Source organism: Gastrolobium bilobum, unplaced genomic scaffold, assembly GCF_033153095.1.
Source record: "Gastrolobium bilobum isolate Gb01-03AN ecotype WA unplaced genomic scaffold, APGP_CSIRO_Gbil_v1 utg20097, whole genome shotgun sequence".
NCBI lineage: Eukaryota > Viridiplantae > Streptophyta > Magnoliopsida > Fabales > Fabaceae > Gastrolobium > Gastrolobium bilobum.
This window is the reverse complement of record NW_026898994.1, coordinates 1-66,604: the sequence shown is the minus strand read 5'-3', so window position 1 is coordinate 66,604 and position 66,604 is coordinate 1. Positions and strand designations below refer to the sequence as shown.

The window sequence follows — 66,604 nt, the reverse complement described above, 5'->3', positions numbered from 1 at the left end:
TTTTCCTTTTGACTGTTATAACTCACCACAAATTGATCGTATTGTGCAGGAAGAGAGATAATAACTAAGTACATGAGCAACTCAGAGGGAACCTCTAACTTTAATGCCTTTAGTTTTCCAGTAAGATTAGACATTTCCATAATGTACTCCCTTATGTTTCCTTTCCTTTATACCTCATGTTTATGAGTTTGGACAAGGTTTGACCAATTTCAGCCTTTTCATTTCGAGCAAAGTATTGCTCGAGTTCCTTCAGAAACAACTTGGCATCTGTAGTCTCAACAATCGAGCCCCTAAACGCCTCCGGAACAGAACGTTTCATGATAATCAGACACATGCGATTTGAGTGTTCCCACTTCTCAATTTTATCCGTGTTTGGATTTTCCTGAGTGGAAGTAGATTTCTCAGTCCTTAACGCATTGTCGAGATCCATGCAGCCGAGAACAATTTTCACATTCTCTTTCCACAGCTTGAAATTTGCTCCATTAAGCATTGGAAACATATACATTTGAGCAACATAATTGGCAGCGGTAACAGAAACTATACAGAGAACAAAAAAGATAACATACTAATAACATGTCATATCATATATATTCATACACGATATAGACAAATAATCCGAAGTAAAATGAGTTTATTATAAGATACCTAGCACAACATTAATATTTAGTCTGTGGACAAAAATATCAACTTGTAAGTGGTACTCTTAATGTAGTAATCAAACATTGAATATAAGTCCTGTCAAATCATAGCCTTCCTGTGGGCCGACTATGAATTACATGGAGAATTTTTGATAATTGTCACATATTTATTACCACAGGTATGTTTGTTACTTGGCCAAATAATAACCTTCCTGTGGGCCGATCACTATCCGCATAAGTAATAAACACACACATGATCACACAACTTATGTTATTTGGCCAAACAATAACCTTCCTGTGGGCCGATTATTATTTGCATAAATAAAATATATTTATATGACCAACCTATTTGAAATCAAATTAACCTTTATAACTTTGGCCACTGTGGCGGCTAACAAATCTATCATATTCAATTTCAAATAGAACATTGCGACCAACAAACTCATTTAAAAATAATAATAATAATAAATATAAAAAATATTTATTATCAATTTTAATGTATTTTCATACATACTGTTTTCATCACAAAATAAATAACGACAATGATATTAACAGTTATGAGATGCCAAACAGTATCGGTGCAACCGTTAAAACCAATTGTAAACATGAAATATACAATGTATCCAAATCGGTGATTACTAACAATCGCTATTCAAAACTAATATGAATTGTTTGAATATTATATATATATATATATATATATATATATATATATATATATATATAGGGTTTTCGTTTTATCCTTTAACATAACACAACAAACTTTCCTACCCTCACAATATTTTGTGGGACTCACACTTTTTAAAACAAAAAAATAAATAAAAAATTAAGGCATACAAAACGAATCTCTATAACATTACACAATTATTTTTCCTACAATATAATTCTTATAAAACCCGTATATATATATGCCATAACCAATTCATGTAAAACAAGACGATTGCCAATAAACATATTCAGTGCAACAAATTTGCCAACAATGCAATTCACGAAAATCGAGAAAATTATACTCACAAAATTACGATTACAATAATAGTCACGACAAATAATTAAAGACTTGGCACGACAATCGAAAATTGATTTCAAATGGTTAACAAGAATTGTTGTGGGTTGGTTTCAATTGTATACAGTATAGTATATAAAAGATGGAAGAGAGACCGTTTACATAACAATTCAGATTTAAAAAAAATTGAATAATAAACTTTATGTCAAAAAACAATAAAACAAAATTTTTCATGATTCATTATATATAAAAATCATAAAACTTAATTCCCTCATAGTTCAATATGACGATGGCTCTGATACCAATTGTTGAAATTTTTAATTCCTCTAAACATTTTGGTGATAACTATCACCTACAAACCAAACTCCATCATACCAAATCATAAAGAAATAAGAACATAAAGGTGGAGGCATACCTGTCTCCATTGCAACGGAATAACTTTGATCTTGTCTATTGGGGTTTGTAGTCTTCCTCAGTCAAATCACCCTAAAACCAAATTCCTTAGTGTGTCGTCTCTCTCTTGATGGGGAAGAGAAACTAGGGTTGTCATTTGACGTCTTGGGGACCATAACCCTTATAGTGCCTTTATCTTTATTGTTGGGCCAATAAGCTCCCATTATACCTAGTTGGCCCAACACCGGTGTCCACTCATTCAGCTCATACTCACTTAGGAATCTATTTGGGAATATTTAACTGATCACTTTAATTTACCCAATATATATAAATAGCACAATATAATTATTAATATAATATGTGACCCACAATAATTATTAGAAAATATAATTTCCTAACATGCTAGACTTCGTATGAAAAATCAATTTGTCCAAGGAAAATATGAATTAAGGCTTTTAGATATACAAACTATTTAGTTAAGGAGCTTAGCTCGGAGCAATTCTTATTTGCGGAAGCAAAGTAAACCTATCACTAGACGAAAAAACAAAGAAGTACAAAAAAACACATAGAGCACATAACAAATTTTAATATGGAAAACTTCATCAATGTGAGAAGTAAAATTCATGGGACTAATAGGTCCACAAAAACTTCCACTATGAAAATGGAATTACAAAGATGATATCTCTAGTGCAAGACTAGAGGATTGTATACAAATAATTCACCCAGTAAGGACAGATTACAATAATTGTATCTCTCACTCGGAGGATTTCTCTCTCACCTTTGTGGTGAAACTCTATTTCTCTCTTCTAGGAGGAACTCTCTCAAATGCTTGCTTGATGCTTCAAGTCTTCTCTTCTTTCTCTATTTATAGATGAACTTTGGCATAATTTTTCCAAGCCTAGATGATTAGCGAACAAACTAGGTGCATAACTTTTGACTAAAGTTGTCTTGAGCCATGTGCACCTTAAACCCATATGTAGGCTACCTTTAAGTAAGGAAGAAAAATACCTCCAACAGTTCTCCCCTTTTTTGACTTAATTAGACGGGGTTATCATGCAAGCACTTTTACAAAAGGCTACTTTCAAGTGGTATCAGAGCTTATTGCTATACTATCGACAAGTTAGGGTACTTTTGTTCGGTTAAAAATGCGATTTTTACATTTTGGTTCATTAAAGATTTGATCTTCGATGTTTTAATCGGTTACAAAAAGTGACCTTTATGTTTTGGTTGGTTAAAGATTTGATCTTTGACGTTTTAATCGGTGAAAAATGTAACCTTTATGTTTTGGTTCGTTATAGATTTGATCTTTGACGTTTTAATCGATTAAAACTTTGAACTTTGCATTTTGTTGGTTAAAGATATGATCTTTGACATTTTGATCGAATAAAGACTTGATCTTTAATTTTTTATTCGGTAAAAATATGATCTTTATATAAAATTTTGAATTTTTGGATATGTTAAATGTTAATATGTCCATGTAAAAGCATAAAACATATTTTGTATATTTTTGTGCTTGTTTGGTTGCTAACTTTTTAGGTGCTAAATTTTGCGCTTCATCATCCTTACGAATTTCGTTCCTTCCCAGACAGTTCCAAATCCGAAGAGAAATCTGAATCTTAGTGCTATATCCTTAAGGTCTGGCAAGCAACTAGAAGAGACCAAGCAAGCTGCATTTGACAAGCAACTAGAAGGGCCCAAGCAAGCTACATCTGAGACTAAACCAGCATTAGAAAAAGAGGAGATAGTGCAAGGGAAGCAAGGTCGTGATGAGCCTGAGTTTTCCATTCATTTTCCTTTCCCTCAGAGAGCCATCAAATTCAAGAAACTGGCAGAGACAACACAAGAGAAAGAGATCCTAGAGACGTTCAGAAAAGTTGCAATTAATATTCCTCTCTTAGAAACAATCAACCAGATTCCTAAATATGCCAAGTTCCTGAAAGAGTTATGTACCAACAAGAGGCGGCTAAAGGGGGATGAATTAGTAAGCGTGAGCCGAAACATTTCTGCAGTCATCCAGCCCATGCCTGAGAAGTGCAATGATCCAGGGATGTTTACTATTCCTTGCCTTATAGGAAATTATAAATTTGATGATTGCATGCTAGATTTAGGTGCTTCCATAAATGTTATGCCTAAATTTGTTTATGATTCTCTTGGTCTTGGTCCTTTACATGTCACTGCTGTTGTTATCCAGCTAGCTAATAGGAGTAGTTCTCACCTTACTGGTTTGATTAAAGATGTTTTAGTTATGGTGAATGAATTGATTTTCTCTCCTAACAGTAGGCTCCCAATCATTCTAGGAAGGCCTTTCATAAAAACAGCTACGACTAAGATAGATGTATATACCCATACTCTTTCCTTAGAATTTGATGATAGTATTGTGCATTTTAGTATCTTTGATGCCATGAAGCATTCTAGGGTCAAGGTTGAGCATTCAGTTTCATGCATTAATGTGATTCATGATGTGAATAATAATGTTGATACTGATTTGATTGTGGATTCTACATTACTTGTGGATTCTGACTTGCCTACTGATAATAATTCTGATTATATGTGTGATTTGATTCTGTCTGCACGTAGTCCTAAAAAGGAAATTGATTATGTTAGGAAGAACAAGACATCTTGCACACACATCGTATCCAATCATTGTGGTAAGATAGGACACATTTCTCATTTGTGCTATCATAGAAAGAACTTTATTATGAGAAAATTTCCTACCAACATTGATCCTAACTCTCATGGACCTAAGATGAAATGGGTACCAAAAAGTTTTCCTTTTTTTTCAATATGCAGAATACTATTCATAAGGTTGGACGAAATGATCAAAAGAAGAATAATTGATTACTAGAAATATGTAATCCATGCTGCATCAGTAGAGACCTCAATGGGCAACAAGCTTGTGCAAAGTGGATAGATGATCGGCTAGAGCAGGTTTAGTAAGAGATTTAGGATGTATAAGTATGTATGTCTGTTATGTTTAAGTATTAGAATATTGGCATTGAGCCATTAACTTTTTGAATCCAAAGATGGATTTTAGGTTTTGATATTGGATTATATTTGTATATATTGGGTTAGACTTTTCTGGATTTCAAGATGTTTATCTGATGTGGGATTTCATCCTTGGATAGTCCAGTTTGCAGTAAAATTGTTGTCAGTTGTTTCTATTTGAGATGGTACAAGATATCGTACTCGAATAGAGAATGACTATTGATTATGGTTTAAATAATTTGGATTATACAGGCAAATATGAAATTGTACAGTTAAAGATAAAATAAAGGTATTCAGATGGAATAGGAATATAGGTATAAAAAGATAAAGAAAAAGTTAATCATGTAGTACATAAGATACTAGTGATGTTCTTAATAAGGCTTCCGCTTAATTCTTTAATTATACTGCGCTTTTGTATATCATAAAGATGTTAACAAACCGGCCCAAAATGAGGTGTTACACTCAAATAAAAGTAGTGGGTGAGCTCCATTATAAAGAGAAGAAAAAGAAAAGATTAGTGAGACTCACTTTTATGTTAGCGTAGTAGAAAAAAAAATCTGCAACAAAAGCAGAAATCTTTTCCCAAATTTTTTTGTCAATTTTTTTTAAAGGTATAACATTATTCATAATCCATAAATAAAACATTTTTAGTAACCTGTATCTTCATGGTTATACGTTAAAAACAATAATTTTAAAGATAAATTTCACAAAAAAATATTATAGAAAATATGTATTAAATTACAATAAATAATAAAAATTAAATATATCTTACTATAGTATATACATTTTAAACAAATTTTCCAAGCAATATAAAATAGAGGCCCAAAGTCTACCAAGAAAGAATAGAGGCCCAAAACGTTACATTTAACACAAACCAAACCCAGTCCAAGAAACAGACAAACACCCAATATTTATTATCTATATATTTTAAAAATATTTTTTATTTATTCTTCTAGCTTCTCACGCTAACTCTCAGTCTCAGTCTCAAGTTTCTGAGCTCTAAATTAGAGATTTAGGGTTAGGGTTTAACCGTTTCTTCATCTTCAATCTCTTCATAATTCCGATCTAATATGGCCATGGATCCCACTAAGAAGCGCAAGCTCGACGAGAACGGCTTCGGCGACGCCGATTCAGAACATCTCAATCTCTCTCCCTCCGAAGCGCGCAAGATGATGGAGCGTTTCACCCACGACCAGCTCCTCGACATCCTCCAGGACGCCGCCGTCCGCCACCCTGACGTCCTCAACTCCGTCCGCATCGTGGCCGACCCCGACGTCTCCCAGCGCAAGCTCTTCATCCGCGGCCTCGGCTGGGACACAACCACCGACGGCCTTCGCTCCCTCTTCTCCGCCTTCGGCCTCCTCGAGGAGGCCGTCGTCATCCTCGACAAGGCCACCGGAAAGTCCAAGGGCTACGGTTTCGTCACGTTCCGCCACGTTGATGGTGCTCTCCTCGCTCTTAGGGAGCCAAGCAAAAGGATCGACGGCCGCGTCACCGTCACGCAGCTCGCTGCGGCGGGGAATTCCGGTTCCAACACCAACGCCGCCGACATTGCGCTTCGAAAGATTTACGTTGCTAACGTGCCGCCGGATCTCCCGGCGGATAAGCTGCTGGCACACTTCTCCGTCTATGGTGAAATCGAGGAGGGGCCGTTAGGGTTTGACAAGCAGACTGGAAAATCAAAAGGGTTTGCGCTTTTTGTGTACAAGACTCCTGAGGGGGCACAGGCAGCACTATTGGAGCCGGTGAAGAACGTGGAGGGGAGGCAGCTGAATTGCAAGCTCGCGATAACTGACGGGAAGCAAGGGAAGCGCGGTGGGCCTGGGCCTGTTGGGCCGGATGGAGTTCAGGGTCATGGGAACGCTCATCATGGTCATGGGGATGGGATGGGGTTGGCTCCTTCAGCGGGTTCTGGGCCTGGGTCGCTTTCGGGTCAGTATGGTGGTCCGGTTGGTTTGGGTTCTTATGGTGGGTTTCCTGGTGGACTTCAGGGTCAACCTCCGATGGGTAACCATCCTCTGAATTCGTCTGTTGGTGGGTTGTCTTCGATGGGGAATCAGGCGCCTTCGGCTATGGGAAGTGCTGGCGGTTACGGTGCTGGGCTGGGTGGTCATTATGGTGGCTATGGTGGGCCCGGGTCGACAGGTTTTGGTGGATTGGGTGGTGGTGGTGGTGGTGGTTTGGGAGGAGGTAGTGGTGGTGTTGGTGCTGGAGTTGGTGGTGGTGCTGGTGGACTTGGTGGTTCTGGTGGTGCTTTAGGTGGAGCTGGTTCTTTGTATAGATTGCCGAGTTCAGCTGGAATGCCCGCCCCTAGTGGGTATCAAGAGAGCGGACATTATAGTTTATCGGGTTCATCTGGCTACCAGAATCAGCATCATCCCCCTACTGGTGCTTCGCCTGTGCCTAGGGTTCCACCTGGTTCAATGTATCCCAATGTGCCCCCTTACTACTGAGGTAATTTTGAATGGTGTTATTTTGAATGGTGTTATTTTCAACCTTTGTTTTTAGGTTTTTTTATTGTTTTATTTTTTTTATTTTTTGTGCCTTCGTTATTATTGTGTTTTTCGGTTGACTTCCTGCACTCTGTTTTATTTGGTTATATCATTACTTTGCATTGTTTCACTTGGACTGTGTGTTGTGTCTGTCTGTAATTTGCTATTCAATTTGGTTTTAGTTTTAGCATTATTGGATTGTGTGTGTATGCTGTTGGTTCTATTCATGAATAATCAGTGGTGAAGTGAGAATGTTGAGGGCCAGCCTTGGAGCAGTGGTAAGGCCGTTCTTTTGCTGTTCCTTTGGGATTGATAGGTCATGAGTTCAATGTTACGAATGCATGGGTAAGGGGGTAAGACTGTGTACAATCGACCCTCACACCTACCCACACAAAATTTGAGAGGTTTGTGCAATGGGGTTTGTCCTTTTTTCACCTTGGTTATGTTATGGGGTGTTTATCTTTTATCATAATCTGTTTTTTATGTTCACTCATAGTTTTAAATAGCGGGTAGCGGACAGTAGCGGCCGACCCCCAAAACGCTATAGCCGCTACTGTGAAGTCCATATTTACTTATAATAAATTATACCACATATATAAATACTGTATAAATTCTATAAGATAAGAAATCACCCAAAATAGAAGGAAATGAGGAATGGAAAATATAATACTACACATTCAAAACAAGGATTCAAGGAACATAAAGGAACCAACATATTAATTTAATGAAAGTAACTAAATTAATAACAATACAGCCAAACACATTTTTTTAAGGTCATTCTTATTACTTCAAAAGATCAATTATCTCATGTATCATTTAGTATGATTTATTTTATGTGAGAGAATTCTAAATATTAATGAATAAATCAACAATAATAATTTTGTAATTTTCTATTTTAATATAAAATGTAAAAATTTAAATTATATATATATAGATATTCTGGTAACAAATTATTTTTATATTACATTAGAAGATCATGCAAATTATAATTTATTTAAAGTATATAATATAAATCTTGATTATTAAAAATAAATATATTTGATTAAAATGTGAATTGGTGGATAGGAAAACAATGGGACTTGAAATTATTGTTATTATGATTATAAATAAAAATAGGAAAGAGCAGAATAGGGGTAATGATGCAGTGAACTAGGAGAAGGAGCTATCAAAACTCAGTTTCCAAGAATCTGAACAGTAGCTGCAGCATCACCTACAAACTTTTTTTTTCTCTTGACTTCCTCCCACTATTTTTTTTTTTTTTTTTAATTATGTATTTGGTGGCATAGATTGAGGTGGTTTGGGCACGTGATGAGAAGACCCATGGATGCTCCTGTAAGAACAGAAGTTTGTTATCAAGAGCTAAACACACAAAGAGGCAGAGGTAGGCTGAAGCTTACTTGGGGGAAGGTAGTAAAACAAGATTCAATGAAGTGGGATATAGATTGGCGGAGGGTATGTCTTAGAACGGAATGGAGAAAAGCTATAAGTATGGTGGAGGGTTAGACCCACTGTTATTCCTATGTTCTAGATGGTCCCTTTTTAGTCCTTTTCCCCTTCATTTCCCCCACTTCTTCTTGTCCCTTTCTTTTTTTACTTTTATTTATTTATATATACATATATTTTTATTTTATTTTATATTATTTTTATTTTATTTTATCTTATTTTATTCTTTTTTCTATTTGTTTATTTTTATTTATTTATTTTTTGTTTTTTTTACTTTTTTTCAACCGTTTTGTATCTTTCATGTGGGTTCATCTACCACCGATCCCAATTAATTTGGGATAAAGGTGTTGTTGATGTTGATGTTGATGTTGATGTATTTGGTGGCATTATTAAATTTTATCAAACCAAGCACCGCTACGGACACATTTCCCAAAAGCTGGCAGCAAAATCAATGAAGAAAAAGGAAGGTGATGACGTTACCCAAAAAAAAACGCTGGCTTTTTCAATAAAATATTTATTTTACCCCTCACTTATTCTGGCCTTTTCCTATTATACCCTTAAATGATACTCAGATTTACAAAATGCTGCCACCCGTGCTTTTTACGTTTCTTTTTCTCCCCTGAATGTCTGTAACTTCTCTTCCTTTCCCTGTAGGGGTGCGATAGCGCCACAAGAGCTTCCGTCCGCCACCGCCGCAACCAGCCGCTACTGACCGCTACCGGAAACCGTCGCGTAGCGGTGCGAAAATAGCGGTTGGGTGCCGCAACACGCAACTGAAGCGCTAATGCGCGCTAAAGCGGCGCTATTTCAATCATAGTGTGCACTGTCATGATATACCAATTTCATAAGATGTATGATTAGATATATCATGTATGGTGTATTTTCCCTCTTTTTCAGTGGTAATGTCTTCATTTATTTGTCACCATTCAATTTCCTTGCTTGTGATCTTATAAAAAAAAAATCATTTCTTATTAAACCTGACTAGCAAGGGTAGGAGTAAGGACAATCCTTATATGCAACCTTATCCATTTTTATTTGAACCTGTGACCTTTCGGTTACAAAGGAGTAGCTTTATGTTTTAGGCTCGCCTTTTTGCTTGTGATCTTACAAAATATTTATTAAATTGAATTGGACGTCCCCGATAGCTTGTGTGGTTGTTGGAGATCATGTAACCTCATCAATGAATGTTGTGATTATCTGATGCAACAATAGCTAGATAAATGGTAAATTGAAGTTTGTTTATACTGACCTTGTGATGGAACTGCAAATCTGTATATTAGTTCCAGCCTTCTAGTGTGGTGTGGATATGCTTAAGCCTGTGAATTTCTTTCTAACTTTTATTTTATTTGATATTATTATTTCCAACTGTTTTGTTCACATGTTAGTCTGGTTAGTTAATTTTATATTATTGGTAGTCCTTGATGGTAATGAATACATTAATTATTTACCAAATAACTTGGCACATCTCTAATAGAGATCAGATTTCTTTATTTTCTTAATGATGACAGTTAAGCTGTCTTGTAAGGTCAAAATGTATTGATTTCATAGAATTATAATTCTCTTTTATTCCATTATGATGAGATTCTTATTATCTTATACTAACAACTGTTGATGAGAATATGATATTATTGGGGTTCTTCAAAACTTTTTGTCTTTTCATTTAGAGATGTGAGGTTTGAAGTGTATGAACGTATACATGTCAAGGGAATTTTCTTTTTATTTTTGTTGAGAAAGTAGAGATCTGTCATTGTATTTGCATACAGTACAATAGTTGACTAGCCATGTGCATAATTAGATTTGAGTTGGTTTCTTGTTTTGTTTCTATTATTTGGCGCAAGGAAGGAGGCTTCTGGGGATTTGGGTAGCGGTTAAAGGTTCAAAACAAATCCTTGATTTACTGAAAAACTAGGGGATGCATTTCTGTTGTCAACAGCAGGAAGGTGGCTATTACTGGGAACATTTTTTGGTTCTTTTTCTTTTTCCTTGACTACAACCTTATTTAGTTACTTTTGCTGTCAACTCTCATTCATGACCAATTGCATGCCATAAAATCTGAAGTTGCCTTTGGTGTTTTGTCATGACTCTTATCTAGTGCTTATGTATGTGTTCTGTGCACATTTCATCCTGATTTATAAAGTAACCTTGATACTGACTTGTGAGTGGCCTCTCTATGATCTTCTGATGACTTGTTCATTGTGCTTTGCTCAATTTGCTTGCACACTCAGCTTGTTTGTTCATTTTTTGTATGGTTTGTTCTTCTTATCTTTCATTGCCTTTATGATTTCATGGTTGTTGTATATAGTTTGTTTTTGTGTTTCCACTTTGCCTTTACAATTTTATGCTTGTTGTGTATTTTTTTTATCCCTTGCTTGAAATTATCTTGGAAAATGTAATGTGGGTTGTGTGTGTATTTTACCTTGACATGGGCTGTTTGTTGATGTGGTTCCTAAGAAAGGGTGAGCAAGGATTTTTTATTTTTTATTTTATTTTTTGTCAATAAGCATTTGCTTTTACATTATGATGTTTTTGAATGATGGTTGTGAAATGAGAATTGAGTTGAATGGGTGTTTGCTTCAGGTGTATCATCGCTTATTGGGCGCAGATGCTTTGTATGCTTCTGGTGATTGCGTGATTGCAGACTATGTGCTCTGGTGTAATGAATATGTTAGCATGTCCTTTTACAGCCTCTTGACTTTATCTGCTCCCTTTTTAAGCTTTGATTCATTGAATGTTGTTAGTTAAGGCCACTGAGATAGACTAGTTTTGTACTTTTAGCTGGATTATTGGGACTGTTTTGGCCTATGTTTTAATTAAATAGTTCTGGATTTTGATTATTTTTATTGGCTGAGTTTGTATTTAGTTACATTTTCCTTTTAATTTTAAAACTATTAGTTTCATATTGTGGCTGTTTCATTTCGTTTTGTTTATCCTTATTTTCTGTTGCAATGTTCTACCGTGTTGATTTGATGCTATGATTACCTCATAATTTTCTTTGGATAATGTAAGCCATGTTGTAACCATAATGCTGTCAACAATATCTAATGGTAAATCAACTTTGCTCATCCAATAAGCATTTTTACTTGACCAAAAAATTCTTACATTTGGGATTTTTATATCAGTTATCCTGTTAATTTCCAAAGTCACAGATGGTCTGGTTGTAAATAAATTGTGATATTGACCGTTTTACTATCTATTACTATGCCTTGGATCAGCTCCCACATATTAACTTCGCAGAAGATTTCTGAAATTAAGAGTTATGATATCAGTTGTTCTGTACATTCTTGAAAATCACTTACAGCATTTTCTAAATATGGGCTGCAAATAATTAAAATCGTTATATTGTCCATTTTAAGTAAATTGTGGTATTGATTGTTTTACTATCTAATACTATGTCTTGGATTAGCTCCTTCATCTTAGCAACAGATTTTTGATATTAATTATGATATAAGTTATTCTGTATATTGAAGGGCCGGCCTGGCTCAGCGGTAAGCTTGCTTATCGTGGTGTTCCAGGTCAGGGGTTCGACTCGGCCCCCCCTGCAAAGCAGGGGTGAAGCTTGACTCAAATTTTCCTTCCCCAGACACTCACGGAGTGGGTCTTGAACTGGGTTGGCCTTTTTTTTTTTATTCTGTATATTGTTTAAAATCACATACAACATTTTTTAAATATGGTCTGGCAAGTATTCAAATCGTGATATTGTCAATTTTACTTGTATAGGCCTTTGATTGACTTTCACGTTCCTATTTTTTTCTGAGGCACCTCCGTTGAGCTATTGTTCCCTTGTTTAATTGCATCGGGTTTGTGCTGTATGAGTTTATTGTCAATACCTTTCTGGGTTGCACAGTGTTGCCCAAGACTGCTGTTGATACTCCTCAACAATACCAAATTTTAATCTTTAGTAGAGTGCACTTGCTCCTTGGGTACTGTGAAGTATTGTCTTTTTACGTACAAACATGAGTATGTGTGTCAAACCACTTTGTATGATTTTATCCTCATAGTAAAGATCCTGATGTGAAGCTGGTTTGTGATAGCTGTGAAATTGTAAATTTCACTATGATGCTGTTTTCCATTTTATAGGATTTAGTTTGTTTTACTGGTTGATGATGAATGCCTTGCTTCCTTCTGTTTTTCCTTCTATGTTTTTTTTTTTCTCCTCTTTAAGATTTAAGGTTTGGAAAATAATGCATTCTTAAACATGAGATGATCTTAAAATTTTACAGTAGTGGTCTGATCTTGGATACTTGGGTTGACTGGTCTTTTTGTTTTCTCTGGAACTAAGCCTGGATTGTCTCAAGAATTTATTTATCTAGCCGTCTATTTTCTGTCTGCTGCTACACCCATCCTATCCCTGGCCTCTCCCATTTACAGCATAATTGCACGCTAACTCTTGTGGAATTTATTAGATGCCTAGTCTCTGTATTTATTCTTTTAACTTTGGGCGTATTCTACGAGGAATTCGCTTGTCTACTATAGATATTTCAATCTTTTGGGGTGCTGTTATGCTTTATCCAATCTTATTTTGTAGGTTGTACTGCTTGAGATTGATACCTGTGTGTTAACCCTGCATGAGAATAATAATGACATGTTCAAAACAAATGCTTGATTTATTTAAATCAAAATTCATGTTCTTTGCAGTTTGTTTTCATTGGGTTCTTGTGGGCTTTCCATTAGGTCAAATATGAATCCGATAATCAAATTTTGATTTTTTAATTAGAATGTTCTTCATCATCCTTACGAATTTATTCGAAAAGCAATAATGCTTATTATAATTCGTGTGCTATGGGATAACTGGTTATATTTTTCAAGTACATGCATGTGGTGGCTAAAAGTTTAATCAAGGAAACTGAAACTTGATTATTTGCAATACCTATCTTACAAAACCTTTTCATTTTGGTTTGACTCGACAAACGTCTCAGTACCATCTTATACCCTTATTCATTTTTTTTGTTGGTTAATTTATCTATAGACTAGTATATTGTCTATATTAAGATGGAATCTAAATCAGAATAATCAACTGCTATTATCGTAATTGTTGTCATTAGCTGTATTTCTGGTAAAATGCTCCTCCACTCCCTGCGGGTTGTGTAAGCATCAGGCATCTGGTCGAGCCTATGGATTAATAGTTCAACTAACAAACAATAGCCTAGCATTTGGCATCTGATTTGATGAATAATCCGTCTAGTTAAAGTCTTCAGATATGATTCCCTTGGCAGAATTGAGAATGTGGTCTTGGTAATTGGGTGGTTCATTATTTTTGAAAGGGGATATCGACGGGTGGCCCTTAAAATCAAGGAGATTACTGACGCAATGTTAGACTAGTTAAGTGTTGCTTCTGCTCCAATCTTACCCGTGATTCAGAAAGACCATGTTATGCCTCTGAGTAGCGTAACAGTTCCGTCAATCTCGTTTAGAAAGGATGTTTTGTGATTTTTTAGATCGCATTTGCTTCATGATTTGTTTATTTAGTCATTTATACTTTAGTGGCCACAAGTTGTTGCATGGTTTTGGATATAAAAAAATAATGATAGAAATATTAAGGATCCAATATTTGAGGCATAGTTCGTTCGTTTTTTATTACATGGAATTATGTTAAAAGTACAGTTATTATTCCAAATGTTTAAAAGGCACGTACTTGTAAAGGGATTTTAATACATAAAATGCTAATCAATTTGCCGATTAGTTTGTTTAAGGACTCGTGTATGATAAAAATAAAATGATTGAAAGGAAATGTGTTATTCTGATGTTTGTAATATTCTTGTATATCGAATATGCGCAACATGCCATTATAATTCATATATCTGGTTACCGGTAAGTATATAATACATTGTATATTATGGTCGAATCAAGTTACTACTTATGAAGGATAGACATTGCTTAGGGCTAACGAGGGACGTTTTGCAATGTCAAATCGTACTGAACAGACTTCAAAATGTACTTGAAACATTTTAATCTCACTATGTAAGTTTTATGAATGAAATTCTATAATGAATAGATAGATTGAAATCATCACTTTGCATCGATGCTCTGCCCGCACCCAAATAATGCGTTTAGTTTTAAAGTGAATGTAGAATTTGGTCCTTAAAGATATTACATCTAATCTTCCTCCGCCAAAACTTGTCTGTGCAAATTTTTCCTGAAGTTATTGACTTTTATTAACATATTTTATTGTTAACTCTACAAAAATTGTCAGCTTGCTAACAAGTTCATCCCTTTGAACAAGAATTTGTATCGATGAAAACTTTTGGGCAGGAAAGCAATGCAAATAACATGTTTCAAGACCAAATTGTATATTACTTAGTTTTAACTTCCGTTTTAATTGCAAAATATATAAATGAGTAAATATACATTTTGGTTCTTCAAAGATGTTATCTGTGTCACTTTAATTCTTGAAAGTTATTGCCAGTACAAACCGATCCCGGAAATTGTCAACTTACTAATTTTTTTTTTTTTTTTTTGGGTACATGGCATGGGCGAAACCCCAAAACAAACAGAAACAAAAATAGAAAGCATAAACTAAAAACATAAACGCATGCGAACGAATAACAAATGTCCATATACTAAAAAAAAAAATGTCCTATGTCTAGGAACTGCAACCGCTTCAGCTTGGAGCAGAATTCAAAGTCCCACAGGCGGGTTCTAAAAGAAGCAGACATTCTGTAGCTTTGTGTGATCTAGTAGGTAGTTTGCTAATCAATATGTGCAACAATTTGCATCTCGGAATGTGTGAATGAACTAGATTTGACACTCTTGTGCGGAGCAGGCCCGTATACGAGTCAACATGTGTGACGCACGGGTAGGGATATAAATGAGATAAGACCTTATTTTTAGAGAATGGGAAATGGGTTAGGCGATTGAAGTCACGCGCACGTTTCTTTCTCTGCTAGGGCTTCGGTTGGGGAAAAAACAGAGATACGATGAAGGAAAATGGAGATTCTTACTCGGCGAGAGTGAGGGGCAGCGTCAAGAGATCTAAAGGAGGTGAAGAAACCTCAGAAGACATAACCGAGAAAGTAACCAAGCTGGGATTTCCGGAGGAAAACAAGAAGGAAGCAAGCCCAAAATCGTGGGCTGAGGCGACAGGGGCGAAAAATGGCATTCATGGTAACAATACTGTTTGGACAGATGACATGCAAGAAGAGGAAGAAGCTGAACCAAACCCTTTGGATGGGAAAGTGTCAGAGTGGGGTTTCGAAACCAAAGTGGAGGCTGACGGTACGATTAGAATCAAAACTCTGAAAAAGGCCAAACTTAGGATGAGAAATCCTTGGCAGCAAGCACTCATTGTGAAACTCTTGGGCAAAAGAGTAGGTGTTGGTTTCGTGAAATCTAAACTTGAGTATTTCTGGGCCAAGAACGACTCCATAATGGTAGCTGACTTGGGAAATGAGTTCTTCTCGGTGAAATTTACAAGCCTGGAGGACCTGAATATAGCCATCTCTGGAGGACCGTGGATCATCTTGGGACACTACCTAGCGGTGAGGAAATAGGAACCTTGCTTCGACCTAGAGAAAGCAAATATACACAAGGTTGCTGCTTGGGTTCGATTACCATGTATTGCCCAAGAATTCTTTGAATATCCTTTCATTAATTGCATAGGCAATCTAATTGGAAAAGTCCTGAAAATCGATAAAACTACCTCTACGGGAGCTAGAGGTAGGTTCGCCAGAGTCTGTGTTGACTTGGATCTATCCAAACCTTTAAAAGGAGAATATATCCTTGATGAACAAATGAGGAAAATAGAATATGAGGGTCTTTACTTTATCTGCTTGAAATGTGGTTGTTATGGCCATAATGGAGAGACTTGCCCTGACTCAAACAACAAACCATCTCCTGTGGTGATACCGGTAGACCATGTAAGCCAGTTGAAGACAGAACTCCTACCCCAACACCAAGCTTTCAGCCCAAGACCAACACTGAAGCCGGGAAATTTGGCTCCAACATATCAAACACGCATGTGGGCCGGCCTGCAACTTTTGAGAAAGGAAAAGGAATGGCAACCAGTAACTTTCCTATTTAGGCTACTGTTTACAGGAAAAAAGAACTTCCTTCCAGTTCTAAAGGCAACAAATCAACTGGTGAGGGAGTTGTCTCCAACCCTCCCAAAATGACCTTCTCCGCTGGCATCTCCGGTGAGAAACATCAGAAGAGTTCCCCTTTGATCCCAAGGAAATCCCCTACTGCCAATCCTAAAGGCCCCTTGATGATCCTCAAGAGAGGAAAGGAAAATAACTTCATACCTCTTAGCATCAGTAAGCCTGAGATCTTGGTACCAACTTTGGAATGTACTGATTTGTGTGGAGGAGAGGAGCACCAGATTAGCGAACCAATTGTTGAACCAATTCTGGTGGAGGAATCCCTAACAACTTCTCTGTCTGTAGATGTTTTAGAAGAGGACCATTCCTCAGAAATTTCTATGGAGTCTTCCCTGCAAGAAACAGAAGTGAATGGGATGGATGTTGATCCTAAGTTGGCTGAACAGTCAGCAGACCAATGTGTTACAGGTATCCAGGTACTCTCTAAACTTGGAAAACCCAAAGTTTCTCAATGAATTGCCTTGTCTGGAATTGCAGGGGAGCAGCTAAGAAATCATTTAAAATGACCCTGCGTAATTTCACTAAGAAGCACAAGGTTGATTTGGCAGCAATTTTAGAGCCCAGAATCAGTGGTGTCTCGGCTGCCAGGAAAATTAAACATCTGGGATTCAAAAACTACCTGATTGAGGATGCTGTGGGATTCATGGGTGGTATTTGGATCTGTTGGAATGATGATTCTTTTAAGATTTCTCTCATTGAAAAAAGTAATCAGTTCATTCATGTCCTTTGTTCTTGTAGCAATGGTGCAAGTTTCCTCCTTACTGTTGTTTATGGCAGCCCTAGAGAGGAAGAGAGAAATTTTCTCTGGTCAGACCTTAGACGAATCAGTGAGAATATCTCTATTCTTTGGGCAGTTATGGGGGATTTCAATGAGATTTTTAGTGCTAATGAGAAGAAAGAGGGTGCACCTATCAATTTATCCAAGTGTTCAAAGTTTATGAAGGTCCTTGATGACTGCAAGATCATGGATCTTGGCTGCCATATTACTAAGTTCACTTGGAGAGGTTCTAAATGGTTGCACCTGGATAGAGTTTTTAAGAGACTAGATAGGATTTGTGCCAATGCCTTATGGAGAACCGCCTTCTCTGAGGCAACTGTTAAAGCTTTGCCGAGACTCGACTCAGATCACAATCCCCTGCTTTTCTCTCTCTCTCTCCCCAGGTGCCTAATTGGAGAGAGAGACCTTTTCGCTTTGTGGTTGCTTGGCAAAAGCATGTTTCTTTCCCATCCTTCCTAAAAGAGCATTGGAATCCCAACTTTGATGTATCTACCTCCTTATCGCATTTGTTCAGTCCGCTGAAAGTGTGGAACAAGAAGGTGTTTGGGGATATTTTGACCAAAAAAGAGATGCTGATTTTGAATCTCCAGAAGTTACAAGCCAGAATTCACTCTGCTCCTGATGATTCCCTTTCCTCTCTAGAACTCAGTTTGCAGCAAGACATCACTGCTGTGTTAGAGGCAGAGGAAAGTCTTTGGTTCCAAAAATCTAGGGCCAAATGGATTGAGGATGGGGACAAAAATACAAGATTTTACCATACCACTACTATGATCAAGAGAGCTATGAATAAAATTCTTGTTATTAAAAACGAAGCTGGTCACTGGATCAAAGAAGAAGAGAACATCATAAGGCTCTTTCTTGCGTTTTATACTAATCTTTTCACTGAAGATCATCAAACTAGACCTTGGCACACTACCATAACAAAATGGCCGAATTTGTCCCAGCAAGAAGTGCTTAATCTGGATGCTCCCATTACTCCTCTAGAAATCCATCAAGCTTTCTTTTAAAATGGGTGCATTGAAGGCTCTTGGCCCAGATGGATATCCGGCCTTATTTTTTTAGAAAAATTGGAATGTTATTGGCAAGCAAACTGTGGCTTCTGTTGTCCAGCTCTGGCTGAATCCTTTGAACATCAAAAATATAAACAAAACCCTCCTAGTGCTGATTCCTAAAGTTCAAAAACCCGAGCGAGTTGCAGTTTAGATCGATTGCCCTCTGCTAAGTTATGTACAAGTGGATTAGCAAAATCATTGTGAACAGGCTGAAGCCGTACCTGCAGAAATTGGTTTCTCCCCACCAAGTCAACTTTGTGCCTAATCGTAATATCCATGATAACATCATCATTGTTCAGGAGATGGTCCACACCATGAACAGGATGAGAGGGAAAAGGAGCTTCATGACTGTGAAAATTGACTTAGAAAAAGCATATGACCGTATTTCTTGGGATTTCATTCAGAAAGTCCTTGGTGAAATTGGTATTCCTCCTAAGCTGATCTCTTTAATCATGGCCTGCATTACTTCTTCTGACTTTGAACTCCTTTGGAATTGAGCTAAAGCCGGAGCCATTCATCCTACAAGAGGTCTGTGACAAGGTGACCCCATTTCACCTTATATTTTTGTCTTATGTATGGAGAAACTCTCACATTTTATTGCTGATGCAGTAGAAAATAAAAGTTTGATACCCTTGAAAGCTGGCAAGGGTGGCCCAAAGATCTCTCACTTGCTTTTTGCAGATGATCTAATGTTGTTTGCTGAAGCGTCAGAAAGCCAAATCACCAAAATCATGGAGACCCTGAATCTGTTTGGTGATGTTTCTGGGTAGAAAGTCAACAAAGACAAGACCAATATTTTCTTTGCTAGGAATATTGATGAGGATTTATCCAGGAAAATAATAGACATCTGTGGTTTTGCCCCTACTAAAAATCTTGGAAGGTACCTGGGTTCAACGATGAAGCATGGTAAAGCTAGCAAGAGTCTTTATAGTGAAGTCCTGGATAGAATTCACAAAAGACTAAATGGTTGGTCTAAACAGAACCTCTCTATGGCTGGTAGAGTAGTCCTGGCTAAATCAGTCATTTCCTCTATTCCTATGTTCCATATGCAAAACAATAATATACCACTTGGGATCTGTGATGAAATTGAAAAAATCCAAAGGAGATTCATTTGGGGTGGCACTCAAGAGAAGAGGACAGCTCATCTAGTATCATGGGAGCAATTGTGCAAACCCAAGTGCTTGGGGGGACTTGGAATCACAAATTTAAGAAAACAAAATGAAGCTTTCTTAATGAAAATGGCTTGGTCTATTATCCAAGATCCCCACCAACTCTGGTCACAGGTTCTCCTTGCCAAATATGGTAGGAAGGTGAAGCTAAATGGTAAATGCATCAACAAGGCCTATGATTCAAGACTTTGGAAGAATCTTACTAAGATTTGGCCTTTGCTTTTGGATAACCTGATGTGGAACATTGGTGATGGCAAGAATACCAATTTTTGGCTTGATAATTGGCTTGGAGATATTCCAAATCTGCTAAGTGTTGCAGTCATGAAACCCCATCCTCTCCTTATTGCTGATAATGTGGCTGATTGCATTGACAAAAACTCCAGCAATTGGAACTTCTCCTTTCTTCACCATTTCTTTTAGCAGCAAGTGGTTAATAAGATAGCAGCCACTCCCCCTCCCTCTGCTGCAGCTGGGTGTGATGTGCTTGCTTGGAAGGGTTTGAATCCTTCGTCCTCCTTGGTTAAGAAGGCTTACACAAGCCTTATGAAATTTGATGTGTTATCTCCAAACTTTCCCTGGGATATTATTTGGAAGTGGAAAGGTCCTGAAAAATACAAATTCCTGATTTGGAAACTTGCTCATGGAAGAATCCTGACCAACTACTTAACAGCCAAGTGGGGAAATTCATCTGACAGGTGCCAACTCTACCTTGATAAGACAGAAACCATTCTCCACGCCTTCAGAGATTGCCCCCGTGCCTCTAAATTCTGGAACTGCTCTTTGTTCACTTCTCAGCCTCCTAGGTTCTTCACCGAACAGAACCATTGCATTTGGTTAGAAAATTCCTTATTATTTTCTGATGTTAGACAGCCTAATTGGAGAGATCTTTTCTTTTTATCCTGTTGGTATATTTGGCTGTGGAGAAATAAAGAGTTGCATGAACAAGACTTCAAGAGGCCTGATAATGTGATCGTTGAAATTCAAAGAACTTGTGTTGAATTAACTAATGTTAAACAGGTGATTACCTCAACCTTTAGAACTGTTTGCAACAGGTTGCTTGCTCATTGGATTCGTCCAAAATTGAATTGGTTCAAATTAAATGTTGATGAAGCTATTTCTTCAAAGAGAGCAGCTTGTGGTCTCATTAGACACAAGGATGGTGTTTGGGTAAGTGGTTTTCAGTTTTTTCTTGGCACTTGCTCTCCCCTTCATGCTGAACTGTGGGCTATACTTCATGGGCTTAATCTAGCTTGGCAGTTAGGTATTTCCAAAGTTATTGTTGAGAGTGACTCTTCTTAAGCAATCAACTTGCTTTCCCCTAGCGGTAAAGATGCTCGACAACTACCCTTGGTAGTTATGATTCGAGCTTTCATTGACAGAAACTGGATGACTGTTTTTTCTTTCACAAATAGAGAAGCTAATAGCTGCGAGATCGGCTTGCAAAAGATGCCCTCTCCAAGCCCCTTGGTGTCTACCTCCTTCTGAACCAACCGGCTGATCTTCACAATCTGATGGAGACTGATGCCCAGATCCCTGCTGGCCAACCGTCTGTGTGGAATCCTGATTAAGAAAGCTGTTCTATTTTTTGCTTTGTGTTTTCTTTTTTCCGCAACTGTTTCGTTTCTGTTTGTTGTTGTTTTGTTTTCTTGTTGGGGCTTTGCCCCTGTCTGTACAAAAAAAAAAGGGATATAAATGAGATAGTTAGATCGGATTTTGATTTTAGTAGCCTAACTTAAATATATTTAAAATATTTAGAGTTTATATTCATCTATTAATCTATTAAAATCTTGATTTATAGGCCTGATTTAACCTATTGTAAAAAAAAAAACTTAATATGGCTTATAAGGATACAAAGTTGCAAATCAAACTAAAATAAAAAATATAAAATCTCTTATTCATTAAACAGTGTTTTCAGAAATAGTCCAAATTATAAAAATTCTCAAAGAATTTTTTAACAAGATCACAAAGATCCTTACATAATGTTCATAACAATATATTAAATAGTTATTTTTAGGATCTTTTTATTTGCTCTAGCAGCCTTCATAAATATATTATTTTAAGGGTTAAAATTTTCTTATGTTACGGGAAAGTAAAAAAAAAAAAAAATCCTGCAAACAAAAAAATCTCATCACCTTTTTTCTTTTTTTTTTTAAAAAAAAGAAGGATAGTGGACCCCACAATTGATTGTTTTTAGAGTTTAGGATTTAGGCACTACAAAGAAAATATTTTTACTTTCCTGTAACATAAGAAAGTTTGAAACCTTATTTTAATAAAAAAAATTAAAAGGTCGGCCACCTAGTTGTTAGCCCAGGCTCTTTAGAGTGAGCCTATGACCTAATTTTTCAATGGGTTTTTCTAAAAGCCTAAACTTGTTTTTTTTTTTTTAAATAGATTAAGCCAAGTCGGGCCTAAGGTAGGCCACAGACATCATCATCATTCTTGGTGAGAAGTTAAATTACAGCTATGGCATCAGATTCAACAAACACCTTCCTCCAACCCACATAACAAATAAACTATATACCCCTCAACATCCCCAGAGCTCAACCAAACTAGCAAAATATAGGCCAATTCGATAAGAATATCCCCACCCAAACGAACGACCACCAGAATCACGCTCTAGACCCCCACACGCTGCAACTCCGAAATACGCTAGCTGCAGCGTCTGTGTTGAGCTTTGCTTAACCATCCTCTGGAGAACACCGCACGATGCCTTTAGAAATCGTAACCCCCTATGTCCTTAACATCTTTGCATTGTTTAATGCAGCATGTACTTCTACAACTTGCTCACCTATGGACCTTGCAGAATAATGTGGATGTTGTGTGTCGCTGTGGACGATCACATTCGCCATTTCCATATCTACCAACAAGCGATCATAAACACTGATTGCCATGGGGTGGAAGGACCAACCAATCTCTGATAGGAGATATTTTGAATAATCCACTTGTCTATTATGTTAGCAAAGAAATCCAGCACCCAACCTGCGGGAATTAACTCTTGCCAAACCTGTCTAACCATCCTACAGTCGCAAAAACATGGAACAAAATTTCATTTTTTCCTCTATGTAGTTCGGGCACAAGTTGTCCAACTACGTCCGCTGCGCTATTGTTTCCTTTGTTGAGATTGTCGTGTGCAATAACCCTCCGGCTTTTAGATCCTTTTGCCCCTTTTTAAAATAAAAATTATCAATATGCCCCCATTTTTATACTATTTGGAAAATTTGACATTTTACTAAAACTTAACACTAATCTGTCTTTGTTTGACCGTTGACTGGTTGATATAATCAATTACGTGGCTCAAATTTACCCCAAAAGATTGAAATGTTATAACTTTTGACTTGAGGGTTCGAATCAAGTATTTTTTCATTCCACGTAACTTTTTGAGCTCTGCACGCTGGAATGGTTATTTTTTAGTATTAAAAAGTGAAAATAAGAATAGGAATTAAATAAAATTATCCCCGGAAATTAAATATGCCAAACGGGGAACAAGAAAGCATTTTTTTGGAAATTTTTTTTGACCAAGTCCCCTTTGGGTACTTGCTAGTGTGTTCGTCTCAAAAAATTATGTGGAATAAAAAAATAAATCACCTGATTTGGGCACTCGAGACCAAAGGTATGGCCTTCCAAATTTTATGATAAAATATCTCAAATTTAGTGTCATATTAGCTCTTGTGATACCATAAAACCCCTCATCAAGTCTAATATTAAGAGTATATGGCCAAAGAAACTCATTTGATCCAAAAAATCTCGTGAAAAAACGTTCACTGATGTAATCGATTACTGTATACTGGTGTAATCGATTACATCAGTTGATCGTGATGTTACATGGATATTGGAATCGATTACATTGTTCAGTCAACTGTCAAACATGGGTAAATTGGTGTACAATTTTCGAACGGAGGCAAAATGGTCATTTTTAATTGGGAAAAGTTCACTAATGCTCCTATGGTTTACTCTAGAATCACTTATGTCCCTGTGGTTTTTTTTCGATCACATATGCCCCTGTGCTTTGTAAAAACTAAGAAACCACAGAGACATATGTGATAAAAAACATACCCTTTTACAAACCACATGGGCATATGTGATAAGAAAAAAACCACAGGGGCATAAGTGATTCTGGAGTAAACCACAGGAGCATTGGTGAACTTTTTCCTTTTTAATTTAATTAGGGGCAAAAAGCTCAAAAACTCGCCTCCACAGAAATAGCTTAATATGTTGTTCCTTTTCCATCCCTATTATGTACTATAAACCGTGGTCCTTTGATCCCTGTCCCTATCCTCCGCACCATTCGTAAAAGCTTTATATAGTGCTTGGACTGTCACATCTTTTCCTCCTTCCAACAACTAGTTCTGCTTGTCCCCACCATCATCTTCCTTTGGAGGCAGGATCCCTTGAATGCGTTGAATAATGTCATTTAGAAACTACGTGTTCAACAAAGCCAACTTCCATTCCCTATTCTTATCTATATAATTAGCTAACTTTTTACCTCTATCCTATGTTGGAAACTCTGCCATAGCAAGCTACGATAGAGGTAGGATTTGGCATATCTAATTTCCCATACTATTTTATTTTCCAGTTTCTGCCATATCCTACACAAAGTTGTCTAGAGATGCAAGCAACCAGCCTTTACAGGGGATGTGTTTCCCTCCGTCACCAGCCCTCGGTACTTTCCCTTTAAAACCTGCACCCAAAGGCTTTTTTTGTCATTTTGGAACCTCCACGCTACCTTGCCTAGAAATGCATTGTTCATTTCTACTTTAAGCCTAAACCCCCCAGTCGACCTTAGGTTTCGTTATTATGTCCTAGCCAATAGCGTCCCCACGACGTTGCATTTCGCTTTCCCCTAAAAAGAGCAAACACTCAATGGAAGCTTTCTATGCTGCTTAGGGAAATACGGGATAATAGTCATGACATGTTACGCTAAAGTAATACTGCCTGCTTGGGAAAGATATTGATCTTGCCAACCCTATAGTTTGTCTCAAACTTTATCTATAATCGCAACATAATTCTGCTTGGTGGTGCACCCATGAATCATCCATGCCCCCAAGTACCTGCCTATATTTCAGACCCACTTAAACCCTTTCACCTCTGTGATGGCTAACTCAAGCTCTTCTGCCATATTTTTGGAGAAGAAATACTTGTTTTTCGCCATATTTTTGGAGAAGAAATACTTGTCTTTTGCATGCTATGTTTCTGGAGCGAGATCTCCTCAAACATATTTACACATTTTAGGACTACGACCAGCTGTTCCTGAGATGCCTCGATAAAGAGCAGTAAGTTATCCTCACACTGCAATATACTAGGACCCCCCAGGGGTGTAAATGGGTCGAGCGACTTGTCAGGGGCCTACAGCTTGGCCTGACTTGGCTTGACTAGTTTTACAAATAGTAGAGGCTTGAGTACTTTAAAAGGCCTAATTAAAAATTAGGCCACAAACCTATTTTAACAGGCTTGAATTCTAAGCCTTCAAGCCCAGCTTGTATTTTTTTTTTTTTTTTTATAAATAATGTTATATATTTTTAATAGAATAATATCTTTTTTATTTTTTAATAAAATAATAACTTGTTATTTTTAATAAAATAATGTCTTTTTATTTATCTTGTTATTTTTAATAATATAATATCTTATGATTTTTTAATTTTTGCAATCTTCCCGTTTCTCACTTGGAAAACAATTCTTTTATTAACCATAAATTCTTTCGCTGCCGCCGTTCTTCTCTCCTCGACCAAATTCGCTACTCTTCTACTCTATTCTCAACTTCCCATCCCTTCCAAACCATCTAACGCTCACCATCGACTCTCAAAATTTTCGTAGCTGATAGTAAGTCCTCATTTTTTGTCCGTTGACAAATTTGCATCTTTCCACAATTTTCGTTAATAAATAACATATTATTTAACTTATGAGTGTGTTTGCCTACAGATCTTGTTCTTATTTGTTAGGCATGTCTTTGTGTATGATATTTTTTCTCTTTATTTATTTAATTTTTTTTTGAAATATTTTCATACAAGTTGGTTGGTGGACGTCTACAGAGCTGATAACAATATTGAACACCGGAGTCAGAATGGTGTCCAACAATCTTGGAGGTGGGTTATTTGCATTGTAGCCTCTGCCACCAGCATTGTTATTATCTGCCATCTCTTGTATTGATTGTACAGGTACGCTCTTGAATTCTTCCCAAATAATCTGCTTGGCAACTTTCCTCAGTCTCCTCTCAGTCCTTGCAATTTCAGGATCTATCACAAAGTCTTTAGGAGCAATTCTATCTTGCATAAAACTCAGAAAAAATTGTTAGTAGCACCTGCAAAACACATAACAAGATAGAACAAGATAAGATAAAAATAAAAATAAAAATCCAATCTCAAAGATCAACGGTTATTTATAATATTGGAATTAAAATTCCCCGGCAACGGCGCCAAAAACTTGATGCTCACCGGCAAGTGTACCGATCGCACAAGTAATATAATGAGTAAGTAGAGTATCATATCCACAGGGATTGTAAACCAAGTACCACAATAACTAGTCCCCTTAAGTTGGAAAATTCGGTTGTTTTGGAAAATAGTGAATTGATGGTAAAATAAAGACAAATATATAAATATATAATTTTACAATTTAATAAGCAATGGTAAAAATTTGGATTTTTTTGAGAGAATAATAAAAAGGCATTGCAGCTAAGGTACACGCACCATATGATCCCTGCTTTAAAATTTGGATTGATTGAAAATGTTCATTCAATTTAATAACTCAGACAAATTATCATCTAAAATAATTAGTTAAATCCCAATCCCTTGGCAATCTAACCTTTTAATCCAATTGGAACCCTAATTCCTTAGCAATTCCGCATGAAATTAAGCATTAATCACGATAATTGAAACGACTGCAATTCACACAAGTCTATCCCTAGAGTATGCATAAATTGTTACTTTACCCTCTTTCAGAATCAAAAACCCCAATATTCCTATTGCGAGCCCTAATTCCCAAATTATTATCTCTTATTAGGTTGATCAAGTCTAACAGAAATAATAAACAATATGCACAGGGTAAAAATAAAATCTATTAAAATAAACGAGCGAAAATAATCAATCCATCGAAAAATGGTTCACATAGGGTTTTTGACCCTAACTACAATAAAAGAAATTAGCCAGCCATAGACATGGCTGACATAAAATTATAAAAGATAAAGATGAAAGAATGTAATTACAAAGAGAAACTAAGAACAATCCTCTGCTCTTCTCCTCCTTATGGAATCCTTGTTTTCTTCCGCCATCAAAAAGTATCTCTGAAAAAGCCCTCACAGCGTCCTTTTATAATCCTCTCTCGCTTCTTTCAAAATGCCCTTCAAAACACGGTAATGCTTTCCCGCAAACTGGCGCGGGATCGCGCCACTATGGGGACAGATCGCGCCAAAGTTCTGGAAAATGGCCTAGCAAACTGGCGCTGGATCGCGCCACTATGGCGCAAGATCACGCCAAAACTCTGGAAAATGGCCCAGGGAGACTGGTGCATCTCAGAACCACCACCCATGCGGATTCGCGCCAACAATCTTTTAAAATTTCGTTTTCTCCTTCTTTCTCCCTATATAAACATAACAAATATGTGAGAAATATCTTTGAAATGGAAAAGTCAATATAATAAGCAAATATGCATATAAACTGCTCTTTTATGACTTAATCCTTATCATTTTTAGCTTGGAAAACTATATATGTCATAGGCACATCAGTTATAATGCTTATGATTAAGTTAAGTTAAAGTTAAATACCTTGTTTAAGAAAGGAAAAAGTTAACTCACATTTTTATGTTAGAATAATTGATTAAGTCATAGTATAAGTGACAAAATAAGGTAATTATTTAAATATTTTTCTTAATTATTTTTGCTGTGTTTAATACTATAATTAATTAATACACCGATGTATACATGGTGTTGTATAAACAACCATTCGTATAATAAATAAAAAAGAAGCAATCCACATTCACATGCTAGTTAAGTGTAATATTGTGATTATTATTTGGGTTATCGTTCACTTTATGAGTCCTTAGGAAGACAACCACCTCATGGCAGGTGATAGTAATGTGTTCCTAATTCTCTCAATCAAGTCTTGAACGACTAGAATTTCAGAGAGGATTTTTTTGCAAAACTATTGTCAAGAGTGTAAGGTGAATCTTCTTTGTGAGGAACTTTTGTGCTAAAGGGAGGCCATTGTAGTAGAGCCGACAAAACGGGCTCGGCTTGGCGGGTCAACCCGTCCCATTATCTAAACGGGGCAGGGCGGACTGAGTTTTTCAACTCATCTCAAAAGAGGGTCGGACTCATTTTTTGACAGGCATAGACGGGTCGATGCGGGTCAATGTAAAATAGGTTCGGGTTGGCGGGCCAACTCGCCCAACCCACCAAATGGGGCGGGGCGGACTTAATTTTTCAGCCCACTTTCAAAAGCGAGACGGGACAGGCTGACTCATTTTTTGGACGGGGCGGGCTGACTCATTTTTTGGCCGCCCGACCCACTTTGCCACCTATAATTGTAAGGGGACTAGTGGAGTCCAAGAATCTAGTGTACACTTGCTCACCATAGGGTTTGGGAGCCTTACACATGCAAGCATTGATTGCTCATCAAATGGTGGTGCGAAAATGGGTGCATAATGGACTGCCATGCATCTAAGCAAGGCCCTAATTAGCTTTTACGATTTTCATTTTTATCCCAAACTTTTTCCTCATTTTATAAAATTTGTGCATAACGCAAATCACTATGTAATTATACTATTACAAGCACTTAGGCCTAAAAACATATTATTCTTGGGGTGTTATAAAACCAAATCTAATTTTATAGAAGCAGAAAAATTAAATATGAGGACATATTTTTACCAAAAATAAATAAATATATGAGGACATATATAATTTCGTTTCTTAAAAATGTACTTCTTTTAATTCAAGAAAGTTCCATTTATACAGATTGCCTTTTGAAATTGTTAATTTACTAACAAGTTCAGTTTATTGGAGTTGTTATCTTGTTAACAGATTCACCACTAATATATACAAACAAAGCTTTTAATGACCAAAACAATATGAATATTAATATTATTTAAAAATTAAATTATTTATTTACTGAAAGATCCCTCACAAAGTAAAAAGTATTTATCAAGAAATTTTTTTCTTCCCTGGATGTTTTCACTTTTCATGTACGACTTGTAGAGAATATATATTATTTATTAATTTTCGCAACAAAATCTTTCGTATCTTTTTACTCTTAATACTATAGTTAAGAGTGTTTTGCAGAGATTACCAAAAAAGAAAGAAAAAAAAGAGTGTTTTGCAGCAACCTTCCTCAGTACATTTTTCCTTATTCATTTATGAACAAAGGGAAATGAATTTCGAAAGCATAGAAGAAAAACAGTTAAATTATTATAATCATATTTATAGACACTGATAATATAAATAAAAAAGTTACAGTGAAATTCATTTAAAAATATGTATTGTAATAACAATTAATAAAAGTTTCAACTGCATTGTAAAAAAATTGAAATTCGTTAACTAAAATATTCAATGATATTATATTAACACTTCTTTACAGAAAATTATTTATTCTTTTAACATTGCCGCATTATGATTCCATTAAATTCAACATAATTATGATTTTTATCTAAATTCGATCTGACAGAATTAAAAATAATAATAAATATCATTAGGTAATAAATATAACCGTTATAAATTGTATTTTAATGATAAGATAATAATAACAAGATTGCATTTTCATCTACAATTGTCCTTTTTCAAATTCTGTAACTTATCCTATAATAATTTAATATTCTTTTTATTATTTTCATTATAAAAGTGAAAGTTTTTTATTTTACTTAAACCCTCTGATTATACCCATCAGCCTCAAACTCAAAACCCTCTCACCTTCCTCTTCCTCTCAACTATGCTTTGCCGGTGACACTCTGACCGGTCGCCGGTCGCCAATCGCCAATCGCCGATCACCGATCACCATATTTTTGTTACCCCTTTGGGTGCTGCTACTCCCATAATTCACCTCAATTGGATTCTGGGTATGCTTCTTTGATCACAACCCATATATGGGTTCCCAGTAAATTTGATCTTAAAGTTTGAATCTTTTCCTTACCCCTACATATTTTGATGTTTGTGTTGTTTACTTTTGTTCTGCATAAAGTATAATATCTATGCATCATATATTTACACTGAACTTATTTATTTATGTATTATTATGTTCTCTGATGGAGTGAGTTGGGTATTTTCTTGAATTGTAGGATTGAGAAGTTAGAAGTTAGAACACTATTGTTACTTTTATCATTATTTATGATTATTATTATTATTATGTAAATTCTATTTAGTAAGGGAAATACATGCAAGTGTTAAATTATGAATTTTGTATATCAGTGTAATTGTTTCTCTATTGCTAGCTTAATGGTGGCTAGTGGAATCTAAGGAAGGTGTATGGATAGGAGTATAGAGGGTCGAGTTAATTCATTTTTGTAGTTAGTGGAGCTCATTCAGTGACTTCAGAATCAAATTAAGCTGGAATTGAACTTGATTCACGCACTATGATATCTTTTTATGAGAAAATAAGCTGTAAATGTTTGCTGCAAATTTCAAATTGGGATGAATTGTGTATGCACCTGCTTAATTGGATTTTTTAGAAGAGCTATAATGTAAGCCTTGGGGGATTTTGAATTTTTTTGGTTAAACTTCTTATACTATTTATGTACTTATTATCATCATGGATTTTGGGAGTCTGGGATTGAATTCATTCTTTTTGTTTTTTAAATTATAGTGTTAAAACTTAAGCTGCACCATCTAGTATGTATATTATTCTCTGAAAAACAGTTTTTTTTTTTTTGGCATATACTATTTTCTGTACGACTGTTTGTTTATTAAGTGAGATCTTTCAATTACCAAAATAAAAAGTGTGAGATTTTTCTTCCACTGTTATTGCAGCTTTATATAGGATTAAGGAACCATTTTTGTGAACCTGAGGATTCCAAGCTCTAGTCCTGGCACAGTGTTAGAAGCTCATAATGGATTTGAAGGTTAAACGTATAAACTGGGTGGGGAATATTTACCAGAAGTTTGAAGCTGTGTGCCAGGAGGTGGATGATATTGTAGGCCAGGTGCTATTTCATTATTGCTTTGCTATTTGTTCTTATCATTTCTCTTACGCCCTCCCCCTCTCCTAACTGTGTTTAGAATCTCAAAAAGAATTTAGTATTTCATTTGCAAAATTCTTGTATGAACCTTGTTTGAAACGATATTAATTTAAGAATTCAATTCATTTACAAATAATTTTGTGTTATATTTGAGGTTCTAGAAAGCAGAACCTATCAATTTTGATAGGATTCTCAAATGATTTCTTTTCAGTTATTCTACAATTAAAGTATTCCGAACCAGAGGGTGGTTTAAAGAATAATGGCACCAATTATCTTTTGAGAAATAACAATCAGGGTTTCAATAGATTCGCGTATATTAAGACCAGTGAATCATTGAACAGCAACGATAATCACTTATATTGAATATTAAGCAACTAGGGAGGTAATTCCCTTACAATACCAAGAAGGAAATAATAATAATATTCTCAGTTACGCTACTAGGACTCTGTCCTTTACAATCAAGTAGACACTCTGTAACAATTATTCAAAATAGCAGAAATAACAACTAACAAGAGACCATTAGAGACTCCATGAATTTAGCACTCTTGCTCATCTGTTTACATACTAGTTCCTCCCACACTGAACCACCGAGTCCAGGTGCTACCACTACTCACAACTTCTCCAATGATCCCTCATTCCCCTCCCAACCGTCTCTCTTATTCCTCTCTCACCACTGCCCCCTCTCCCACATGACCCTCTCCATTCACAGCGTGTCATGTGGCTCTTTTTATAACTGATTGCTGTTGCTTGTGGCTTGCATATTCTTCCTCTTTGCTTCTCCTCTCACTTGGGCTGTGCTCTGTCTCATTGCTTCTCCTTTCATTTGGGCCATGGTCACCAGATTGGGCCACCTTCATGTCTCCTTCCATTTGGGCTTTAGCTCTCTCGCGTGTGTAATGTTTGTTAAAAGGCATTAGGGGTCCATCAATACTCCCCCCTGGAAGAATCACCTTGTCCTCAAGGTGAAAAAAAGAAAATTGCTGCCTGAACATTTCCATATCCTCCCATGTGCAGTCACAGTCAGGGAGAGTCTCCCACTGCACCAACAACTCTACCTTCCCATTCATCAACCGCCTAGAATCAAGGACAGCCACCGGTTGAACACTCAACTCCAATGTATCATCCAAGCATTTTGGTAATAGCAGAATTGGTACCACCGGCTGAACAACCAACTTAAGTTGAGAAACATGAAATACGGGATGTACCTTTGAATATGAAGGAAGCTCTAAGCGGTAAGCCACTGCCCCAACACGTTCTACTACCTTAAAAGGTCCATAAAAACGTGGGCTTAATTTTTGGTTGATCCTTTTAGCTAAAGAGCGCATTTTATAAGGCTGTATCTTCAAAAATACACTGTCACCCACTTCAAACTGAAGCTCCCTTCTTTTCTGGTCTGCTTGAAATTTCATGCGCTGCTGTGCTCGATTCAAATGTTGCCTGAGATCATCCACCACTGCATCTCTAGCAATCAGCCACTGATCTAACACATCTACCCGAGTTCCTCCTCTTTCAAAACGGATTAAAGAAGGGGGGTCCTGGCCGTAGACAGCCTTGAATGGTGTCATGCCAGTCGATCTATTATAAGATGTGTTGAACCAGAATTCTGCCCATGATACCCACTTAGCCCAGCCACGAGGATGCCCATTAATAAAACACCTCAAATATGTCTCAACAGTCCTATTCACCACTTCAGATTGTCCGTTGGTTTGTGGATGATAAGAAGAGCTAAAACGTAATTTAGTACCTGACATTTTGAATAACTCCTTCCAAAACATGCTCATAAACACCCGGTCCCTATCCGAGACAATAGATTTTGGGAAACCATGTAAACGGACAATTTCCTTCACAAATAACTCCGCAACATCTTGAGCATGGTAAGGATTATGCAAAGTTATCAAATGCGCGTATTTGGTCAGCCTATCAACCACCACCATTATGGTGTCAACCCCCTGAGACTTGGGTAAACCCCCAATAAAATCCATTGATACATCTTCCCATGCTCTCTCCGGTAGTGGCAATGGCTGCAAAAGCCCCGCGGGTAACAGCCCCTCGTACTTTTGTTGTTGGCAAACTCCACACTGTCAGACAAACTCAGCCACCCTTTTGCGCATGCCCTTCCAATAAAACACAGCAGCAATGCGTTTAAAAGTTCGCAATTCCCCAGAATGTCCTCCTAAGGGAGAAGAGTGAAACTCAGATAAAATGGCAAGAATTTGTGCAGAATTTTTGGGTATCACCAACCTATTTTTAAACCACAAACAACCCTTACTGACATGGTACCCCGGATGTGATTGAGCATCCTGTAACAGATCTGTGATTATTTTTTGTGTGGAAACATCATATAAAACTTCATCAGCTATGTCCTGCAAATCGGGACTGTTGACCAAAGTCAGCTCCCTGCACTCCATTACTCTTGATAAGGCGTCATCAGCCTTATTCTCCGCTCCGGGCTTAAATTGTATTGCTCGGTTAAATATTTGAGGCTGCAACAAATAATGACCCCATTTGTGAACGGCAAACACTATAGCCTTCAACTCCCTCTCATACACAGACAGCTTCTTTGCTTGATCCGAGAAGGCTTGACTCAAAAATGAGATAGGACACCCTTTCTGCATAAGGACAGCCCCCATACCAATACCCGAAGCATCCATTTCGACCACAAATGTCTCCTCAAAGTCGGGTAAAGCTAGTGCGGGAAGCTTCACCATTTCAGCCTTCAACATTTCAAAGGCTTTCTGTGCCTCCTCATCCCATAAAAAGCAGTCCTTCTGCAACAGATATGTGAGGGGTCTTGCCATATGACCGTACCTCCTCACAAACCTCCGATAGTATCCAGTAAGTCCCAAAAAACCCCGTAGCTCCTTTAAATTGCGAGGCACCGGCCACAATTGCACAACTTGTAATTTTTGCGGGTCTGTTTTGACACCATCCTTAGATACCACATGACCCAAGTACTCCAGTTCATCTTTAGCAAAGCTGCATTTTTTATAATTAGCGAAGAGTTTCTGCTGCCTCAAGATGTCCAGCACTACCCGCAGGTGATGCTTATGATGCTTCTCATCTTGGCTGTATACCAAGATATCATCAAAAAATACCAAGATGAACTTACGCAAATGGGGCTTGAAAATGGTATTCATCAACGATTGGAAGGTTGACGGGGCATTTTTCAGCCCAAATGGCATTACGAGATACTCGTAGTGCCCCTCATGCGTACGAAAAGCAGTCTTCTCTATGTCTTCCACCCTCATCAATATTTGATTATACCCCGATTTCAAATCCAATTTTGAAAAAATTCCAGCCCCATTCAACTCATCCAGAAGCTCGTCAATCACCGGAATAGGGAACTTGTCAGTTACAATTACCTTATTTAGAGCACGGTAATCTACACACTTCCATCCTTCTTCTTGACCATTATCAGGGGACAAGAGTAAGGGCTGCTACTAGGCTGTATCATGCCCGCTGTCAACATCTCTTTAATGAACTTTTCAATCTCTTCCTTTTGATAGTGTGGGTAACGGTATGGCCTCACATTGGGTATTTCTACTCCTTCCTTCAAGACTATTTGATGATCACATGCCCTGCTAGGGGGTAGGGCTGAAGGCAACTGAAACACAGGTTGATACTCTTGAAGCAGTGCTGCAATCTGGGACGATACCCCCTCAAGGGAATCTGGGTTCAACGAAATCAATCCCAACTCCACATAAAACCTTTCATCATTTTTCTTTCAGGAACGGCTCACCCCTTTACTTGAAACCTGTTTGCATGACAAGGTGGGATCTCCCTGTAGCTTGACATTATTTCCCTTCCAAGGGATCTCCAACAACAACTCCTTGAAATTTGCCCGAATGTCTCCTAGCTCCTCTAACCAAGTGAAACACAGAACCAAATCCACACCACTTAAATTGAAAACAAAGAAATCTTGAGTTACAGACAAACCTGGTAATTCCAAGTATAGCCCCTTGCATACTCCTTTACTCCTCACTCGATGACCATCGCCCACTTCTACCTTGGAGCCTCGCGTTCCATCGACTGACAACTCAAGAGTGTCCACCAACTTCTCTGCTATGAAGTTGTGGGTAGCATCTGTGTCAATAAGAACCACCACCCGTTGGCCTTCTAGCTGGCCCCACAATTTCAGGGACCGGTTCGACGTCCACCCCACCACACTTTGCATGCTCAACTGGACCGTTTCCTCGTTCCTATCCTCCCCCGCTTCCAGCATCTCCTCTTCCACGCTGGTTTCGTTTTCTCCCTCGCCCAAAATCAGCAACCTCATCTGAGCATACTGACAAACGTGGCCCGGACCAAATGGTGCGTCACACTTGAAACAAGTATTTTGTCTCCGTCGATCGTCCCTCTCCTCTTGACTCAGCCTCCTATAGTTCGAACGCTGCGACCCCACGCCGCTGCCGACTGACGAGCTTCTCCCCACTGGTGTTGCTGTATTCGCATTCTGGTGGTTAGGGTTCACACTAGCGGCTGATGCTTGGCCCCCTTGTGAATTGTTATGGAATTGGGCTGTACAATTATTAGTAAAAGGCCCATTTCTATTGGGCCCACCCTTCCCAGGCAAAGCTGACCGGCCCACATAGTTATTCCCAAACCCGTTTCCCCCTTTCCACTTCGTCGTTACCCTCCCCAGTTCCTTCTCTCTTTCTTCCACCTTCTGAGCTAGCACCATAGTTTGGTTTAAATCCATGGGAGAGTGAAGCCTTACCTCAGCTCTAATCTCCTTTCTCAAACCGGTGAGAAAGGCAGCTTGCATCATATCATCGCGGGAATTCCTCAGTGGTGCCGGCAATATCTCAAACTTCTCCCTGTAATCCGCCACCGTCCCCTCCTGTCATAGGGGTTCCCTGTGGATGATACATGGAACCTCTGTAAAATGGCGTTTCGGAGGCCCTCCCAATTCATCGTGGGATTTCTTGGCTCCCACCATTGAAACCAACTTAGCGCGCGTCCCTCCAAACATATGGACCCAGTCTCCACTTGCTCCTCAGCAGGAATATGGTTTATATGGAAGTACCTTTCCGCTCGAAAAATCCACCCATACGGATCATCTCCGTTGAAATATGGCACCTCTACTCTTTTCATTCTTTCTTCATCTCTCAACACGCGATGAAGTTCAGCGTTCACTCCCTCGTGAGTGCCGCCCCCTCCTTCATTGGTTCGCCCTTGATTTCCAGTAGCTGCAAGCTCCTGAAGGGTACGCATCATAACTGACAAATTAGCTTCTATTCGATGGATTCCCTCCTCCGTTCTAGCCACACGTGCTTCCAACGCCTCCATTCGATGATCCATGTTTCTGGTTAACACCATTCACAGTTTTCCCCAGGTAAAGTGCTTTGATACCAAATTAATGGCACCAATTATCTTTTGAGAAATAACAATCAGGATTTCAATAGATTCGCGTATATTAAGACCAGTGAATCAATGAACAACAACGATAATCACTTATATTGAATATTAAGCAACTAGGGAGGTAATTCCCTTACAATACCAAGAAGGAAATAATAATAATATTCTCAGTTACGCTACTAGGACTCTGTCCTTTACAATCAAGTAGACACTCTGTAACAATTATTCAAAATAGCAGAAATAACAACTAACAAGAGACCATTACAGACTCCATGAATTTAGCACTCTTGCTCATCCGTTTATATACTAGTTCCTCCCACACTGAACCACCGAGTCCAGGTGCTACCACTACTCACAACTTCTCCAATGATCCCCCATTCCCCTCCTAACCGTCTCTCTTATTCCTCTCTCTCCGCTGCCCCCTCTCCCACATGACCCTCTCCATTCACAGCGTGCCACGTGGCTCTTTTTATAACTGATTGCTGTTGTTGTGGCTTGCATATTCTGCCTCTTTGCTTCTCCTCTCACTTGGGCTGTGCTCTGTCTCATTGCTTCTCCTTTCATTTGGGCCCTGGTCACCAGATTGGGCCACCTTCATGTCTCCTTCCCTTTGGGCTTTAGCTCTCCTGCGTGTGTAATGTTTGTTAAAAGGCATTAGGGGTCCATCAAAGAACTTCCATTTATTGGAACTTCTTATTCCAGTATTCCACTTGTTGCTCTGATCTTTGCACTGTTTCTTTTACTGGTACATTGCATGTTTGAGGTTTGTTACATTGCAATCTTAAAGTGCTGTTGCTATTTTCTTTTAATTGATTGTGTTCAGGATGCTGTTAAATATCTTGGGAATCAGGTCCAGAATGTTGGAGATAGCATGAAAAAGTTCTATTCTGGAGTTGTACATGAGCTACTTCCTTTTCCTACCTCACCCAGTTCTACAAAACATGAAGCTCATTCAGTGGCTTTGAAAAATAACATTGGATCTTCAGTTAAGTCAGTTGCTGGTGTTAAAGATATTAATAAAAAAGGGGATGAGGAAAACCCTGTCAATAATTTTATTGAGTCATTGAAGGGTTCCAATAAAATTGATCTTGCTAATGATCAGCAAGCTGGTGGTCCCATCAAGCATGACCTTGTAAATCAAGTTTGTGATGAAACTTGCTCAGATTCCTTAGATGTGGAAGATTCTTACATAACTCAGGATGTTGGAGATAGTGTGAAAAAGTTCTATTCTGGAGTTGTACCTGAGCTACTTCCATTTCCTACCTTGGTCAGTTCTACAAAATATGAAGCTCATTCAGAGGATTTGGAAAACAACATTGGATCTTCAGTTAAGTCAGTTGCTGGTGTTAAAGATATTAATAATGAAGGGGATCAGGAAAGCCCTGTCAGTAATTTTATTGAGTCGTTGCAGGATTCCAATGTAATTGATCAGCAAGCCTGTGTTCCTATCAAGCATGACCTTGTAAATCATGTTAGTGATGAAACTAGCTCAGATTCCCTGGAGGTGGAAGATTCTTACGTAACTCAGGAAGCAGTTGGTGATGACTCAAGAGAAACTTGTGGGGCTAAAAATGAAAACTTGCATGTAAGCATTGAAGAGATTGCCGTAGAGTCTGCACCTAAACTGATGATTTTGATATCTGTTAAAGAGAAAGAACCCCTTGAATTCTCAATACATAATGAATCCTATTCTGATTCTTCTGGTAGTGGATGTGGAGTTTTGCTCAAAACGAAGGATAATATAGATTTGAATGCAGAACAAAACTCATGTTTGATTGTTGAAGAAAATGCTTTGAGTTCATCTAGCTCTGAAGTGTTGAATTTCACGTCTCTTGGTGAGAAAGAATCGACTAAAGTCTCCTTATTCAGTAAATTGTCAGATGCTTTTGATAAGGATACATGTGGTATACTAGCTGAAGATTCACCTGCTGCTTCTGTTGTGTCATGCAAAAGGCCACCAATGATGGAACCTCTTTGCTTTAAAAGTTCCTTTGAAATTGAATCTTGCAGAAACAATTCAGGTGATTTTGCTTCGTATATTTCTGATAGTTCCGCGGTACATGTATGTTGTGAACCATCCCTCCATGTATCTGGTCAGATCATGGAATCCCAGGGTGGACTTGTTTCCTCTGGCTGCTGTCAATCAATGCAATCAAAGGGTTGGTACCTTTGAATTTTCATTTATGAGAACTTTTCTTCGATTCCTTACATAACACTGTAACTGGGTTTTATTACTTATGGATTGTTAGAGGACGATAATTCCAAGGTCAACGAAGTACTATCTTTGGATAATTCATCTAGAATCACACATGGCAGATATGTTCTGCTCATGACAGGGCTATAATATCGTTGTCAGATATAGTTAAGTTAAATGATTTTTTAAAATGCTATATTTATTGAAAAGATTTTAGACTCTGGATAAAATATTTAAAAAAAATTATGCTTTGAAATATCTTGTTTCACTATTATGGGCTTTGGGCTTAATGGTATGCACAGTCAAAGCAATCTGTGCAGTACCAAATTTATAGGACTGGGAAAGCTGCTATTTTTGCAAATCTGATGGTGGGGACTAGAGAAGCAGTTAATTATATGCTTCTTTAATGTCCAGTCACCAATATTTCAATGGAGTTGATATTCTCTCTTTTGAATTTTATTGGTGATGTTGGTTAGGTTTTTAGGTTCAAACGTACTTTTGTCAATTGCCTACAGTCTTGATTCGTGGAAAGAGTGGACTGCTTGCAATGTTGCATTGCTTGATATGGTATTTCTGCAATCAGAAACACAAAATCACTTTAGGGAAATATAAACCTCTTATTTTTTGCTAAGTGAAATTTTCTAGAGTATGTTTACTTGAAGTTGAAATTGTTTTTCCTGATGTTCTTTCAACATATTCTTTTCCTTTTTCTTTTTTCTTTTTTACTTTGGGCATTGTGTCTATCTCAATCACACCGAGCTACATAGTGTATCCAAACTTGTGCTAATACTTGACTAGTTTAATTCTAGTTTTTTGTTAGTATTTTATTTATGGTTAAAATTCAAATAAATGGAGATAAAATAAGAATTGATCCTTTACAAGTGGAGATCACAAATTAACAGAAGGAACACAAATTTTACTTAGAAATCTTATAATTGATGATGTTTACGTGCTTATTTAAGTGTATTGTCACCTATCTAATATATGTTTTTTTTTGTTCAGATGAATCACTGGTCAGTTCTATTGATTTAAGCTTGGAAGACATTCAATTGAACAATGATGCAAAGCTTGAGGAAAGTTGTGTATTTGTGGATGATAGTGAACTCCGTGCAGTCTCATACAGAGCCCAAAAGCTTAGATCATACAGGGTACTCTCTTTGTCCTCACTTATAATGTGTTTCAATGTATGAACTTATTATGTAAGTATATCTATATATTGTATAATTACGCGTTGTATATAAGTTCTATGCTTTAGAACAATTTGAAATTTACCAACACACACCCCTGGTCTTTCCCTAAAAATGCTACCGTTATTTTTCATTATAGAAGAAAATGTAATTGCTTTGGCAGATATCACTTGATTCCTTGTATTTTATATAAAAAAGGGTAGAAGAAGAAGAAGAAAATGAAGTTTATTTTATGAAATAAGTTATGCTTTTAGGAAAATTAAGAAATCTTGTATGCGCCATTACACTCTTCTTTCTTCTGACAGAAAAGAATCCAGGATGCATTTGCTTCTAAGAAGAGGTTAGCAAAGGAGTATGAACAGCTAGCAATATGGTATGGAGACACTGATATTGAGCTCAGTCAAGGTTTATCACAAACACTCTTTCCATTTAGCTCCAGAACATGCGTGGACTCAAAGGATTTGCAAGTGCAGCATGCTTCTGAATCTGAGTGGGAGCTGCTGTAATTATAATTACGAGGCATGTAGATAATAATGGACCAATTGCATTGGCTCTTTTATTTTGCAAATGTACATGTTGAAGGTGGTATAGTACTTGCTGAGAATAGCATTGTTTAGGTTTCCATGGAGAACATGCTAATAATAACTTAAATAAGTTATTTGTGGTCATAATTGTCAACGAAGCGTTGGTTCTTTGAAAATAGTATCGACTTATTGATTGTTAGTTAATCAATTTCTGCTATGAGTACAAAAGAGTGCTGGACTTTGTAAATAAATGTAGAATGATGAACTCATGAAAATTATGAATGTGCCTCACATCTGAAAGATGTTTGTACTTTCTGTCATGGTATATTTGCCCCATGTCAAGAAAAGTTTTGATGATTCTTCAACAGATATGCATATAGAATTTCATTCCATGCATCAGGGACTCCAGGTAAGCACCAGTGAATGCAATCAGCAAAAGATTTTGGGTTGGCTCTTTGTTCTTTTGTCAAGAGCTTGCCCTTTCTTTCTCCATAAACTGATGTGTGAGCATCTTTTCTGTACTCTGATAATTGGGTGATGTTCAACAAGGTGACATCTATTTTCAGTTCTTGTAGTGCATTATTTATTATCTTCATAATCTCAAGACTTGATCCGGTACCCCAATATGGACCTTGGATTGGGTATGACTCATTGAAGCAGTTTTCATTACTTCCTGGCTTCCATTCCCAGCTCCTGCAGAAGAAAATCAGTTGTCATTTTTGGGAATGAGCTTGACCGAGTTAGCCACATTTCCTTCAATAATTGTTTTTTGACATCATTAATTTTTTTAAAGCCGCATTTGGCAACGGTAACGTTGTTCCTTGTAAGTTGTAACTAAAAGGCCACAGGTTCGATTATAGAAAACAGTCTCTTTATAAAAAAAAATACATGGATAACATGGATAAGGATGCGTAAAATTGATCCTCACTCTACTCTCTCAAGTTGAACGGGGGTTTGCTCATTTTTTGTTTAATTTTTAAAGTTGTTCCTTGGTGACTAAAAAGTCATGTTTGAAATGAGGAAACTATATTTTAAAAAATGCAAGAATAAAGTTGTGGACAGAGATTTTCGGTGGCTTTATTTGTTTTTGTTGTGTTTCCATTCCAAATCGAGTGAGTTGTAGTAAAAAGAGGTGATAGTCTAAATTAAGCAAATTTTGGTTGAAGAAAAAAGATTGTGAGAACTCACCATAGATGTGTTGGTGACATACTCATAAAAAAGACCTTTTGAGTCAGCGGTTTAATATTTGATTCTAACCAATTTGCCCAAGTTTTCAATGCCAATCTGTATGCTGTGGTGACATTATATTCTTGGACATGGTGTGGTGATCCATATCTGAAACATAAGAAGAAAATGTTTCAAACCAATTCATTGGAAAGGAAGAAAGAAAGTGGTGCTATGAACATTCAACTACATCAGAGTTTAGATACTCACGTAGCATTGATCAAAGGCTTATACATCCACCAAACATAACTCTCAAACACCAAAATGTCCACTCCTTGCCAATGTTTCCCATGATTAGCAATGGAGTCTAGTCTAACCATTCGTTTATGGACAGTATGATTTGTTGCATGATCTGAAATGGATTCAACGATGAATGGAGCCCAGTAGTATTCAATCGATGCATTGAACTCCTACAAAAACAAAGCTACAGAAAATTGAGTTTGATGACTATTTCATCATTAAATAAAACTTCACAAACTATGTAATAAAATGATAATACAAGGTGAAAGTAGTATGTTTAAGCTTGGTGTTTAGACATATGAGAGGCACATACTAATATACCTCAGCTTTGAAGATCTTCATAGGTGGAATTCTTTGGAGGGATTTCTTTCCTTCTGGAATTATGGATTGTACCAAACAGATCAGAGACTCAAATTGGCCTCTTTGTAATGAGTCTCCGATAAACATCATTCTCTTGTTCCTCAACATGTGCAACAACTTCAAAGGGTCAAATCTGAAGTCAAGAAGCATAGAACAATCTTGTTATGCTCACACGCAGTTTCAAATCCGTGTCACTAATCAAGGAAATATTTCAGGTCTATGAGGATTCATATCTAAGTGAATAAAAAGATTTCAATATCACTACTAATTGCTTATTTGATTACTCTAGATTCATGCAATGGCTTGGAAGAGAAAAAATGATGCCGAAGCACATAAAAAATAGGCTAAACAGATGAATTCGGATAAATAAAGAGAACGCTTACTCTCGAAGAAGAAAAAAATAACAATATTGAATAATTCAACACTAACATAAGTTGGTCTGAAACACCCTTAAAAAGCGATTAAAATAAGTAGTGCAAAAGTACGAAGCTAATAACCAAATAATAATAGATGAGGGATATTCTTACTACCAAAATCTTCTACTACCAACTCATTACCTATCTAATAACCATTGGATCAACATTTTCTCTTTTTTCAAATTTTTTTTAACATTCTCTCTCTTTGATTCAATGGTGATTAGATAGGTAGTAAGTTAGTAGTAAAAATTTTTGGTAGTAAGAATATCCTTCCTCATAATAATAATGGTAGCTCAGTAGTTGACGCTAGAAACTGAGCAAGTAGAGGTAAGAGCAAGTGTTTGATCTTCTTCGGTATCGTCTTTGGGAGGTATTTAAAGCCTTAATCTAGGTACCCGTCTCGAATTGGACTAGTTGCGAAACGATAAACCGATTGGAATATCTCTAAAATAAAAAAAAAAAAAATAAAAAGTACGAAGCTAACATTAAAAATGAAAATAATCCTAAAAAGCTATCAAACAATCCCAAAACACAAAAAAACACTAGATCTCATCTTGTCATAATGCTATTGCTTAGAGGCCCGTTTCCATGTAACCGGTCAAAGTTGAGCCCATTCTAAGATCAGACCCTTAGATGCACCAAGAAAACTAATTTGAAAAATGCTGGTGAAATGAAACTTAAAGTGCTTGAACTTTCAAGTTAATGTCATAACTCATAATGCATGGTTAGAAAGTTAGAGCATCTAAAATGGTTGGTTACCTTGGGAGGTTGCATCCATGAGGCTGCCACCTCCAATTCTTGTATAAAGAATCAGGTCTCCCATTCTTCTGGCAAGTTGTCTGTTTAACCAAGTAAGGGCAATTCTCTTCTTCATAAAGAGGATAGGACACATTATCCCACACCCATGTCCCTTCAAATACATTGCAATCTTCCTCAAAACGATCCTCTGGCAAAACTACAACTGGTAATCTATTTCTTTCACCTTGTGGCTTGCCATAGAGCCTATAAACATGGCTCTGCTTCAAACTATCTAGGACTAACCTTGCAGTTCCTAAGATTAGAATTGAATACAACACAATTTGGAAGATGGATTGGATCCGGCGATCAAACAAAGACTTAAAAGACTGCATTGACATGGGGTTGTTGAAGGAATTGAAAACTTCTAGAGTTCTAACTTTTGTTACAAACATTTTCCAGTACATGATTTTGTAGCTTGCTTGAGTTTAAAGCACTTAAGAAAAACACCCTTTGCAACAAACGGTTGGTAGGATCAAAGTTTAGGTGTTGAAAATATTAAGATTGAAGGAACATACCTTGGCATTTTCATGTGTCAAATTGGAATTATTCTAAACAACCAATTCAATCTAAAAGTTTAAATTATAAAATAAATATTTATAGTTTTATATTTATCCAACACAGATAAGGTTATTTTCCTTATTCAAAGAAGCATATAAAAATTTTAAAAATAAAATGCCAATAATTAAGAATAACAAAATTTTAATCATCCAGATTATGAACTTACAGAAAAAAAAAATTTCTATATATTTTTCCCAAACTCGTCACTTTGAAGATGATTAACAGTGGAGCACGTACTTCCCTTTTCTTCATGTTATCATCTTTTGAAATATGTGCACTTCGTTCCTTGAAATTGCGATGCATGTGGAGTTTTCATCTTTTCTATTTGATTTGATTAATCACTTTTCAGCTTGCAATTTGTTGATTAATTGAATTAGATGCATCATTTGCAAATGAAGTTTAAACAGTACTTAAATTTGGAGGTCCCCTTGTCACGATTCTTATACTCCGACCACACATTTAAGATTAATGAAAAATTTGTTTCTGTTAAACTTCTTAAGATTAAGAAATCAGCCATTCTTTGTATCCGATCCGAAACTTCAACCATGTTTGTCAATGATTTCACTACTTCAAGAATTCAGTTACATCAGCTAAAGCCCAAATCCCTTGGTATCTTAATCATTCAAGAAAATCCTAATCCCTTAATAAAATCAAAAATCGATTTAAGCATTAAGAAAAGAGGACTTATAAAGATTGTGTATCTCAAGGTCATCAAGCGAGTTTATGGTAATTTTGCACAATTCCAATTTATATACCTAGATTCCTCTACAATATATAATATTTGAATCACTCTATGGGTGAAAAGTCATAAAAGCAATAAGAATAGGATAAAGTACTCAATAGAAGAAAAAAAATATATTGAGCACGATCCTAGCTTAGTAGCACAATTAGTTTGGTTATATCATATAACCGTATTTCATTGGAATTCCTTTTTAATATAGTATATTTTTTCACATAATATAGCATATCCTCATGCAGAAATATAGGGAGTTTTGTTTCCCTAAGCAATGGTCTAGCTATTGATTGGAGATGTTTAATGAATGATTTTGCTAAACCATTTTGGGTATGAACATGAGCAACAAGATGTTCAACTATGCTTCCAGTTGACATACAATAATCATTAAAAGTCGGAGATGTAAATTCACCAGCATTATAGAGACGAATTGTCTTTATTGTGTAGTCTGGAAATTGTGCTCTTGATCTTATTATTTGAGCAAGCAATCTCGCAAATGCTAAATTGCTAGTTGATAATAAACATACATGTGACCATCTTGTAGATGTATCTACTAAAACCATGTAATATCTGAATGGTCCACAATGGGTTCACATATATCATCCTGTATGCGTTCCAAAAACGAAGGGCATTGAATATCAAGTTTAGCTGGTGATGGTCTAGTAATATATTTTTCTTGAGAACAAGTAGCACAAGAAAATTCATTGAATTGAAGAATCTTCTAGTTCTTCAATGGATGACCATATGAATTATCAATCATTTTTCGCATCATATTTGATCCAAGATGACCTAATTGATCATGCCAAATAATGAAACTATCATAAATTGTCTTTTGATTTAACATGACATGTATTTCAACCATGCGAATTTTTGTGTAGTACAAACCAGAAGAAAAGGCAGGTAATTTTTCTAATGTGCATTTCTTACATGCTACTTTTGTAGTAATATAAAGATATTCACTGATGGGACGAAAATTCGTTCCCATTTGAGCTCATTTTACTGATAAAAATTCATCCATTCTGCTATTTGGCATTCAATTTTTGCTATAAAAAGACGTTCCAGATCCTGAGAACAAAAGTACCAGAAGGTAACAAATGTTGATATCTTCAGTGATAAAGCAGGTAAAAAGAAGAATGATTTGACTTATTTGTACACCTGCTCCACTAATCTCTCCTCTGACTCTTTTGAAGCGTGAAAAATGTAAAATGTTTTTTTTTTCAATAAGTCCTCATCATTAATATTTCCTCCACATAACTTTAATTGAGAACTAATTTTAAAAACTGCAGAGTTGTACTTACTTACAGATTTGAAATCTTGCAACCTCAAATGCATCTCATCATAGCGAGCTTTAGGCAGGATAACCATCTTTTGATGGTCGTACATTTCTTATAAATTATTTCATAATTCAAGTGGATCTTTCACAATCAAATATTCAGCCTTAACCCTTCATAAAGATGATGGCGAAGGAAAATCATGGCATTTGCCTTATCATGATTAGATACTTCCTTTTCTTTTATAATTGTATCCCCAAAACCTTTAGCATCGAGGTAGATTTTAACCTAGTAGGGAATGATCATCAGATAGTAATTTTTAAAAAAATTACAACGTATCGACTTCAGAGCCCCAAAAAAAAATGCATGTCTATTTAAGAATGCCACATTAAAATGTTAATTATATATACCTTTGTGTCTTCGTAATTATATATGTATGCAAACCGAGAGCATTTGGATGCAAATAAACTTTTGACTACGTTAAAAAGATAATATATGGCTCATAATATGTATACATGTTATTAGAATAAAAAGTAAAATATTATTAAATTAAATATAAATATAAATTCTCACAGAATTAAGAATTATTTATAATAAAGTACACGTATAAGTGTTTTGACTCGAAAAGGAAGAGATGTAACGATTTTAGTGGGTAATAACCACACACATATAAGTTCATTCTATTTTTATTTTATTTTTACTTTATTTTTACGTTTAATAAGTCAATAGCATTTTCATTTGATTAAAAAATATTTCAAATAAAAATTAAATATTGTATTTTATTTTCATTAGTTTGCAAAGTGATTTATTATAGGGTTCGTTTTTTCTGCAGTTACTGCAGATAAGTTATCTGCAGTAAGCCAATACGACGTTGTTTTGTGACAGAAATCATGGTGTTTTTGTAATTTTAATTTATTTTAGGGTTATAATAGTCTTTATATTTATAATTTTTTAAGATTTTAATACCAAAACGACGTCGTTTTGGGAATAAATGTAGATAGCTTCTTTGCATTAACTGCGAAAATATTTTTCCCTTTATTTTAATCTTAATAAACCAATGACGTGCTTATTTTCCTAGCAGGAGGCATTTATCTATTTTTATAATCAGTTTATCAAAATCTTAAATTATATCATTTTTTGCGGTCCATGTTTAATAAAATTTAGATTCAATGTTTAAAAAAATAAAATATTTTTTAAGTCAAAATATTAACTTAAAAATTAGTCATATATGTTTTTTGGTTTTTCTTTTTAAATTAACATTCAAACACATAATAAATTAAAAATTACATTTTTTTTAAAGAAAATAACTTCTTTTAAAAATCATTTAGGCAAGAACTTTGAAAAAAAAGTACTTTTTCAAAAAGAGATTTTTCAGAAGGGAAAGCTAATTTCTACATTAAGATGAATATCTGAAAAATACTTTTGAGTAAAACACAGTATTTTAATTTTAATTTTTTTTTTGTATAAATAAAAAATCTTGGCATCAAAACAAGTACATTTATTTTTCTCAAGAGATGCATTGAAATATACACAATTGCACATAAATAAAAATCACTTTTATTTTATTTTTTTTCAAACTCCAACTGTCTAACGGTCACTCTACGCTATATAAAAAATATAATTTAAAAATTATATTTTTTAATTAATGTAAATTTGCATTGTGCGCAATTTTATTCATATTATGCTATATTATATTGTACTTCATGTACTGTGAGTATATATATATATATATATATATATATATATATATATATATATTATATTGTATTATTTTTTATTTTAATTATGAAATTTAAAATATGTATATTTCGTCCACAACAAAAAATCATGGCTCCACCATTGCTTATAACTAAAATATTTTAAAATATAATATGTTTTCCGTCACATAAATGAATAGGATGTAACAACCAGAATTTTAATTATTTTATGAAAATAATGATTATGAAAATGGTATTGATTCAATGCAAAGATAAGTTCGGTAAGATGCTGGCAAGAGACACTGTAAGGATATGAGACAATTTTGTTATTGACATATATAAGGTGTGTCGTATGTAGGAGAGAATTCGACGATTGAGTCTTCAACAATATGGAAGATAGATATGAAAAAAAAGGGTTGGACCACGTTTGTTGGGCCGGTAAGGGTAAGCTAAATACATAGGAGTTCATTTTTTTTTAATAGATGAGAGGACGAGTTCATTTTAGTCTTAAAAGATGGAAGGCTAAAACAAGAAAAAAATATCTAAAATAATAAATTGCTCCGGAGACCATGTAACAACGGAGGAGTGAATATCCCATGCAATTGGCCTTGAAGGTTTTGTTATATTCATAATTAACCGGTAACAATTACACAAATAGCGTCGTAACTACAAGGAAGTGTGCTAGAAGTTAGAACCTAAATACCTCCTCTGCTAAATACATCTTTGTGGAGGGTGCGAGTAACTTTAACTTTGATTAGTCTTATAGCCTGTACCGTTGGGATCTATAAGTCCACTATGTTCCCTTTAGGGATAAGTCACTGTATGGGAGATACCCTTAGCTTAGGTACAGACCAGGCTAAGAGTTATTATGCTAAGCAATGACAAGACAATAAGTAAGTGCAGTAAACAATAGGACTCAAAGTAAATGAGCAATATAACGATACATAAGATCTTTTAAGCTGTGCCCATGGGGGCTATTTACAGGAAAAATGATGTGGGTTGGTGAGGAGGGGTCAACCCTCCTTGGGATGTACTCTTATGATAGCAGTGTTGGGCGTGTTTGGCGTTGCCATTTGGGCAGCGCTGCGCCTTCTGCGTCTGGCGATGTCAGCACTGGGCAGAGGGTAGTTTCCCTTTATGGTGCCTGTGGCTGGCGCCTTTGGTGGTTAGCGTCCTGAGATGAGACATTTTGGTGTATTCCTTGGACGTGTTGCAAGGTTGGAGGGCGCGAGAGTCCACGTCAGCCCTAGGTTGGGGCTGAGGATTGGGCCTGGCCAGCTGGGCTGTACCAGTGCTTGGGCCATCCGGAACAGGAGCCCCCCCAGCTTGGTAGCATGCATTGGATGGTGCCAAGTTATTGTCTTTGGGCGTTACCTTTAGGGCGATTCATGAGCGGTGTCGCCGCCTTAATATCGTAGCAGACCCGCGTTGGTGCCCGGTCGTAATTACTGGGCGTTCTTTGGCAGATGTCGCCTAGTTAGGGATTTTGGGCGTCTTTGAGTGGTATCAGAAGACCAACAGTTTTGTCCTTCATTCTTCCAGGGGTACTTCAGGTCTTTCGTCCTTCTGACGCGAAGGGTGTCTCTTCGGTTTTCGTGCATGTTGTAATGATGGATTCTCCATCATTACAAGCAGTTGTATTGTTTTGATTAATGCGACATGATTGGTGTCATATCACCTTGAAATTACTATCGTGCCCCTCATCACAACCGCTCGTTAATGACGGTTACGGCATCTGACGGTCGGAATATCAAGGGGCAATTCGTGTGAGTGCCACCTTGCACTCCTTTCTTCTTTAAAAGGGGGACTTGCTCTCTCTTGGGGGTCTTCTTCATGCTGATTATTGATCTACTGTTACTTCTATTACGCTGCGCTTCTTCTTCCTTACCTTAAAGCTTCTTCACTGTTTGCACAACTTCTCAGGTATAGTGTCTCACTCTTTCTCCTTTGATATTCTTTGTGCTTCTTTGTACACCATTTCTTCTTCTTTTCCTGGGAACGGTAAAAGCCATGGATGTTCCTGGGTTGGGGGTAGAGGTTAAGGAGGAGGAGTTTGATGAAGCTTTTGACTCATTCGATGGCTGTTCAGTGGGGCCAGTTATGCAGGAATATCTTGCTAAGCGTGGAGGGAGCAACAGCTTTCCCTCCTACCGTTCTTTGGTCCCTGGGGTGGAGTCATTGCCCCATGGTAAGATTCCAGAACTTCTGGGTTTCTCTGAAGATGAGATTCAGAGTCTCTTGCCTGAACGGGCTTTAGGGCCTGTGCTTCCCTACTTGGGTGAAGCATCTGGTTCTCGACCGCGTGGTAAGCGCCTGGAGCCAGGGGGAGAGAGCGCTTCTGTGTCTGGTAGGCGTCAGCCAGCCAGCATTCGAGGGCGACGATCTGGGGGTCCCAGTGAGGGATTTAGGGCTCGCCTTTCCCATCGTCGTGGTTCAGGGTCTTCAGTTCGTACGATAAACGAAAGAGGGGTTTTTATCGCCATGTTTCACGGCGCTCTACCCTTGGGGTAGGGCGACTTGTTCGGCCTTTGTCTTCTGTTAACCTTCTTCTACAAAATCGTCCCATAGAGTATTATTATAAAGCCTTCCCGCCCGACTATTGACTCCCCTGTTGCTTTGAGCACCTCTCGGGGTCATATACCCAGTCTTTCTTCATCTTTTCATTGCCGTAAATATGACGAGTCCACGGAGAACCGGTTAGGTAGATTTCATCCTGAAGATGGACGCCTCGTGAAGTATGGTGTGTGGGACGCCATATACGAAGATCTGGGGCTTTATAAGATACCGCCTGCTTGGTGGCCTTCTTCTTTAAGCTACTCAGATTTTTATTCTTCAAGTTCTTTAGAAGCTTCTGATTCTGATGGTAAGTAGTTTGTGCCCGAGTTATTTTTTCTTGTAGTAATTAGTAAGGAGGGCATTGGTGGTTACAGAGGTGGGGGGTAGGGTGAGGTGGCATCTCTTTTCTCTTCGCGGTGGTCTTCTTGGCTTTGGTGAAGTATTGAGAATTGACTGTGTGTTTATCACTCCCAAGTAGGATTCTTTCTTGACTAATGGAGGTTGTTCAATCGGAAAATCGCCTCAAGGCGAGGGATTGGGTTGACCCGGAGATTGCTATTTCGTCATCAAGTTATGCTGACCGGGATACTTTGCGTCGCCACTACAAATCTGAGCCTAGCTTCATGATTACCGAAAATGGTGCTCATGAGGCGAAGTGGCAGTCGTTCGCCGTTACGAGTGAACGTCGAGCTTGTGACGCGCCCAGCAATGCGGCGAAATCTCGGTGGCGTTTCATGGTTTACAGGACTCACTTTACGGATCAGAAAGTGAGGTTTCCACTCACTGAGTTTAAGATGGGAGTGCTATCCCACTTGCAGGTTGCACCTTCACAATTGCAGCCAAACGCTTGGGCGTTCGTTCGGGTTTTTGAAAGCATATGTCAGTACTTCGGATGGGGGTACTCTGTTCGGTTATTCTTTTATTGCTTCCAGGTATCTCCCCCAAAGAAGAAACTTGGATGGGTGTCGTTAAAGGCGAGAACCACGGTAGGAGTGATATTTGCTCAGTATGCCAACTCGTACAAGAATTGGAAACACACCTTTTTTTGGATTGAACCCACGTTGGGCGAGGGAGAGCTTCCTTTCTTCATTGATCCGACGAGCAGAGAGTGCCGGTTTCCCCTGTATTGGACTAAGGCCCATTACGAGACACCCGCTGGTCAGTATTCTTCTATGTTTGGGAGTTTGACTCCTGAGGAGGTAAATGTGGTTGACTGGTTTGTGGAGGTAAAGGAGATTTTGGATCGGTGGCCCACGAAACAAGTATTGTGCCATGGAGGTGTGGTGGCATTCTGAGTGTTTATTTTTTGTGGTGACCTTTTCTGTTGCTTCTAACGCCCTCCTTATCTATGCAGCCTTTACTAATGTTTCTTTAAATCTTTGTAGTCGGATCAATGGCGGTGGAGATGCTAAAGCTTGCACGCGAGGCGGCGGCGAGGCTGAAAGCCAAACAGGGTGATGCTTCTCAAGTTCAGCCCAACCCTGCTCTGAGGGATACGGGTAAGGGGAAAGCTCATCAAACAATGACCAAGAAGACCAAAGTTCGTTCTGCTGCTGACATTCCCGTGGGAGAACTGAGGAAGAGGGCCAATCGTCCTATAATTAAAGAACCTACGGGCGTGGCCGATAACTCCTCAGCGAGCGAATCAACTCTGGGATCTGGATTGCCTGTCCTGGGGGCGTCTGGTCAGAAACGAAGTGCGGACGCAAGTTTAACGCCGCCTCGAGCTTCGAAGTTTGCACGCCATGAACCTTCAACGGGTGGACAGTTAGGAGGTAGTACCTGCGGGAGTGACCAGGCGGTCAACCCCCCTTCAACCCAGGGCGACCAGGCTCGTATGACTTCTGGCACTGAAGATTCCCCTCCTACTGCTGCAATTCCTGTTAGCAGGGCCCTAACCTTGTCAGAAAGGGACCTTGTTAGAGGATTTCCTAACGTTGGTCGTCCAAAGATGGTGGCCCCTCCGCGTCTGGATCAGAAGCAAATTATGGATTGTACCCAAGTGGTTGTTGGCCGTATCCTGGGGATGCAGGAGATCGCCCTTGCTATCGACGAGCAGTGCTCTTTGTAGGAGAATCGCCTTGATGAGTTTGGGCGACAAGTGGAAAGTCTTACTGCTGATGTTGGGCGTCTTGGCAAGGAGATTGCTGACAAGAAAAACTCCATTAATTCGTTGTCCGAGCGGCTGAAGAAGTCAGATGGCGATGTCAAGCAGCTGTCTGATGAGAAAAATGGCCTTAAAAAGTTGTTGGAGGACGCCAAAAAGGAGAAAGGGGTTCTTCAGGTTGAGAAGGATAAGCTGGCCGCCGACTTGTTTGCCGTTCAAGGGGATCTTCACGCCAAAGATAAGGACTTTAAGAAGTCCTCTGGGCAAGTAGGGAAATTGGAGGAGGCTCTTGCTAACCTGATGTACCTTTCTTTTGACAACGCCCTAAAGCAGGTTTCTGTTAGGTATCCTGATGCCGACCTGACTGGCTTTTCTCCCGATTATGAGGTCGAGGGCGGCAAGATTATTCAACGTCTTGATGGTGACACCATCAGGATGATTGAAGAGGCGCCTGAGACTGACAATGATGAAGGTGCGCGGGGAATGCTTCCAGCCTCTGATGCGGATAGTGAGGATGGACCCGAGGAGGGCGATACTGAGCTCGGCGTGCCCACCAAGACTGTCATTGAGACTGTGGTTGATCCTGGCGTGGTGACTGGTGGTGATGTTGCTTGGTCGATCTGGTGGAGCAGGCGGTGGATGCTCAAGCTTTGGAGGAGGGTGTCACTGATCATGCGCCACGCGTTGAGGCGGTCAAGGCAAATTTATAGACTTGAACTTAGGCCCCTCTTTTTTTTTTAGTGGTTGGCATGTCAACCAGAGGACTGTTATTTGATCTCCCAACGAACATGAAGTAATTTGTATTTGCTAATGAACTTCCTCTCCTTTCTTGCTTTTAGGCTTTCTTCTTTAATATTCCTTTTCGTAAGTTAAATGGGCGTTGGCTGGGGGTGAGGACCATCCCAGTCCAACTGTGGCGGGGGTGAGAACCATCCCGTTTGTTGGGCGTTGTCTGGGGTGAGGACCATCCCAGTCCAACAGTCGCGGCGGGGGTGAGAACCATCCCGTTTGTTGGGCGTTGGCTGGGGGTGAGGACCATCCCAGTCCAACTGCGGCGAGGGTGAGAACCATCCCGTTTGTTGGGCGTTGGCTGGGGGTGAGGACCATCCCAGTCCATCCCGTTTGTTGGGCGTTGGCTGGGGGTGAGGACCATCCCAGTCCAACTGTGGCGGGGGTGAGAACCATCCCGTGTGTTGGGCGTTGTCTGGGGTGAGGACCATCCCAGTCCAACTGCGGCGGGGGTGAGAACCATCCCGTTAGATTAATTTTGACACAGAATATAGAAGGCTAATGTTGGCTTCCATTTTATTGAAAATGTGGGACCCTGCCTCATTAAAAACCTTCCCCAGTAAAACCCAATGGGACAAAAACGTAGGGAAGGAAAAGAGTGCAGGCGATGTTACATGGCAAGTTAACTATAGTACTTCTTGAGCTTGTCTGCATTCCACGCCCTCGGGAACGCCTTCCCATCCAGTGTCTCGAGCGAGTAAGCTCTTTTTCCCAATTTGTTTGCTATTCGGTAGGGACCTTCCCAGTTTGGGACGAGCTTTCCTTCTCGGGCATTCTTGTTTCCAACGTCCGCTCTTCTGAGAACCAGATCTTTTTCCTCAAAAACTCGCAGAATGACTTTCTTGTTGTAATAAGTGGCTGACCTTTCTTTTGACTGGCGATCGTTGTGGGCGGCATATCCTCTGATTTCGTCCAGCAAGTCCAGTGCTTCCTTCAAATGTTGGTTGTTGGTGACCTCGGTCACGTGCTCTCGTCGCCAGGAGGGTTCACCTACTTCCACAAGGATCATGGCTTCGGCACCATAGGTCAACCTGAAGGGCGTTTCTCTGGTGGAAGACTGGGCGGTAGTCCTGTACCCCTACAAGACGTTGTCAAGGTTCTCTAACCATGCTCCTTTGTGTGCTTCCAAATTCTTCTTGATTCCTTTCCCCAACATTTTGTTGGCTGACTCCACTAAGCCGTTGTATTGAGGGTGTTCTACGGCGAAAAAATGGTGTCGGATTTGTAGACTGCTCATTAGTTCATGGAACTTTGTATCAGTAAATTGAGTGCCGTTATCGGTAATGACCTCTCCCGGGATACCGAATCGGTAGACGATGCTTCTCCAAAAGAACCTTCTTGCTTTTTGAGACGTGATGGTGGCCAAGGGTTTTGCCTCTACCCATTTGGTAAAGTAGTCAATGGCGACAATCAGCCATTGGACTCGGCCAGCCGCCATGGGAAAAAGGCCTAGAATGTCAATTCCCCACTTGTAGAAAGGCCATGGTGATGTGAGTGACGTCAACTCTTCCGGTGGCGCTTTGTGTATATCAGCAAATCTTTGGCATTTTTTGCATTTCTTGACGTGTTCGTGGGCGTCATGCTCTATGGTTGGCCAGTAAAACCCTGCTCTTAATGCTTTCTTTACCAGTGAGTGACCACCTAAATGGTGGCCGTTAATACCTTCATGAATTTCTTCTATCACGTATTGAACGTCATTAGGGACCAAACATTTCAAGAGTGGGGTTGAGAGCCCCTGTTTATACAATTGTCCTTTCACTAGGCAGAAATGCGTGCATCGCCGTATTATCTTTTGACCTTCTTTTTTATCTTGGGGTAAAACTCCTTCAGCCAAGTAGTTGATGATTGGCGGTGTCCAGGTTTCTTCAGCGACTTCCTCTGGCGGGTTTGAAATACTCATCACAATGCATGGGCTTGGCATGTTATGCCGGATTACTGATCGGTTGTTTCCTGGGCTTTTGGTGCTCGCCAATTTGGCGAGGATATCTGCCCGGGTATTTTCAGCTCGCCTTATATGCTCCACTTCAACGGCTTCGAAACTTCCAATCAATTCTTTGACCTTTTCTAGGTACCTACACATTAACGGTCCTTTGGTTTGGTATTTGCCTGAGATTTGAAAAGTTACCAGCTGGGAGTCAGTGAAGACTTTGAGACGTCTGGCGCCCATTTCTTTTGCTTGGAGCAGACCGGCTATCATGGCCTCATATTCTGCTTGGTTATTTGTGGCGTTGAAGTCAAAAGACAAAGAGTGTTCGAACGCTACGCCGTTTGGGTTTTCAACTATCATTCTAGCGCCCGATCCTTTGGCGTTTGAAAAGCCGTCAACATATAGTTTCCAGATTCCAGCTGAAGGCGTTTCTGTTGCATGATTCTGAAGGGGAGGGCTTTGCGTCATTTCGGCGATGAAGTCTGTCAAGGCTTGAGCCTTAATGGCAGTTCTCGGTTCGTAGGTATAATAGCCCTAACCCAATTAATTAGCAAATTACATGTAATTAAATAATTAAGCATGTTTTAGTGAGTAAAATTAAGTATAAGGCTTAATTAAATGAATTTGAGTCACTTTGGAGTTAAAAGTGTACTCTGTGAAAATTAAGGGGTATAAATGGGTGTAGGCAAAAGTACCCAAAATATAAAAATAAAAGTGGAAATATTCCTAGAAAAATATTCCAGACTTTTGGGTAAAGTTTGGTAATTAATGGAGTTGAATAGATAGATAAACCAATACCCGCATGATTCCACTTAACATGTGTTAAGTGATAAAACAACTAAAAGAACCCAAAACCCCCCATTTTCTCGTCGGACCACCAAACAGAAGAAGAAGAAGAAGAAATGAAGAGAGAAGAAGAGAGAGAGGAGGGAGGAAACCTGACCGTTTTGGGTGATTCAAAAGCCTAAATCACTTAGAATCTCGCCCTCATCCTTAATCCAAGCTTAGTTTTTAGTGGGGAGCATTGTGGAGTGGGATATCCTCCTCCAAAAATTCGGCCCATTGGAGAAATTGAGGTGTTTGAGAGCTTCAACCTCTATTGAAGCTTGAGGAGCCATCAATCCTTGGTTGTGTGACCATTGGTGGTAAGATTCTAACCCTTGAACCTTGCTCTCTTGGAAATTCCTTGACTTAGGGTTTTGAATGAATAGTGTTTGGGTTTTGTGATAATGTTAGTAGATTGGGGCATAGTGTATGTTATGAGAAATGCTAGGAATGATGATTAATCGGTGAAAATGAGCTTAGATAGTTATATGACTATACTTTGAAAATGGCCAGATTTAATGCTTGATATTGGATTTTCTTGCATTAATGATAAATGGTTTGGTTTGGTTGATTGATGATTGTGTCCTAATGATGTCTAGGATTGAGGCATTTGGACCAATCGTAAGTGATCAACCATTGGAGCAAGCAATGGAGCTTGATTAGCTCTTTGAGATAGGTAAGTCCATGCCAATTGTGGTGTGGTATTGTTGTATTGATGATGAATATATGTAGATATTCATTGAATTGCATGATTGATGCTATGACACCTGGATTTAGGTGTGTGCTGTGTAAACCATAGCTTGAAACCAAAGTTGATTGATTGTGGAACCGGTTGGTGGGAACAAAGGTTGACTAAAGCTTGAGGTAAGCCTTCGGACCTTGGGTGTAATTCCCTTGACTGTTCCACCAAGCCCTGAATGGGTAGAGGTTGTGAGTGTGTATATAAATGCAATGAAATAGTTTAATGCTTTGTTATACGTATGTGTATGCATTTGGTGTGGCATAGGATGGTGGTTCCCTATGTTGGTATGTTGCATGACGATGCGTAAATCATACATGGTAGTTTAGCTGGCCAGTAGGACTATTTGCATTTGAGTTTCCTTAGGACAGCTTGAGAGCTCGAGGGATTTCTCCTGGAGATGTGATTGCACTTTGCATAGATATGTATTTACTGCATTATTATTGTTATTGCTATTACACTGATATGGAACTGTGGGGTGGAGAGATGCTCCAAGGACCCCTGGTTTACTGGATATATTCGTATATCTCACCCCGTGTTGTGGGGACCCCCTTTCAGGTAAGGATGCTGCAGGAGCCACCAGTGGCAAGTGGCCATACTTGGACTAGTAGTGATGTATGAAGATCCTGTATTTTGATATTATACATGTTGTTTTGTAGCACACATGTATAGGATTGTAATTAATAGACAATTGATAGATGTATGTTCTGTTTATTTGGAATGAACTTAGCCTATGCTCATGCCTTTGGTTATCTCTTTGTTGATGAGAGCCAAGGGAGTGATCATAGTGTTTTGTAAGCTAAGTTCCATGAATTGTAATGAACATGATTTGTAATTGATGATTATCTTAAGTTCATTATATGCATGCTCATTATGTATTGGATTGTTGAGCTGGAAAACTTGATTATATACCTAGTGCTAAATTGGGGAATGTTGAGAAAACAAAGGTTGTGCTGCCCAAATTTTAGTATAATCCATGAGGAGAGGTTCAATCCATGGAGGCTTGCCATGGGGATGCCCTTTTCCCTAGTTTTGGACTTGAGAAATGAGAGAGGGAGAATTCTCTGGCAGCGCGCTCCAGCGCCCAGGAGCGCGCTCGAGCGCCCTGCTGCCCCTGTGAGAGCTAATGCTCTCTGCCTCCTCGCGCTGGAGCGCCCAAAGTGGGGGCTTAAGCGCCCAGGATTGCGCGCTGGAGCGCCCTGGTTTGCGCTTAAGCGCCCTTCGCTACGGAAAGATGGGATGCTTACTGTCTCCGCGGGCTTTAGCGCCCAAAGTGGGGGCTTAAGCGCCCAGGGTTGCGCGCTTGAGCGCCCTGGTTCGCGCTTGAGCGCCCTTAGCCACTGAAGGAGGAGATGCTTCTGCCTCTGCGCGCTAAAATGTCTCAAATGGGGGCTTAAGCGCCCAGGATATCGCGCTTGAGCGCCCTGGTGCGCGCTTGAGCACCCATTTACACTGAAAGACCTGATGCTCTCTGCCTTCGTGCGCTTAAGCGCCCAGATGGAGGCTTTAGCGCCCGATAACGCGCGCTTGAGCGCCCGGTAGCGCGCGGGGCCTATGTTCAACACCCTCTTGTGTTGCTTCAAATTGTCATAACTTGGGCTACAGTGCTCCAAACGAGGCGCGGTTCGAAGCCACGCGTAGCTAATGATTAGAAGAACACATTTAATAACCTTTGGTCTAAGGATATAAGAGTATGATGTTAAGCTTAATTCATTTTATTTTGCAATGTAATATGGTTATGATCACGCAATTGGGCATTATAAATTCAGCATGTTTTAAAATGAAAAAAATTAACCGGATTTTAATTGAACCCATGTGATTGTAACTGCGCTTAATATCATAATGCGATGTTAACAAACCGGTTCTAGAACGGGGTGTTACAGTAAGCGATCTGGTACTCCGACAGTTCTATCGCCCAGGACATCATTCTTCCAGCTAGATCTGGCTTATGTAAAATTTGGTGGATTGGCTGATTTGTTCTGACAGTGATTGGATGACACTGGAAATATGGCCTTAACTGCCTTGCAGCAAAGATGTGTGTTAATGCCACCTTTTCAACCTGTTGGTACCGAAGCTCAGCGCCTTGTAAAACTTTGCTAATAAAATAGACAGGCCTTTGTCCTTCTTGTGATTCTTTGACGAGAGCTGCGCTGACCGCCGCTGTTCCAACGGCGAGGTACAAATACAACATCTCTCTGTGGTCTGGTTTGGTAAGTACTGGCGGGCATGAGAGAGCACTTTTGAACTCTTGAAAGGCGTTCTTACATTCTTCTGACCACCGAAAGGTGGTCCCTTTTTTGAGCAAGCTAAAAAGGGGGAGAGATTTGTGTGCTGAGTTTGCCAGAAAACGGGTGAGAGCTACTAACCTTCCGGTCAGTTGCTGAACTTCTTTGATTGTTTGCGGGCTTCCCATTTCATTGACTGCCTTGCACTTGTCTGGGTTCACTTCTATGCCTCGCTCCGTAAGCATGAAGCCTAGGAACTTTCCCGCGGGAACCTTAAAAGCGCACTTGCTGGGGTTGAGGAGCATGTTAAACTTTCTCAGTCTCCCGAAGACACCTTGGAGGTCTGCTAAGTGTTGGTCTGGCGTTTTGGATTTGGCGATCATGTCATCAATGAAAAATTCTATGCAGTTGCCGATCAGATCTCTGAACACTTCATTCATCATCCTTTGATATGTGGCGCCTGCATTTTTCAATCTAAAGGGCATTATCGTATAACAATAGTTGGCGTTCTGGGTGATGGACGCCATTTTTTCTTGATCCTCCTCCAGTAACGGGATTTGGTTATAGCCCGAATATGCATTTATAAAAGACAACATTTGGAAACCTGAGGTCAGTGTAGTCAACGCACATTCTCCATGCACCATTGGGTTTCTTTACTAACACTGGATTGGACAACCAAGTTGTGTACTTGATTTCCCTGATGAACCCGGCGTCATGGAGTCTCTTGATCTCTTCATCGATGACCTTCTGGCGATCGAAACCAAACTTTATCTTCTTTTGTGAAACTGGTTTTGCTTTAGGATCCACCGACAAATGGTGGCAGCATATGTTTGGGTCAATACCTGGCATATCAGATGGTTTCCAGGCGAACAAATATTTATTCTCTTTTAACAGCTGGATCAGCTTGCCTTTGACCTCCGGGTCGATGGTCGCCCCGATTGTTGTCGTCTTGTGATCTGCCTCGCCCAACACCACATATTCCAATGCTCCATCTGGCGTGGGCCTGGCGTGCTCCACTCTAGGGTCGTCCCTAGCGTCAAAATCTACTAGGAAGCACTGGCTGTGTTCTTTCCCCATCACGCTAGGACTTCCTTCAACTGGGGAGGTCGCCTTCTTCTGGGGTGCCACTTCTCCCTTGAAGGTAACTGATGGTCCTCAAGAGTTGAGGCCCATTAAGTGTAAATTGTTCCATAAAACCCATGTTTTGGTTATAAATCACTCCCTTCAACCTTCTTCTTTCCATATAGAGCAACTGTTTTGAATAGTGGACCAGAGCAATACCGAAAGTGGGAGTTAAGGTAGACCTGGAGCAAATTTAACATTATCTTTTTCATATGACTATTGGGTTAGTTTGCTTTGTTCAGGACACCTAAGGCCCATCAGAAGGAACCACAAAATGAAGAGAGAAGAATGAGTGTTGCGCAGAAAGGAAAAAAGCCTGCTGTAGTACAACAGCAGTCAAAGGAAGCAATGGGAAGCCGCCACGTCAGCCACAGCAGAGAAGGTGGAGGTGCTACCTCTGCTACAGTAAGAAAGCAAAGAAGCTGAGCAATCAAAAGCCGCCACGTCAGCTGCAGCAGAAGGAGTGGAGGTGCCTCCCTGAATCCGATACTCCCACTCACAAAGGGAACCAAAAGCAAGGGGGACCACTTCCATGTGAATCCTGGGGTAGTTTAGCCTGAAGAAAGGAAGGAGAAACACCTGGAATGGGGAGCACTGCCATGTGAATCCATGCTCTTTTGAGAAGGCAGCATGATTTCCTTGCATATAACTCCAAGTACTATGGAATAACGTGGAGAGTAAGGCCTTACCCTCTGCTTACCTATAGCAAAACAAGGAAAGGAGCAAAATCCACTTGTAAAATATGCTACCAAGCAGGGTTAACCAAAGGGATGAAAACATGAAACCCGTAACACCTACTTGACTTTTTCTGAAATTAATCTTAACTCAAACTTCTATCACAACCTTTTTCTCACGATAACTGAACTGTGTTTTACCAGCTGATGCTCTTACTTTCATTTCGATTGACTGCTCTTGAAGTTACTTAAATTGACGCCTTTTTATTCGATGACCGTGCTAAGTCATTCACTGCTCTCATCTGGTTCAGAATGGTTAACATTGTTTAACTAGCTGCCCAGAGATTTCTCTTTGTGAAGCTTAGCTGAGAATAGTACTTTCTTTTATTGCTCCATTTTACAAATTAAGTTTTCTTTAGCGCTTCTTACTTCACAACTGCTCCCTGAGGACGATAAATCTGGGGCTACAATACCCTATATTGCTTGACACGTACGCTTGCGTATAGTTGAAGAGGGTTGCTCTTAGTCAGAGTAGATTGCTCCTGTTGGCAATCCTGATTATTACTCTGCACTCTTGCTCTCTGAAAAGATATTCCCGAGCAGCTCTCGGTTCGACCAAGCAATTGGCGCCGTTGCCGGGGATCATTTGGCAAGAAAGGGCGTTTTTAAGGAAACATTTTTGTTGTTTAATTGCAGTCTTTTTGTTTTGATAGACCTCCTCCATTTGTATGAGCACAGAACCTACAGAACTTGTACTGGAAATAGTACTTTTTGATCCAGAACCCGAGAGAACCTTCAGAAATAGAAGAAGAGCTCAAAGGTTGAGAAACATTACAATGGAGGAGGTTGTAAACAATGATAACAATGGAAATCATAATCATGAGCCTGAACAAGGACCGAATGAAGGAAGAGGGCCATCATTGAATGATATGGCTGCTCCCTTCAGAAATGGTCCAGAACGAGGCTATGTTCCCCCTCCTTTGAATATCCCGAACTTTGAAATAAAACCTGCAATGTTCCAAATGATTATGAACGCTGGTCAGTTCCATGGACTACCCATGGAAGACCCTCACAGTCATTTGGACAATTTCACTGAGATAGTTGATAATTTCAAAGTTCATGGTATTTCGGAAGAAAACATGCGGATGCGGATTTTTCCATTTTCCTTAGCTGGAAAAGCCAAAGAATGGAGGAGAACATTGCCCCCAAACTCCATCACCAGTTGGGAGCAATTGGCGGAACAGTTTGTTACCCGATTTTTCTCCCAAGCAAAACAAGCCCAAGTGAGGGCTAATATAGCTTCCTTTCAAATGTATGATGGAGAAAGTCTGTATGAAGCGTGGGAACGCTTTAAAGAGTTGATACGAATTTGCCCAAATCATGGAGTTTCTGATTGGGGCATCATTCACACGTTTTATCATGGCTTAACCCCACCATTGAAAGCAACTGTTGATGCAGCTGCAGGGGGAGATCTTTTGGATTTTACTTATCTAGAAACCTACCAGTTGTTGGAAAAACTTTCAAAAAAACATATTTCATGGCCTTCCACACGACACAGTGCTCCTAAGAAAGCAGGAGTTCTTGAGCTAAGCTCAGCTGATGCTCTTTCAGCACAAATGGCTTCGCTCCAGAACACTATAAAAAACTGGAAGCCCATGGAACAGAAAAAACTAACTGAGCAACTTCTCTTGACTCAATCAAGTCAGAGTTGCCCCACTTGTGGAGGTCCTCATGAATATGAGGATTGTAACAATCTAGCTGCTGTGTGCTATGCAGGAGGGTATGACAACAACAACAGGAGCAATGACAACTATCAAGGGAACAATAACCGAGGCTGGAGGAATCAGAATAATGCTGGAGGTAGTGGAGGAAACTACCAGAACCGACCCCCGTATCCCAGGCAGAACCAACAAAACTGGGATAAGGGTGAAGGGAAGTCCCAATCCTTTGAGATTCTGTCAAGGAGTACATGAATCAGAACAGCGCGGCCATGCGAAACCTAGAAACCCAAATTGGTCAGCTGGCTGGAGCACTCAAACAGAGGCAACCAAGGACACTCCCTAGTGACACAGAAAAGCCGTCTCAGGATAACCAGGAGCATTGTAATGCTATAAGCCTATGAGATGGAAAGACTTTACAACCCCCAGATTTAGTGGCATGACCTCGAAAGCGCGAACCAGCAAAACAGCCAATAGGAAAAGAAGTTGAAGAAGCCACTGACCCTTCACACCTTGAAGCTCAGACAGGACCAGAAGAGAAGGTCCAGAGCAATGAGTCTGCTGAAATCAAACCGGATGACGCAACACCTGTAGCAGACCTTGGAGCAACAAAAGTCAGTGAACCAGTTTCAGTTCTAACTTATGTTCCCCCATGCAAGAGAAGGAGTGAACCGATTGAGCCTCCTTTTCCACAGAGGTTGAAAAAGCAACACGAGGATAAGCAGTTTAGCCAGTTTCTTGACTTGATGAAACAACTTAACATAAACATTCCTCTAGTAGAAGCTCTGGAGCAAATGCGTTCGTATGCAAAATTTATGAAGGACATTTTGTCAAAAAGAAGAAAGATCGAAGAGTTTGAGACCGTAGCCCTCACTCAACAATCGTGCAAGTACCTGACTAAAATTCCTCCCAAACTAAAGGATCCTAGTATATTCACCATTCCGTGTACAGTTGGGAAGAACTATCTTGGTCGGGCACTTTGTGATCTGGGCTCAAGTGTAAATCTAATGCCAGCTTCCATCTTCAAGCAGCTTGACATAGGAGCAGCAAGACCAACCACAGTCACTCTTCAACTTGCAGACCGATCTATAGCCAAGCCAGAAGGAAAAGTTGAGAATGTCCTTGTCCAAGTAGACAAGTTCATTCTACTAGCTGACTTCATCATCTTAGATTTTGAAGCAGATCAAGAAGTTCCAATAATTCTGGGCAGACCATTCCTGGCTACCGGTGATGCTATCATAAATGTCAGAAAGGGTGAACTTTCTATGAGTGTAAACGGAGAAGAAGTGAAGTTTAATGTCATGAAAGCAATAAAGTTTGATGAAGATAACACTGAGGAATGCTCTAGCATTTCGATCCTTGACTCGGTCATAAGAGAAGAACAGCAGGAGCAGTTGCAGCCAGAGATAGGCATGAAGGACTTTGAAGAGCTGGAAGAATACCTTGCATCCATCAGTTTCCACCAACCCCAGGGAAGGAAAGAAAGGGTCTTTGAATCCTTAAACCGATCAGAGCAGGAGCAAAGACCAAAATTGCCTTCAGTAGAGCAACCACCTACCTTGGAGTTAAAACCCTTACCTGAACACCTGAAATACACTTATTTGGGTAAAGACAACACTCTCCCTGTGATTATTTCTTCTTTGCTAACCCATGAACAGGAACTTCAACTCACACAAAAGCTCAGAGATTACAAAGGAGCAATCGGCTGGACCATGACTGACATAAAAGGAATTAGCCCAACAATTTGCATGCACAAGATTTTGCTCCAAGACCCTGACAGCTCATCTGTGGAGCATCAAAGGAGGCTGAATCCCAATATGAAGGAGGTGGTAAGAAAAGAAATCATCAAATGGCTTGATGCAGGTATAATCTATCCCATCTCAGATAGTAAATGGGTTGCTCCTGTGCAATGCGTTCCAAAAAAGGGTGGCATTACTGTAGTTGAAAATGACAAACAAGAGTTAATAGCCACCAAAAAAATAACTGGGTGGAGGATTTGTCAAGACTACAGGAAAATAAATAATGCTACCCAAAAGGATCATTTCCCCCTTCCTTTTATTGACCAAATGCTGGATCATCTAGCTGGGAAAGAATTCTTTTGTTTCTTAGATGGGTATTCGGGATACAACCAAATCCCGGTTGCTCCTGAAGACCAACACAAAACCACTTTTACGTGCCCCTTTGGGACGTTAACATTTAGAAGAATGCCTTTTGGGCTATGTAATGCCCCTGCAACTTTTCAAAGATGCATGTTTTCTTTGTTTACTGATTTGGTAGGAGAAGCAGTAGAAATTTTCATGGATGATTTTTCTGTCATTGGTTGCTCTTTTCCTACTTGCTTTAATAACCTTGAACAGGTATTGAAAAGATGTGTCAAGAGCAATTTAGTGCTGAATTGGGAAAAATGCACTTCATGGTAAGATAAGGCATTGTGCTAGGACACAAAATCTCAAGCAAGGGCCTCGAGGTGGACAAGGCTAAGGTGGCAGCAATTGAGAAGCTACCTCCCCCTACCACAGTAAAAGGGATCAGAAGCTTCTTGGGACATGCTGGGTTATACAGACGTTTCATTAAAGACTTCTCCAAAATTGCCAAACCACTTTGTGAACTTCTGGAGCAAGACAGGAAGTTCAATTTTGATGAAAAATGTTTGACAGCCTTCCTGGAGCTCAAGTCGAGGCTGGTGTCCGCACCCATCATTCAAAGCCCAGATTGGAGTCTTCCTTTTGAATTATTGTGTGACGCCAGCGATTTCGGCTTGGGAGCAGTTCTTGGGCAGCGAAAAGACAAAGTCTTCAGAACTGTTTACTACGCTAGTAGAACTCTTACTTCGGCACAAGCCAACTACACAGTGACAGAGAAGGAGATGCTGGCAGTTGTATTTCCATGTGACAAGTTTCGTTCATATCTAATATGCTCCAAAGTCACAGTATTCACTGATCATTCAGCAATCAAGCAACTCTTTGCTAAGAAGGATGCCAAGCCAAGACTAATTAGATGGGTACTGTTGCTCCAAGAATTTGACCTTGAGATCAAGGACCGGAGAGGAAGTGATAACAAGGTGGCTGACCACCTATCTCGATTAGAGAGGGAAAGCCCACAAGAAGGAGATCATATCAAGGAGACATTCCCTGATGAGCAGCTTCTGATGATCTCTGAAAAACAAGCTCCTTGGTTTGCAGATATTGCAAACTACCTGGCTTCCGGAATAGAGCCATACCACTTGAATCACCAAGGGAGAAAGAGGTTCCATCATGAAGCTAAGAAGTATTTCTGGGACGACCCTTTGCTCTACAAAAGGTGTTCTGACCAATTACTTCGAAGGTGTATCCCTGAAGGAGAACAACAGAAAATACTGGAGCAATGCCATAACTCCCCTTATGGAGGACACTTTGTTGGAGCAAGAACAGCAGCTAAAGTGCTGCAGTCAGGTCTATACTGGCCCTCCTTGTTTAAAGATGCTAATGTTTTTGTTAAAAAATGTGACAGGTGCCAGAGAACAGGGAACATTACAAAAAAGCATGAAATGCCCCTTGTTCCAATAATGGAGGTTGAATTGTTCGATGTATGGGGCATTGATTTCATGGGGCCTTTCCCACCTTCCTTTGGAAACAAGTATATACTTGTTGCAGTTGACTATGTGTCGAAATGGGTAGAAGCTGTTGCTACCCCCACCAATGATGCCAGGATAGTGCTGAAGTTCATCAAGAAGAATATTTTCACTCGATTTGGAACCCCTAGAGCAATTATCAGCGACGGGGGTACACATTTCGTGAACAAACAATTCCAATTGCTCCTGAAGAAATATGGAGTGCAGCACAAAATTGCCACCCCTTACCACCCACAGACCAGCGGGCAGGTAGAGGTGTCCAACAGGGAGATAAAAAAAATCCTGGAAAAGGTCGTAAACCCAGATAGAAAAGATTGGTCCAACAAATTGGATGATTCCCTATGGGCGTATCGAACAGCTTATCGAACGCCCATTGGCTGCTCCCCCTATAAGTTGGTGTTTGGAAAAGCGTGTCACTTGCCTCTGGAACTTCAACACAAAGCATTCTGGGCCATCACATTGCTAAACATGGATTCCAGAATGGCTGGGGAAAAGAGGTTGCTCCAGTTGGTTGAACTGGAAGAATTCTGGAGCAAGGCATATGAAAACGCCAAC

At 38.9% G+C, this 66,604-nt stretch overlaps 5 protein-coding genes and 1 non-coding gene across 9 annotated transcripts; 3 read left to right on the top strand and 3 right to left on the bottom strand.

The window, feature by feature from the left end:
- Positions 1–3,087: 3,087 nt before the first annotated feature.
- LOC133286093 (uncharacterized) lies at positions 3,088–5,295 on the top strand. Its single transcript, XM_061483440.1, has 3 exons — positions 3,088–3,159; positions 3,620–4,633; positions 5,272–5,295. Exons 1-3 carry the CDS (start codon positions 3,088–3,090, stop codon positions 5,293–5,295), a joined length of 1,110 nt encoding a protein of 369 aa, XP_061339424.1.
- A 693-nt stretch (positions 5,296–5,988) lies between these two features.
- LOC133286088 (UBP1-associated protein 2C) lies at positions 5,989–13,512 on the top strand. Of its 3 annotated transcripts, XR_009748084.1 has the most exons (4): positions 5,989–7,473; positions 8,798–8,997; positions 9,299–9,421; positions 9,609–9,652. XR_009748084.1 is itself a non-coding variant. In XM_061483434.1 (2 exons), the coding sequence occupies exon 1, from the start codon at positions 6,090–6,092 to the stop codon at positions 7,470–7,472; it is 1,383 nt and encodes a 460-aa protein (XP_061339418.1). In that variant the 5' UTR covers positions 5,989–6,089; the 3' UTR covers position 7,473; positions 11,532–13,512. The 3 variants fall into 3 exon arrangements, 1 of the variants encoding a protein (XP_061339418.1); XR_009748083.1 differs by lacking the exon at positions 9,609–9,652 and having other exon boundaries at positions 9,299–9,533; XM_061483434.1 differs by lacking the exons at positions 8,798–8,997; positions 9,299–9,421; positions 9,609–9,652 and adding an exon at positions 11,532–13,512.
- A 16,410-nt stretch (positions 13,513–29,922) lies between these two features.
- On the top strand, positions 29,923–40,735 carry LOC133286090 (uncharacterized). 2 transcript variants are annotated; one of them, XM_061483435.1, is made up of 5 exons: positions 29,923–30,081; positions 30,989–31,161; positions 37,379–38,714; positions 39,752–39,897; positions 40,242–40,735. In XM_061483435.1, the coding sequence occupies exons 2-5, from the start codon at positions 31,069–31,071 to the stop codon at positions 40,440–40,442; spliced, it is 1,776 nt and encodes a 591-aa protein (XP_061339419.1). In that variant the 5' UTR covers positions 29,923–30,081; positions 30,989–31,068; the 3' UTR covers positions 40,443–40,735. The 2 variants fall into 2 exon arrangements, with proteins under 2 accessions (XP_061339419.1, XP_061339420.1); XM_061483436.1 differs by having other exon boundaries at positions 37,379–38,576; positions 40,242–40,733.
- Positions 40,736–40,741: 6 nt separating this feature from the next.
- On the bottom strand, positions 40,742–43,836 carry LOC133286091 (protein trichome birefringence-like 31). Its single transcript, XM_061483437.1, has 5 exons — positions 43,460–43,836; positions 42,246–42,417; positions 41,895–42,094; positions 41,649–41,795; positions 40,742–41,153 (listed from the first exon to the last, which is right to left on the bottom strand). The coding sequence occupies exons 1-5, from the start codon at positions 43,834–43,836 to the stop codon at positions 40,799–40,801; spliced, it is 1,251 nt and encodes a 416-aa protein (XP_061339421.1). The 3' UTR covers positions 40,742–40,798.
- A 10,451-nt stretch (positions 43,837–54,287) lies between these two features.
- LOC133286092 (uncharacterized) lies at positions 54,288–55,604 on the bottom strand. The gene has a single exon (XM_061483439.1). The coding sequence runs from the start codon at positions 55,602–55,604 to the stop codon at positions 54,288–54,290; it is 1,317 nt and encodes a 438-aa protein (XP_061339423.1).
- A 6,399-nt stretch (positions 55,605–62,003) lies between these two features.
- Positions 62,004–62,108, bottom strand: LOC133286094 (small nucleolar RNA R71). Its single transcript, XR_009748085.1, has one exon. It is a non-coding gene; the product is annotated as a small nucleolar RNA R71 (small nucleolar RNA).
- Between the last annotated feature and the right edge of the window lie 4,496 nt (positions 62,109–66,604).

What these genes read in the sequence shown, in the direction of transcription:
- LOC133286093 (XM_061483440.1), top strand. Translation starts at nt 3,088, where the DNA reads ATGCAAGCACTTTTACAAAAGGCTACTTTCAAGTGGTATCAGAGCTTA. An exon ending in TATACTATCGACAAGTTAGG is followed by an intron (nt 3,160 to 3,619) that starts GTACTTTTGTTC and finishes GTTCCTTCCCAG; the next exon opens with ACAGTTCCAAATCCGAAGAG. An exon ending in CTAAAAAGGAAATTGATTAT is followed by an intron (nt 4,634 to 5,271) that starts GTTAGGAAGAAC and finishes TGGATTATACAG; the next exon opens with GCAAATATGAAATTGTACAG.
- LOC133286088 (XM_061483434.1), top strand. Translation starts at nt 6,090, where the DNA reads ATGGCCATGGATCCCACTAAGAAGCGCAAGCTCGACGAGAACGGCTTC.
- LOC133286090 (XM_061483435.1), top strand. Translation starts at nt 31,069, where the DNA reads ATGGATTTGAAGGTTAAACGTATAAACTGGGTGGGGAATATTTACCAG. An exon ending in TCAATCAATGCAATCAAAGG is followed by an intron (nt 38,715 to 39,751) that starts GTTGGTACCTTT and finishes TTTTTTGTTCAG; the next exon opens with ATGAATCACTGGTCAGTTCT. An exon ending in AAAAGCTTAGATCATACAGG is followed by an intron (nt 39,898 to 40,241) that starts GTACTCTCTTTG and finishes TTCTTCTGACAG; the next exon opens with AAAAGAATCCAGGATGCATT.
- LOC133286091 (XM_061483437.1), bottom strand. Translation starts at nt 43,836, where the DNA reads ATGTCAATGCAGTCTTTTAAGTCTTTGTTTGATCGCCGGATCCAATCC. An exon ending in TGAAGATCTTCAAAGCTGAG is followed by an intron (nt 42,095 to 42,245) that starts GTATATTAGTAT and finishes TTGTTTTTGTAG; the next exon opens with GAGTTCAATGCATCGATTGA. An exon ending in AAGCCTTTGATCAATGCTAC is followed by an intron (nt 41,796 to 41,894) that starts GTGAGTATCTAA and finishes CTTATGTTTCAG; the next exon opens with ATATGGATCACCACACCATG.
- LOC133286092 (XM_061483439.1), bottom strand. Translation starts at nt 55,604, where the DNA reads ATGACGCAAAGCCCTCCCCTTCAGAATCATGCAACAGAAACGCCTTCA.